Below are 60,948 nucleotides of genomic sequence, written 5' to 3'. Positions count from 1 at the left end.
AACCCACAGGTTAAACAAAGAGAATCTAAATCCTCAAACCCACTGATCAAATAAAGAAAAAATGGAAGAAGAACATCAAAAATCATTGCCGTAATCACCGTGGTTGTGGTCGTTGGCTTCAGCTATCATTAAACTCGGTGCAAAGCAAATATAGGGAGCAATAATGAACGAAACTGGGTGAGATCGGAGAGGCTTTGCAGCGAGAATCTTAGATTTTCGTCTTCGTCTTCTTCGGCAAAGAGAGTGAGACCGAGAGGCTGAGAGCATGAGAAAGGGTCGGCTGACATTCGATGGCCGACGGCGTGAGATATGAGAGGAGAGTGAGTGAGAGTGGGAGTGGGAGAGGAGAGTGAGTAAGAGTGGGAGGAGCAGCTAGGGTAGGGTTGAGTGAAATGAGAGAATGAATAAGTTAGGGTTTATAAGTTTACATATATACTAGGGTTTTTTTGGTAATTTCATTTTTAACCGGGTCATATCCGGGCCGAGTTTCGGGTCGGGTTTCGGATTTTTTTGATAAAATCCGAACCCGACCCGGATCCACTTCGGGTTTTTTTTAAAAAAATCCATACCCCACCCTATTCTTTATCGAACCGGGTAAAATCCGGCCCATTAGGGTCGGGCCGAACCAGGTATCCACGGATCAGATTTAAATTGCCATCCCTAAACAATACTAAGGTTCTGTTTAACTCCTAAAGTGATACTGCGTAGTGTTAATTTACCTAAGGTATGTGGTCTGAGGAGCCAGGCATGATTGAGATTCTGTTTAATACTTAAACAAATAATGAAGAGTACTAATTTACCCAAGGTATATGGTTTGAGAAACCAAACATGACCAAGATTTTGTTTAATACTCAAACAAGTAATCAAGAATATTAATTTACCCAAGATATGTGGTCCGAGGAACCAGGCATGACCAAGGTTCTGTTTAATATTCAAACAAGTAATCAAGAGTATTAATTTAATTTAGCCAAGGTATATGGTCTGAAGAACCAGACATGACCAAGGTTCTGTTTAATATTCAAACAAGTAATCAAGAGTATTAATTTAATTTAGCCAAGGTATGTGGTCCGAAGAACCAGACATGACCAAGATTCTGTTTAATGTTCAAACAAGTAATCAAGAGTATTAATTTACCTAAGGTATGTGGTCCGAGGAAACAAACATAACCAAGGTTCTGTTTAATATTCAAACAAGTAATCAAGAGTATTAATTTACCCAAAGTATATGATCCGAGGAACTAGGCATGACCAATGTTTTGTTTAATATTCAAACAAGTAATCAAGAATATTAATTTACCCAAGGTATGTGATCCGAGGAACCAAGCATGGCCAAGGTTCTGTTTAATATTCAAACATGAAATAAACATAACACGTAATATCATAAATAAAAACATGGCAGAGCTGTCTTTCATTAATAATAGTATCTTTGTAGGTTATTTACATTCTAAGGGTGTGGAATAACGCTCTCATCTAAATCTTTTACGAAATAAGCACCTATACCAGCTACCGAGGTGATACGGTATGACCCTTCCCAATTAGGCCCTAATTTTCCCCATGATGGGTTTTTTGCAGTACCCACAACCTTTCTTAATACTAAGTCTCCTGGCGCTAGTGGTCTTAGCCTCACACTTAAGTCATACCCCTGTTTGAGCTTCTGTTGATCATATGCTAGCTGAACCATGGCATTTTCTCTTCTCTCTTTGATCAAATCCAGGCTCCTTTCAAATAGATTGTCATTGCTGTTTGGAGTGAACAAGCTCATCCTTAGCGTTGGGAATCCAGTCTCCAAAGAAATCATAGCCTCGAACCCATAAGGGTGTTTCCCCTGTTGATCGACGAGGGGTAGTCCAATATGTCCAGAGAACATGTGATAATTCTTCCATCCATTTACCCTTTGCACCATTCAACCTCTTTTTAAACCCATTCACTATGACCTTATTGACAGCCTCAGCTTATCTATTCCCCTATGGATAAGCTAGAATTGAATACCTATTCTTATTACCCAACTCACATCAATACCTTCTGAAAGCTTTGCTATCAAATTGAAGCCTATTGTTCGAGATGAGGGTATGAGGAATCCCAAATTGAGTGACAATATTTTTCCACACAAACCTCTTTGCATCCACATCCCTAATATTAGCTAGTGGCTCAGTTTCAACCCACTTGGTGAAGTAATTAGTGCCGACCAAAAGCCATCTCCTGTTTCCTGCTACCTTAGAGAATGGCCCCACAATATCCAAGCCTCATTGAGCAAAAGGCCAGGAACTAGACAGAGGATTAAGAACACCCCCTGGCTGATGAATGTTTGGAGCAAATTTTTGATATTGGTCACACTTCTTCACATATTCTTGTGCTTCCTTCTGCATACTTGGCTACCAATACCCTTGAGTGAGGGCCCTGTGAGATAGCGATCTGCCTTTTGTATGACTTCCATAAATCCCTTCATGTAACTCTTCCATAAGTGGCTCTACTGTTTTAGGATGGACACATAGCAAATATGGCCCAAAAAAAAAGCGTTTGTATAACTTTTGATCCTTGGACAACAAAAAACGAGAAGCTTTTCTTCGCACTTTATTAGCCTCCCCATTCTCTTCGGGCAAGATATCATTCTTAAGGAATAGAACTATGGAATCCATCAAACTAGGCCCTACCCTAATTTGATGAATTTGGGCCTTCTCTCTCTTTATCCCAATGGGCTTACATAAATCTTCAACAAGGATAACCCGCAATAAACTTTGCACCAAGGAGGTGGCTAGAGTGGCAAGAGAGTCAGCATGTGTATTTCTACTTCTCAGGATTTGTTGTAAGGTGAAATACTCAAAACTTGATTGCAAGTGCCTAACTTGGCTTAGATACTCTTGCATTCTCAAATCTCTAGCTTCCAACTCTCCCTTTACTTGGCCTACAACCAATCTTGAATCCGAAAATACCTTTATTGCTCTTCCTCCCATTTTTGAATCATAGCCATCCCTACCAACAAAGTTTCAGACTCAGCCTCGTTATTTGTGGTTGAGAAGCCCAACCTTAAGGATTTCTCAATAGTAATATTTTCAGGAGATACCACAATTAGCCCTACTCTAGATTCTCTTTAATTAGCTGCACCATATAATTTCCATGACAGAGGTCCTTGTAAGGAGATTGTCTCGACTGATTTTCCTTCCATGCTTTGCTTTTCGCCCTTCTCTTCTAGTGGAGACTCAGTAGACTCAACCACCAAATATGCAAGGACCCTGTCCTTTAATAGAGGTGCGAGGCATGTACTTGATATCAAAAGCCCTCAAGATTGTCCCCTACTTGGCAATTCTTCCTATGTAATCAGCTTTCTAGAGTAGCGATTGAAAAGGAAGTTGGGTTAAAACCGCAACTGTATGAGTTTGGAAGTAATGAGGGAGCTTCCGTGTAGCATGCACCACTGCTGAGATGGCCTTCTCTAATGGTAAATAACGAACTTCTGCTTCATGTAACTACTTGCTCACATAATAAACTGGCATCTGCACTTCATTGTCAACTCTTATTAGTACTAGGCTCACCGCATGAGAGGCTACAACAATGTAAGCAAACAAAATCTCCTCCTCTTTGGGCGTGGACATTATGGGTTGCCGAGAAAGATACTCTTTCAACTATTGGAAGGCTACGACACACTTTTCGGTCCACTCAAACCCCTTCCACTTATGTAACAACTAGAAGAAAGGCCTAAACTTGTCTGCTAACCGAGAGATGAATTGGTTCAGAGCAGCAGTCATTCCTGTTAATTTCTAGACTTCCTTAGGATTCCGAAGAAGCTACAAATTGTTAATTGCCTTGTTTTGATCAGGGTTGACTTCAATTCAGCAATGAGTGACCATATAACCAAGAAACTTGCCAAAACTAACACCAAAAGAGCACTTGGAAGCACTAAGGCGTAAATTATGCTTTCTTAGTATTTCAAAAATATTTTTGAGGTCGATAACCTGCTCGGACTCTACCTTGCTCTTCACCACCATATCATCTATGTAGACTTCAATGTTTTTGCCGAGTTGAGGCTTGAACATCCTAGTCGTCATCCTCTGATATGTAGATACTGCATTCTTTAATTCGAAAGTCATCACTTTGTAATGGTAATTCCCAGTGGGCGTAACAAAAGCAGTTTTCTTTTGATCATCCAAAGCTAATGGTATTTGATGATATCCTTGAAAGGCATCCAAAAAGCTCATTCGAGGATGACCCACAGTTGTATCCACCAATTGGTCTATCCAAGGCATTGGGAAGGGGTCTTTTGGGCAAGTTTTGTTTAAATCAGTGAAGTCTACACATACTCACCACTTCCCACTCTTCTTCTTTATCACCATTATATTAACCAACCATTCAGGGTAAAACACCTCTTTTGTTGTCCCTGCCCGCTTAAGCTTGATCATCTCCTCCTTGATAGTATGAGAGTGTTCTTTAGAAGAGCGTCGAGGTAGTTGCTTCTTAGGAGCAACAGATGGACTAACATTTAAGTGGTGGCAAATAAAATTTGGATCCACCCCGGGAGCCTCATAAGCATTCCACGCAAACACATCAACATTATTCATAAGGAAGACAATCAATTCTTCCTTCTCCCGAGGAGGTAATTGCACTCCTACTTGGAAAAACTTCTCCTCGTCATCATCAATAACGATTTTTTCCAATTCCTCACACTTTTCCCTTTCTACCACCATGTCCGTGGACAAGACTATTCCCCTTGATTGCTATAAATTCCTATTTGTAGAGGCTGAGGATTTACCTCAAGTTTGGTGCCTAATTGCAGCCACTAAACACTGTTTGACCATAGATTGACTTTCAATCAGCTCCTCGACTTGATCCCCTAATGGATACTTCACCTTCAAGTGCAGGGTGGAAGACACAGCCCCCATGGCATGAAGCCAAGGTCTTGCCACAATAGCAGTGTAGGGGGAGTAGACATCTACCACAATGAAGTTTACTTCCATGACTTCTGACCCTGCCTGAACAGGTAATCTGATTTGACCATTTGGAAAGAAAATCTTCTTATCAAACCCTATTAGAGGAGAGTCATAGCAGGCCAAGTCCTCGGGCTTCAACTTCAGCCCCTGAAATAGGTCAGGGTACATGATCTCTACACCGTTGCCTTGATCCACCAAAAACCTCTTCACATTATACCCTCAAATCTTGAGGGTAACCACCAGGGCATCATCTTGCGATTGCAGGGTTCCCACCTTATCCTCATCGGAAAAGCTCAAGGCTGGTCGGACTTCCACTCTACTCCTCTTAGGGTCAGGCTTCAAGATCTTTGCAAATGGCTGACCTATAGACATCACCCTAGATGGATGGGAACCAGTCCTACTTGGGGCAGCAAGAATAACACTGATTATCCCCAAAAGTGGTCTTGAAGAAGCGTCTTTCTGAGTTCCCGACCTTGTCTAACTGCCCTGTCCACTAGACTAATACAAGAATTGTTTTAACTTCCCAATCTTAACTAGCTGCTCGAGATGATTCCATAAAGTCCTACACTCCTTCGTAGTGTGTCCTCGATCTTGGTGATACTGATAATGAAAACTTTGATTACGTTTCGTGGGGTCTCCACCCATCTTATTAGGCCACCTGAAATATGGCTCATTCTTTATCTTATCCAATATTTGATGCACAATCTCTCAGACCACCATATTAAATAGTTGAGCAACAGTAGATCTAGGGTGCCCAGCAGAATCCCTCTTAGGTCGATTATTGTTGTATCTCTCTGACATGAAATCCCTTCGATCTTGGGGGACTACTCTAGCCTTTCCCTTTCCTTGTTGTTGGTCCTCCTTGACTTGTTTGTACTTATCAATGCGATCCATGAGCTGACATACACTCCTAGCAGGTTTCCTTGTCAACGAGCAAGCTATTCAACGGGCAAGCTGACCTTGAAAGTCCTTATAGCCACATCTTCAAAATTCCCATCTATCTCATTGAACATTTCCCAGTATCTTTCATAATACGTTTTTAGAGTTTCCCCTTCTCGCAGGGTCATAGACAACAGGGAGTCCAAAGGCCGAGGAACCCTACTACAAGTAACAAAGTGAACCCCAAACGCCCTAGTAAGCTCCTTAAAGGAGTTAATGGAACCTTCCTTCAAACCATCGAACCATCTCTTTGCCACAGGCCCCAAGCTGGATGGGAACACCTTGCACGTCAAGGTTTCATTCTTTGAGTGAATATTCTTTGGTTGAAGTGGCTAACATACTCCACAGGGTCTATTCTACCATTATACATGGTGAATGCTGGCTGAGTAAATCGCCGAGGAAGTTTTCCTCCTTCCATCCTATGTGTAAAAGGTTAGAAATCTAGTTCAAAGCCATGCTCATAACATCGTTACCCAGACCGTTGTGAGAAGGACTCTTACTTCTCTGCCTATAATGGTGATCCTTATTGCATGAAAAAGACTCATTGGGAGGAGTCCTTGACCTGGGCCTGTAGCAATCATCCCTATCATCATCAGAAGAAGGTTCTGAGCTTGAAGGAGTCCCTCTCTGTTGCTTATGGCATAACTTCCTCCGTAAGTGGTCTATCTCTAACTGCATATTCCTCGTATTCTCTCCATAAGATACGTGACTCTCACTTCAAGACTGACTCCTACTAGTATGAGTGGTATGTACACTAACTTCACGATCTCTCATTCACTCAAGATTGAGAAATTGATCTTGACATTGAGATCCCATAGATTCTTCACGATGTGGCCTAGAACCTATCATGGTTAGATGATGAACTCAAGAATCTTCAAGTTTCCCACAGACGGCGCCAATTTTAAGGGCACGTTTTGGTTCTTAGGCCCAAAAAGTAAAAGGACTAAAGCTCAAAGAGCCCAACATTATGAATTTGTAGATAGTGACGGCGCCAATTGTAAGGGCACGTTTTGGTTCCTAGGCCCAAAAAGTAAAAGGACTAAAGCCCAAAGAGCCCAACACTATGAATTTGTAGATAGTGGGCTAGAAACCAGACTTCAATGAGTTGAACAACAATTATAGTAGATTAAAGATGACAAGAAAACAAAGATAAACAAATTTTGTGCAAGGAAAATCTTCCTCGGCAAAGTTCGAGGATAGTAGTTCTTGTATAAAATTCTCTTGAACTTGATTATAGTTTTTATTGCTACAGTTTTTTTCTTTCTACAAATTCTCAGGTGCCCCCCTTGTAATGGGATCTTTCTTCATTTATATTACCATTTTTTTTTCTTCATCTCAGTCTTCCATGTGTAGATCAAGCTACTGGCTTTGATCCTTGTCCCATCAGCACCTTCTTGAAGTTTTTGGGGGTAGCTGTAAGGCTGAATACTACTATTCAGGTATCACCTCCACATAAATGCGGATAAGGAGTTAGCTACAGAGCATTTAATGCGGTGGTAGCAGCTTTCTCCTAGATATTTCTCAGCTTCCCTTTGTCCTATTCTCTCTTGATGCTTATCTTTACCAGTAAAATTGTCAGGTGTGTTGTTCTTGATGGCAGGTCGAGCCTTTGACCTCTACTCTGCTTAGCCGAGGGGGCGTTTCTCCTCAGACTACTTTCCCGAACCTTGATGACCAAAATCCTTCCATAACTTACTCATTTGTATGTCTTCGTTAAGGTCTAACCATCCTCGGATAACTAAATGTCCTTAGACAAAACCCACGGCCCAATATACATCCCTGGTCCCTTCATCCCTACAATAATCTTTTAATGTTTCCACTAATTATCTTTTAATGTGATGAGCACCTGATGTTGGCAAATGGACACTCCTTTGAAGGATTTAAATACCAAATTTCTTTCTATTGTTCATCTAAAGAAAAAAGAAAAAGAAAAAAGAAATCAAATATCTTTGAAGTAATTACTCCTTTAATTAATAATAAATCTACTTGGATTTATTTACTATTATTTCCTATGCTTTGTCTTTATATTATAAACTATAAACTTGATTAATTAAACCCCGTGTAGAATCCCAGTCTGTGGAAGAATGCAATTTGGACACGCTCATCTTCTTATATTTCCTTGCAAGCAATAAAAAGTTTTACAATGCAGAGACTAATTTCTGGAGTCAAACTTATAACCTCTCGCTTTTGGTTCACACCTTGAAGTTTTGTAAAATAACACTTATTCAAATGTTTCAAATGACACTCTCACCTTTAACATTTTATAAATACAACAAAAGAGGTTTATTTTCTCTCATATTGACAATTATTCAAATGTTTCAAATGACACTCCTCATCATGTTTTATAAATACATCAGATAAGTTTTTTATTTTGCTAAACATACATCAGATAAGTTAATTTCCTCACGTATCAACACTCCCATTTAATGAAATATTTTTGTTAGGAGAGTAATTATGTGACTTGTGAGAAGGGATGGACTTATTTGATACATTTGTAAAATCTCTACCAACAACAAACAATATATATATATATATATATATATATACATATAAAACTTAAGGCCAAAATTGGCTATTACCCATTTCTCATAAACTTTCCAGTAAAATGCCTCATGTCTGAAACTATTTAGGAAAATACTCCTATTTTGAAACTCAATTTTTAGAAAATCAAGTTTCAAAGGTAAAACTCGATTTTTTGAAAATCGAGTTATAGCGAATGTGGACTTAGAATTTATTTATTTATTTTTTCTCGAACTCGAGTTCTATGAACTCGAGTTCCATGCAAAGTACTCGAGTTCCACTTGAATTTTTTCAAGGAACTCGAGTTCTTTGCATGGAGCTTGAGTTCACGGAACTCGAGTTTCTTGCATGGCGTGAACTCGAGTTCTAGAATTTTTTTTTTAATTTTTAATTTTTTAGTTTGCTATAACTTGATTGTCCAAAAATCGAGTTTCAAAATAAAAACATTTCCCTAATTAGTTTGAGAAAGAGGGCATTTTGCTGGAAAGTTTGTGAGAAAGGGGCAAATGCCCATTTTGGCCTAAAACTTAAGTGTTATTTTGTGAAATCTCAAGAAAAATTGGTGTAATTTACTCTTTTAAAAAAATCTATAAAAATACACCAATTAACATGGTTGATTCTTTGTACAAATTTTTCGAAGTCACTCCTCTATGCGTGTGGTGTAGATTGTGGAAGTTTCATCAAACAGCTAATTATCTACCAATGCCGTTCAAATGCACACGTTATTATCACTAGCACTCATGCCTGTGTTGAGAGTTTGTGCAGGATTTATTAGAGTTTGTTTGGGAGTGGAGAAAGGAATGGATTGGGTTAAAACTTCAAACTTAAAAGAGTTTGTTTGTCATTAAGAAAGAAAAAATGGAATGGATGGGAGAGAATTTTCCCTCCATTTCTTTCTCATTTCTCCCCAAAAAAATTAAGAAGGATACTAAATAAAGGTAAAATACAATTTTATCTTTATTGCAGGACAAATAAAAGATGAATAATATAATACTAAAATTATATAATTCTTTGAATTCTATTCTTTATTTTACAAACTCTTTAACAATTAACAAATTATATATAGTAATACTATATATTTCATTTTTTTTTATATAATATATTTATTCCATTCCATTTCATTATTATTTTTTTTTAATAAACTTTCGGTCAAACCATGAAATTTAGTTGCTATTTGATAAGTTGGCAGCTATACCCCAATTTTTTGTGGGGTAGTCGAGTTCGGTCCTTAATTTACTGTTGGTTTTTTTTAGACAATAAATTGTGTAATGACCAAGAGAAGTAGAAAAAAAAAAAATGAGAAAAAGAATATTTCCCATATCTAAGTAACGTAGGTTATGTCGCATGTAAATTGAGTGAGTATTTACTTTTTCACTTTCTATATTAATTTAAGAATAATATAGACAAAAATTAAGTGTGCATTTGGTTCAACTTTGAGAGCCCAAAACACATGTTTTCAAGTCCAAAACCCAAATAAATAATAAGGGGAAAAATCGCTAAATAAGCTTTACACCACAAATGCATAAGACTTATATTTTTTTTTTTCCTGCTCTTTCCTTATTTCTTAGCACCCTAATGGATTTTTATTTTTTGAAAACTGTAGAGCCAGGTCATGGGAAAAAAAATTATAAGAGTGAGGAAGTATCTCCTGAGACTAACATATGGAACACCTCTCCCATATTTGGTGGGCCCTACACACATGTAGAACTCAGATGTCGTGAAATGATGACCACTCCATATTCTAAGCTCTGTTTGGTACGCAAGTTTAAACATATATTTTCAGTTTTTAAACAACAGTACACGTATTTTCATGCACTTTTTCACCACACGTATTTTCAAAAAAACTGAAAACTGTTGTTATACACACATACTAAACGGACTCATAAGATATATTCATTGGGAGTAGAGTGAATTATGGTGAAGTTTCCATTCCTAAATACAAGCATACAACAACATTCACATTGGTTTGCACAAATTTTCTTCTATATTTTACATGATTTTGAAATCTGGATCGGGCCGTATGGTCCAACCGGGTTAACCGTGAACCTCTCCTCGTTCCGGTTCTTTTAACCTTAAGAACCTCTTTATGAAGAAAAAGCATGAAACAATGTGAACCACGGTCAAACCGCACGGTTCTTAGAACCGTGAACGGTTCTCACAGTCTTTTTTTCAGCTAACACCACTTTGGACTTTTTTCAGATCTGGCACCAAAGGATTGGTAGGAAAAAAATAATCATAAATAGGGAAGAAGAAGAAGACTAAGCAGGGGCAGCACCAAGTACAAGTCGCCGGTCACGCCTTCATCTTCTGCTGTTGTTTCTGGTCACGCCAAATCTTCTGCTGCTGCCTGCTGTTTCTCCTTCTTCTTCTTCTTCTTTCTTCTTTTTCCCCTTTCTCTTTTCATTTGTCCGACTCCAGACTCTCCACTCTCTCTTTTATGGCCTATTTGGGAGTTTAAAAATGGAGGGGGAGTAGAGTAAAGGGAGGGAGAGTAATCCAATTACATTGTTTGGAAGGTTTTTTAAGGAAGGAGGGGGAGGGATTTGGAGGGGTTTGGAGGGTTTTCAACTACCTCTAACCCGTCATTTTTAATTCCCCCAAATTGGAGAGATTTGGAGGGAGAGTAGAGTAGATAAATTATTGATCAAACCAATTTCCTAATTTAACCTTTTTAAATTAACAAAATTACAAACAGATTATTCAAATAATTTTTGTTTGTTTCCCCATAAAATATGAGAAATTTTTTTTGAATCTGACTATTTACCTTTGTTACTGACTTTGCAAATAAGGCAACCCAACAAGAAAAATTCAAGCTCACGATGAAATACAAATTCCATTAGAAATTGAAACCCTAACAACAAAATCAAAACGAAAATTAAAAAAAAAAAAAAGCAAAACGATTCGGATTGAACCTGCAAAAAATTCAAAGCAAAACCAAAACCCACATCCAATCTGAGAGAGAGAATCGGAGTGAGAGAAAGAGAGGATCGGAATGAGAGAAAGAGAGAGAATCCACCATCGCCGTCGCTCCAAACCACCGTGCCATCGCCGCCGATCTCCAAACCACCACGCTGTCGCTGTCGATCTTCAGTCCCTGCTGCCGATTTTGATATCCAATCCACGTCGATCTGAGAGACCCACAACAATAATTCAAACAAACCAAAACCCACATATAATCTGAGAGAGAGAATCGGAGTGAGTGAAAGAGAGGATTGAAATAAGAGAAAGAGAGAGAATCCACCATCGCCGCCACTCCAAACCACCACGCCATCGTCGCCGCTCCAAACCACCACACCATCGCTGTCGATCTCCAATCGCCGTGCTTCGACACGACGGTGGCTCGCTCCGATGGGTTCTTCTTAGGGTTCACTGGGAAAACCTCTTTCTGCTTCTTTTTTTTTTTTGGTTAAACTCTTTCCTCTTCAACCCAACACAGGTATATCCAATAAAGAAAATTTAATTTAATTTTTATTATAATTTTTTTTTGAGGTGATAAAAATTATTTTATAATAGTTAATAGTAGTTTTATATGTATATATATATTTTTGATGGATATTAGTGGTATTTAATGGAATGAGAATGTTGATTAAATAATTATTTAATCTAACAAATTAATCATAGACTAATGTTGTAAGTCCATTTTCAAATAGGGGTAAATTTGTCCATTTAAATTATTTCCTCTCATCTCCATCCTAATTTTTAAAACATCCAAACAAGGAGAAGGGCTAATTACTCCCTTCCCCCTTACTAATTCTAAAAACATCCAAACAAGGTGGAGGAAAACCATTCCCCTCTACTCTCCTCCCCACTACTCTCCTCCCCTCTACTCCACTCTACTCTCCTCCCTCTCTAAACTTCCAAACAGGCCATTAGTTTTTGTATTCTTTTTTTATTTGTGTTTCCAAAGCCCCTCCACGTAATTACATTGGAAAGGTAGACAAGTTTCAACCATTCCTTTTTTTCACCTTGCCCAACGTGATGGGACAAATATCTTAAGTTTTAAATGGGGCTGTCCTCTTTTGGTCTTATATGGCTATCTGTGGTTTTTGCCTTTGGGGATAACATTGCATGTAGTGGATGTCTCCCCTACGCTAGTGTATGCACTAGCTTTACTTGCATGACTATATTTGGCATTTTAATAAAAGTTTTCTATCATAGAGCTCAAAAAAAAAAAAGAAAAAAAAGAAAGAAAGAAAGAAGGTACTTTCAAGTTTCAATTAATATTACCACCGCATATCCTTGGTGCGATGGTCACTCCACAAGTATAAGTGCTTGTGGGGTATGGAGGGCAAGTGTCGGGGTTCAAGTCTCCAAGAGGGAGTTTCACACACATATACACTTAAATTAGGCTAGAGTATAAATTCTATCTTGTATTAAAAAAAAAGTTTCAATTAGTATTTACAATTTTTTTTTAAAGAAAAAAAATATCTAATACCACAATTTATCTCATAACTTTTTTACTATAATTGTGATGCGATAGAGAAAATAATAATAATGAGTCTATATGTAAATGATAGGCATTCAAATTCACAATTGTGCCAAAAAAAATATAAAATTGTATGATTCTAAAATCACTTTCTTTTAAAAGTAATAGATATAATTGAGTATATAATTATTTTAATTTAAAACTATTAAATAATTTAAATTTTTTATTTTACTTAATATAATATAAGTGTCCTTATAATTTGTATATTATTATTGCTATCACAAGTTTAACTACTCAACATATAAATAAATACTATATCTACCTTTGCTTAGTATTTGATATTTCTTATTTGTCTTGTGAAAGTTATGATATAAAAAAAAAAAAATACATTTGAAAGATAGATTTTTATATTTAATTTAATTATTTTAGTTATTTCTTATATTTATATTAATTTAATATAATTTTTTATTTTATTTAATTATTAAATTAATTATGACGTCATCATAGTTCGACCTCGGTCCAACCTCAAAAACCTTGAACATTTCTCTTTTACGGTTCATTGAACGGTCCGGGTTTCAAAACCTTAATATTTTAGACACGATTTACTTCTTCTATTTTCACTAATCATTCTACAAAACACCCACGTTCTCTATTTTATTTAAATATATTTTCTCCAATAAATTGTTTTTAAAAAAAACTTTTGTCTTCTTTTCTTTTTAAAACACCAATCACATTTTTCAAAAAATGAATAAAATAAGTACTTGAAAAATGAGCAATGCGTTAACAAAATAGTATATTTAGGGAAGCTAATATGTCATATGTGGGTTGTTTTTGGTTTCCTAAAATTGGTCTCTTATTATGACTAGTATTTTCAAGGGGGAAAATGAAGGTTTAGCCTTAATTTTTGAACTATATAAGAAAATATCATTGTTTTGGAAGTTGATATTGCTGATATCATGTTTAGATTGGAATTCAAGTTCTTTGCATAAATTTAAAGTGAAACTTGACATTTCTAATATTGAGTTAATTTCGCAACAATAATTTTAGAGTTCTAATTTTGTTCAAAATTTTAAGGGAATGTTTGGTAGACTGTAATTATAATTACATAGGAATAGAGGTAGGTAGTACAAGGAATACATGTAATGTAATACTTATTACTATTCATTTGTTTAGTAACAATACAATGGAACCTCGAAGACAATGGAATGAAAACATTTTAAATTAAACTTAAAATATAGGGATAATTACACTTTACCCACCTGTGGTTTGCCTTTAATTTGATGTGCCTATCTGTGGTTTAAATTTTGACACTTTACCCTTTTGTGATTCCCACCGTTACTATGCCGTAACCCACCTCTCTCTCAGCCGTTACTCTAACACAGAATATGTAAAAAACAAAAACTCAAACAGATCAAAAAGTTAGGTTTTTGATTGCTTAAGAACTTCTATGAGAACATATGCCCAGAAAAATCAAACCTAAGTTAACTGCTATAAATATCATATTTTCCTTCTCTATGTGTCTCTTTCCTCTCACCTATTCTTCTACAACATTCTCTCTCTCATCTCTTTGCTCTCTCTCTCCGATGGTGGAGTTAAGAAGGACATCGGCCACCACAGCGATGGGTTTCATTTTCCTTCGTTCTTGCTTCATGGGTTTCATTTTTTTATGGTTTTGGTTGTGGGTTCATCTAATTTCCATCGATCTCACATCCGTCTCTGTCTCGGTGGTTTGGAACAGATCCAAGAAGAGGGCCGGTGGTGGTTTAGAGAGAATGGAGCTCGAACTCAGCCTTCGTCTTGGTCTCGGCCTTCGTTTCGGCCAAAATGGAGCTCAATCTCGGCCTCCGCCTGGTCTGTTGATGATTGTGAAATCCCTCTTCCTCTCTCTTTTTTGATCAACGATGGTGGTAGTGGGTTTGGTTACTTTGTTGGCATGGGTTTGTTGACTGATCGGTGGATTTGGTGACTGATCAGTGGGGTGGATCTTTGGTTTGGTCAACGAGGTGGTGGTGGTTTGATTGTGTTGGTCAGTGGTGGTGGGATCTGGGTTTGATTGTGTTTTTTTGGATTTGTTGTGATTGGTTTCTTAATCTAGGTTTGATTTGAGTTGGTTTGTTTACTAGGATTACGGGTTTGATTTGTTGAGAATTTGGTGTTGATTGTGTTAGAATTTGGAGCAGAACAAGAAGAATTCGAAGAACTAGTTGTAAAATGAGGAACAAGTTGAAGAACATTAAGAAATGTTTTTTAATTATAAAATTTTAATTAAATTAAAAGAGAGAAAAAATTTGACAGATACCCATTTGATTGATAAATTCAAAGGAAACAAGAAGATAGAAAAATACCCTCATCTTCATTTGTCCTCTAAGCTTTGATTGATAAATTCAAAGGAAACAAGAAGACAGATACCCATTTTATTTTTTTTAATGAAACAGCTGAAGACAGAAACCCTAACTTTTTGATTTGTTTGGGCTTTTGTTTTTGACATATTCTGTGTTAGAGTAACGGTTGAGGAAGAGGTGGGTTATGACATAGTAATGGTGGGAATCACAGGTGGGTAAAGTGTCAAAATTTAAACCACGGGTAGGCACATCAAATTAGAGACAAACCACAAGTGGGTAAAGTGTAATTATCCTTAAAATATATTTTAGGAAATATCTTACTCATATAATTATATTTCCTAAAAAATAATATTTTTTTTTTTTAAAGTTTGAAACTTGAAAGAGAGATTAATTATTTTTTATGAATTTTTATTTTCATAATTGTTATGTGTGTATGGAAAGTTTGTTTATTTGGTGTGTGTGTTAAAAATACTTAGTATTCTCAAAAAAAAAAAAAAGGAAATATATTAATTTTAGAAATTAATACACCTTCTAAAGAATATTTATTACAATAATTTTAGAGATGAATAATTATTCCTCATTTTAAAAAATAACTACTTATAAAGAATGACTATTTGCTTTAATAAAAAAAAAAAAAACCAAACTACTGAATTGTTAAACTATATGAATAACTATTATATTACATGGGTCTATTTCAATTGAGGGGGGAGGGAGGGGGAGCAAAGAAGAGGAAAGTAGATCAATTGACTAAAAATAAACTAATTCTAATCTATTCTCCTCTACTTCTCCCATTTCCTCTTTCATCCAAACGGAGCATATAGTGCCAATCAGCAAACGTACCTAGGTAAATTGTCATTTTTCCTATTTTATTATGCTGTGTGCTGCATAGTGCGTAATGCAGGCTATAAATGTACACACCACACACAAACTCGAATAATTTGGGTTTACTTTCTTTAGCGCCAAAAGTTTTCGTATTTTGAGCCCCCGCCCCTAAAAGAGCCTGCTATCATCCATTCACTAATTCTCAGTCCCCAAAGACCATTTGGGCACATCAGAAAATCTCTCTCTCGGTTTGTGTCCATTTCTCCCTCTCTCTCTCTCTATTATTCTTCAATTTTTTCCCCCCTATTGTGTTCTTGAATCAAAATTTTTTGTGGATTTATTGGATGGGTTTGGAGAGTGGTAAAAAGACCCATTTTGAAACGGAATTTGTTGTATTAGTAAAATATTTGATTTTTTATTTATTTATTTTTTATAGTATTGTAATTCTTTCCCAGTTTTCCATTTGATTGAATGCTCAAGGATTAGTTATCTTTTTTTTTTTGTTTTTGTTGTTGATAAATGGGTTAGTTGTCTTGTAGATATGCAATACTATAACATTTGGTGATGTTTTATTTTAACTTCTTAAAAAAAAAAAATAAAAGAAAGTTGGTGAAGTTTCTTGTGTGTTTCTGTTTGCTTTGTGTTTTTGTTTTTGTTCCTTTTGGTAATGCCTTCACTTTCGACATGTTACAATTGATTCCTTGATTTGAAGGCAAAGTGATGTCTGAGTTTTAACTTTTGTGTGGATTACACTAAACTCAGGACAAATATATTCTTCCATTGTTTCACATCATATTTTTTTTCAATGTTATAATGTTGATTCTAAATGGACACAGTCCATTGGTTTTGAAATGACTTACACTTTTTTTGTGTGGATTACACTTTTTTTTTTTTGTGTGGACACAGTCCATTTGTGTGGATTACACTTTTTTTTTTTTTTTGAATGGTGAGTAACACAAGCATATAGTGAGTTTTGAATTCATGACCTCACTCCCCATCCATTCCTGTGGGAGGAGGATCGGTCATTTGACTTGAGTTGGAGCCCATTGTCAAAGTTCTGATATGAGCTAGACCTATACTTGCAATTGCAAAGAAAGTGGTTGCAATGTTGTTTTGACTCTTTTGAGTTTTTGATTTGTTTTCAGAATGGATTGTGTATAACGTACAAGGGAATAGTCTACATTGGCATCTTTGGATTTATTTACCGAAGAAATTAATCATAGACAAGTGATGCTAAGGTTTGGAATTTACTGGAGATGTTTTATGATCTCTATGTGCTTTGTTCTTGCAGATGATTTCACAATCATTATGGCTGCTTCTGTTTTTGGAATGTTTTGTTCTTTTCTTTTTCCCAAATTAAAATGCTGACTTGAAGTTATAAGTCTTATGTGTTTGTAGTGTAAAGCTTCTTTAGTGGTTTTTCTCCCTATTATTTCCTTGATATTGAAAATTTTAAGATACACAATTTTGGTCTCTTTGCTTTTCCTAAAGTTTCTTACTAAATTCCTGATGTAAAATCAAGTATCTATTAGAGAAAAACTTTTTTTTTTTGGGTGTGTGTTGGATTGTGCTTTTTCTTAATCAATATTATAGTGTGTGAAAGTTAGGGTCTTATTAAGTTCCTACTTAATCAGTGTATTGTAATTGCTACTATCTCATTGAATTTGATTGTAATTGCCTCATGCCTTTTATTCTTTTTCCCCTTTTTTTCTAATTTACATTGCTGATTATATTTGCAGTGGTTTGAAAGTGTTTGGCAAACACAAGTTGATACTATCAATCCAATTCAAAGTCCGATGGCTGTTTCATCTTCTCTTTTTACAACTTCGTTGCAGGGGAGCATGGTTGCTCCCAAAACATTAAAATGTCACAGAGAGTATATGTGTAGTCCTTCAAATGTCTCCTGCAGACAATCTGGATACAGTAAGTCAATGTACCTAGCACATTCGAGGTTATTACCCAGCGGGAAATTATCGAAATGGGAACAAACTGATGGATTCTCTTCGAAGGACAGAATCCAGTGCTGTGCAGTACAAGTTGAAAATGCACCTTCATTTTCGGTAGGGAAGAAGTTTCAGCTTGATGATGTAATTGAAGCTCTACAATTTGATAGGGATATTCTTGGTGCTATATTTGAAGTTGCAAGTGAGATGGAGAAGATTGAAAAGAATTCTCCCGGAAGCCAAATTCTTAAGGGTTATCTTATGGCTACTCTCTTTTATGAGCCTTCCACTAGAACTAGGCTTTCCTTTGAGTCTGCCATGAAAAGGTTAGGTGGGGAAGTTTTGACAACAGAAAATGCACGGGAGTTTTCATCAGCAGCTAAAGGAGAAACACTTGAAGGTAAGTTTTCTCATCTGCTTAACCAGGTTCCTAGTGGTGGATTACTGAAATTTAGTTGTAATTTAATTTAGGAGCTTGATTTGTAGATACCATAAGAACCATTGAGGGTTACTCGGATATAATTGTGATGCGGCACTTTGAAAGTGGTGCTGCCAAAAGAGCAGCTGTTACAGCTGGCATTCCTATTATTAATGCCGGGGATGGTCCTGGGCAGCATCCTACACAGGTATGCAAGAACACTGTTCTTAATAACAATATTGAGCTTTTTGTTTGACAGCCTGTAAGTGATCATGTTTGGAGAAAAGAAATGCGTGTGTAAAAATAAACAAAACATTGAAGTGATTTTAAGAGAAATAAATAATTTAACGATAAATCAAGTGCACAAGAAGAAGTCCATATCACGTGTTCACCTAATTAATTAAATACTATCATTATTAACTTATTAATACTACCTTTATTAATTAATAGTAGTATTTAATTAATTAGGTGAACACGTGGCATGTTTTTATTGGTGGAGTATAGAATGGAGTAGGAAAAGTGGGACAGAAGATTTGGACTCCACAAGAAGGATGGAGCAAATTGTGGCCTTCACTGAGAGTTTCCATGTGTCCCATGATCATTGTCCAGTATGCTACTTAGTATCTTCTGTAATGGAGAGGAATCTTAATTTGTTTTGGTCTAGAAACTATTTATACAACACAGGATATTACTAATGAAGCTTTATCATAATTTAGAAAGGGATTAATTATAAAAAGTGTTTTTTTTTTTTTCTTTTTCCAATATTAATTAGTCATATATTAGAAGTCATTCCTGTGGCAGATACACATGAAAGAAACACAGAAATGGTTGACCTTTCAACCCAGTTGTTCGATAATCATACTACATGGACTAATGGACAGTTGAAAACTCTAATTCTTCGCTGTAGGATGAAAAGCTTGGTCTGAGATTTAAAAAAAAAAAAAAAAAAAAAAAAAAAAAAAAAACTCTAGCAGAACATATCTTGTGACACTTAGCAGTCTATTTCTTTATAGCTATTCACTTATTTATAATGTGAGTGTTAAGTGGCACCTTGATCACATCTTATATCCAAGGCTTGCTGCAAAAGATGGGGTGAGGTGTTCATCTACAAATATCTTCTTGGACAAGTAACAATGTTTTAAGACATCTTGGTGTGACATTAATTGTTTGTTCTCTCCTAAAGTGGAGGGGGAGAATAATGTTCTGTATTTTCATTTGATGATTTTTTTATTTATAATTTTGTCATATTTTAATTGCTGGTAGTAAGTTTCACACAGTTTAGTTCAAAGATCTATTCTTGCTTTTGTGTACAATTCAGGCTCTCTTGGATGTATATACCATTGAAAGAGAGTTAGGGAAACTAGATGGCATCAAGGTTGGGCTAGTGGGTGATCTTGCCAATGGAAGGACTGTCCGCTCACTTGCTTACTTGCTTGCCAAGTACCAAGATGTTAAGATCTACTTTGTCTCTCCTGATGTGGTAAAAATGAAGGTAAATGTTGATCCAATTGTCCTTGACTTGATATGAATTTAAATGAACATTAATTAGTGAAGAAAATCTCACTACAGTTTCAAGTTTTGTTGATTTAGGCAAATGAGAAGTGGAAAAATTATGGAAATTTTGGGGTTTTGGTCTCTCAATATTTTATATTTTCATATTTCAGGATGATATAAAAGACTATTTGACATCAAAGGGAGTGGAATGGGAAGAAAGTGCTGACTTAATGGAAGTGGCTTCTAAGTGTGATATAGTGTATCAAACTCGCATTCAGAAAGAAAGATTTGGAGAGAGAATTGACCAATATGTACAAGCTCGAGGCAAGTACATTGTAGATCAGAATGTCTTGAATGTTATGCAGAAGCATGCCGTGGTCATGCACCCTCTACCAAGGCTTGACGAGGTACCCATGTGATGTTTAAGCGATGTTGGTGTGTTCTTCTTTATGAGCGTGAACATTTTTAAGTACTTATGTATTTACTGGTTTATTTGTTTGTTCTCATGAATTTTTGCAGATTACTGTGGATGTTGATAGGGATCCAAGGGCTGCTTATTTTAGACAAGCAAAGAATGGACTTTATATACGGATGGCTCTTTTGAAGCTCTTACTTGTCGGGTGGTGAAAATGCCAGTTTCAAATTTTGACTCTTTTTTTTGAAAGGGCTTCAAATTTTGACTTAGTTTCCATGGTTTAGTCATGTTGATTGAGTTATGATAACTGAAACTACGGGAATTAATTGTTTTTTCTTTTTTGAGTTTGAACAATATGCGGGGATCTAAATGAATAAGATTATATTTAAGAGAAATGTTATATCTATAACACTTTTACAACAAATTCTAAGTGTGTCAAGTTGTTACTGGCTGTTACTAGTGGGTAAAAGAATAATTTTAGTGGTGGGTTCTAATTAGAACCATTAATAATTTACTACTTAGGATTTATTGTAAAAATGTTGTGGACTTAATACTTGTTTTATACTTAAATCAGTCTTTGAAAATGGTCCTTGAATTTCTTTTTTAGGCCTCTATAGATAATAAAGATAAAGATATAGATGATAAAGAAACTAAAATCGGGTGGTTCTAAATATGGACAAATTTTTCAATGGGCATCCTTTTAACACTTCCATCATATATGATTTGAAAGCCATAGCACACAAAACCTTTTTTTTTTTTTTCTCTGTGACCTCTGAATTGATTGCCTGCTGTTATGTTTTGAATTCATCCATGTTGTGCCATTTTACGTCTCTGTTGCATTTTTCAACTCATCAGTTTGGGCATGTGATCATGTAAGTTGCTGCTTGCTAGCTCTAGTTGGTGTTTCTTTTTACGATAAATCTAGAATACAATTTTTTACACGACTATTAATGTGACTTGTTATGATTCGTGTAATAATCAAAGTAATGTTAATAGTGATTTCTAAGTGAGTAATTTTATGCCCAACACACTTTGCTACTTTAATATGATGTGAAAATGGTTGGTTTCGTAGCCCCACAATAAAATGTTTCGTTTTCATTATATATATTCACTTATGTAAAATATTATTTAGCTAGCCAACTAAATAAATCAAATTAAGATGTGTTTATAACATATACATTCAAATTTGATTAAACTCAAAAATGATAATACATGACAAATGACCCAAAATAATAATTTATTTTCATCATATTCATCATCTTGCTTAATCAACTTTATCTAAGTCAATATCATTATTGTGGTCATCATTTTACAAATTTGTTTCTTCATTGAAATTTTCTCCATAATCATTAACATTTATTCTCTCTTATTGTTCTTTTGTTTTAATAATTTTTTTAAAATAAATTTTCTTGGCATTCTAGCTTCTAGACTTATAACAGTAATGAAAAATATATATATATATATATATTGTCAGTTGAAAAGAATTATTTTTTCTTCTTCTTGGCATTCTATTTTGATAGTAAAGAAAAGAAATTTGCAAATACGAAAGTGAAGTGTAAGTGTGTAGTTCAAATTTTGTAGGAGAAAGAAAGAAAAACTTATGGATATGTTATTTATTGGGCTAAATTAAGTAACCAAATAATTTTGTGTTGAAAACAAGTCTAACAACTTGTTGGATTCAAATAAAGCACAAATTTTAAGAAAAAAACTCATTTAAAAGCACATGTCTATGTATTGTAGATTTGACAGTACGCTATGATTTATATGATACATATCACTATATTGTACAATTTATGAACACTTATAAAATGAAACTTTTTTTTTCACAATATGATATGTATAACGTATTATATGATATTGACAACTATTACGACTTAAGTCCCAACCAATAATATAATGCCACATATTTAAAGCAATTCTGACTCCGATGAAAGATAATGAGCTACCTGTCTTTGATATCAAGGTTTCTGTTTTCCACTTCCACTATGATGGTTGATTTGAAATCTTATATAGATTCTATTTATAGTCATAGGGTCAACATAAATATATTTTAAAAAAACCTATTAATTATTTTTTTCCTGAGTTATTGAATTAAACATGCATCTAGATTCTGTTTTAAATAGAAATAACTTTCCCTTGTTTTTCATTAAAAAATGGGTCAAAACAAAATTCTATCTCATTTAAGCTAAATAAAGAAAGTTAAGAAATAATTTTTCAACTTATTATAAAGTTATTAATAAACATAGAAGAATGAAATTTTTTTTTAAAAAATGATAATGTCGAAACAAACCAATTTCTTTATTTAAACCACCAAAACTGTTTTTACATATGGCTACCAAAAACCATATAAAATCTTTATCCTATTTTCATACGCCATCTCTTTCAACGTTGGTGATGTTTTAACTTTGTGGATATACTTGAAACGGTCTGTTTGCAATATTTGTTTTTCCCAATGTGTCAGCACTCAACAAAGCTAGTCTGTAATTCTTTTTTAGGGTAACTTATTGCAGTCGACAGCTCTTAGAATTTCCGAAAGACACAAAAAAAAAAGTGTGCATTGGAGGGACCAATGGAAAAGCATCCTCGCATTTCTAACCATATAAAAAAGAAAAAGAAAAAATTTTTACGTCTATAATATTTTCACAATACTTTCACAATAAATTCTAAGTAGTAAGTTGTTAGTAGTTCTAATTTTAAATTCACAACTTAAATTACTTTTTTTCCTACCCGTAATAGCTAGTAACAACCTATCATTTATAATTTATTATAAAAATATTGGGAACTTAACCTTTCTAAAAAGATATTTATAGCAACATTTATTTATTTATTTATTTATTTTTTATTTTTTGTGGTAAAGAGGAGATAAATGGCAAATCTATGCCACATGCACCACGTTTCTAGTGATATCCTAGCTCATGAAAACACGTGTACTACATCATCTTTGCACTATATTCACTCTCTTGATCACTCTTCATCAATGTAATTGTAGAACCAACTTTGCTTTTCTCTGAGTCTGTAACACACCGCTTGGTATCCAACATGAGTGGCCATCTCTTTCCCCTCAACACTTCGTTACGGCCATTCCTGGTCAAGCCCTTGAGAGCATGTGTCTACCAGTCCATCAAGGTAAGTACTATTTTCACTTCCTTCTTGCTGATCTTTGGTCAATTTTTAATTTTTGAGAGGTTTTTTTTCACGCTTACTAGCCATTGATTTTCTATGTCTTCTGTGCTTGAGCAAAATGTAAGAAACAAGATGGGTAGAATTTGAATTCAAGATGAGGTAGTGTCTAGTATTTTTTATATGTTTGTTCTATATATGTGTCCACTACTTCCATGAATTGCCATTATTGATCACCCAAGTCTATTAGTCAAGATTGCCAGAATCTGATAGATCATCATCAAGTAGATAGATGACTTCAGTTGATCTCAATAAACAATCTTTGAATGGTGTTAACAACTAACAAGGCTTATATGGTTGTTAAATGTCTTCTAATTACCAGTATGTATAACTACTTGGGATATACATTAAATCATATATTGATTACTTTTGTGGATTTTAAAATACCTCTTAGACCTTGTATATGTTTGTTGATTTGTTTTACTTTGTCATCTTAGAGACAGTTTTTTAGTTCTTGCATTAGCTACTTCTTCCTTTGAAACCTACCAGCCAATGTAACATTTATATGAACTTCAGCTTGGCTGGCTCGGTCATGTGACTCATGTTCACTAATGGGAGATTGGCCAATTTATAACACTAATATCTATTGAGGCTAGTGTCATGATTCAATCCATTCTGGGTGGGATAGCGATTTGTCAAATAAGGTCCCCACTAAAAAGTAAAAGCAGAGGAAGAAAGGCATGCCAAAACAAAAAAGAGAGTTTTTGTTGGTGAAAATTTCAAGCTCTCATAATGCGATTTCTGAAAATCATTAATCAAACATAAAGGTGTTAGAAAGTGTTGTTGCTCTTATATTAATAATATTGAGTTATCATTCCTGGAAGCTCATTGTGTTTTGGTCTAATTAATGCTTTTTCAGTGTTATACCCAAGCAAGCAAGAACAACGATCCCCGTGATTTTATAAAAGAGAGGGCACCTTCAACTGCTGAAGAATTCAAAAAAATAGCAGAGGAGAAGCTGAGGGAGGCCCAGCAAGGTGTGGCTAGTCAAGTTGCTGAAAAAGTATATGATGGTACGGAAGAGGCTACTTTGGGTGACAAAAATCAAGAATCTGTCAAGAACAGGTACAAGGAACATGAACGTGGAGCTGATTACCGCAAGAGAGGGGATGGGCCTGATGGAGGAGTTAGAGCATTTTCCAGCAAGGCCTAGCTAATGGCTACATGTACACTGTGTTTGGTTGGATGGAATTTAGGAGGGATGGAAAATATAGGAGAGAAAATGTGGATTTTCTGCTGTTTGGGAAGGGAGGAAAATGAGAGGGAGTGGAAAACCAGGAGAAAACTTTCTCTCCGGGCCCACAAATTTGTGTCTCCCCAATTCGGGAGGAAAAGTTGGGAGAGAAAAGTTCTCTCCCAAAATTTTTACCATATTAGCCTCCCTACCTACCCTCATTACATTCACACCTACCCACCTGATTTTCATTCTCTATTTTGTTTTCATTTTTGGATTTTGTATTGACTTTATTAAAGTTTGCTAGCCTTCATCTTTGCTGACCATGTTTTTGTGGGTTGAATCTAGTGTAAATTTGCTAACCATCTTTTTGCTGGTTACAAAATTTTTTACCCAAATTAAATTTATATGTACACTATTGTAATTTTTACATTATAACAATAAAAATAATAATATAAATTTATATATATGATGTGATAAATTTTATATTATTTAATAAGTATAAATAAATCTATTTCTTATATATTATGTAACAAGGGCATAATAGTCAATTTATATAAATTATATTTTCCATCCTCCTCTTTTTCTCTCCAACCAAACAAAAAAGTTTTTCATCCTCTCAATTTCCACTCCTCCAACCAAACACACAAGAGGGAAAACTAAATATTTTCCATCCTCCCACAATTTTCCACCCTCCCATTTTTCCACTCCTCCAACCAAACAAAGCCGTAATCTGATCAGAAAATTATTAGATACTTGCGAAGTCATGTGGTATTTCGTCAACCTATCACATTTATGATGACATGAGATCCACCATGAATGTGAGAAGAGAGAGCATCGCGTCACTGTACTTGAAGAGTACTTAATAGATACTCGTCAATCAGTGTTGCTTGAAGTTATCTACATTATTTAGTTAATGACTAAATTTCCTGTATAAAAATGGAATGATGATGTAGAGTTTGGGAATAAGGCAATAAATGCTTGTTTGGTTAAGAAAAAAAAAAGTGGTGTTTTCAGTATTCATTTTCAGATTTTTGTGGGACTAACTACCAAAAAACTAGTTTGGCTGTGTTCTTGTAATCAATATTCATTTTTTAGATATAAAAAAAAGTGGATTTGAATACGGTAAATGAATACAACTTTTCAGTGTTTTTATTTTCTAGCATATAGTAGCATATTCGTAAATATTGTGAAAACAACAGGTTACTTTTTTATGAGTGATATGTTGTGTGTGAGTGAGAAAAGTTATTTAAAAAAAAAAAAAAAAATGATCAAACCTGAGTATGATATATTCTAAATTCAACTTATGTATTCAAAATAACTTACCAAACACTACTAATCGTGAAAATAAGTGTTTTTTTCTATTTTCAAGTTTAGGATTTGAATATGGAATAAAAGAAATGAAAAGTCATACACCACTTTTTGAAACCAAACAGGCCCTAACTGTATAAAGCCTTCAAAGGAGACAGTTTCCCTTAGGCAATTTACGTAATGTGGTTTGGTACAGGATGTTGTTTATGCAAAAGGGTAATGTGGTTTGGTACAAAATGTGGTTTGGTAACAACATCGTGTACCAAACAAATCCTGTACCAAAAATGTTGTTTGGTGATGAAACACGAGAAAAATGTGGTTAGGCATGGTCGATGATAAGGGGATTCTATTGATAGATTTCCACAAAATCTTTGGCTTATGGATTTCCACATTAATAGTGATAGATTTCCACATTATAGTGACATGGCTTATGGATTGAAGTAAGATTACTTTTACTCCACTATTATTATGCATTAATTATAGTATTGATCCATATACCAAATTGTTTGGAGTAATGCTAGAACGACATAAAATGACATAATTTGTGTCAAAATTAGTCCACATAACGAGTTGTGAGTGGTAGATGTGTGATGATAACTTAAGTTGTAATAGTTAAGGTTTTTTCCTCCCTATAAAAGGGAAAGTTTTTAAACAAAGAAAAACAAATTGATTAGGAAGAGTTACTATGAGTATTGTATCCGAGAAAAAGAGTATTAAACATAAAATTTGGGCATGGGCTTTCTTAAGAATACTAGTCATTGTCCAGTGCGTTGCACTAGATAGTTAAATAAAAATTATATATATATATATATATATATATATATTTGTGGGGCCAAAGAACTTAGTGATCCCGGCCCACTTTGTACTGGGCGCAAGGCCCGCGCCGAGGAGAGGAAAATGTCCGAGGACGTATAATGAAAGTCCAAATGGCCTAGAGATGTTGCCGAGGACGATTCTGTCCTCGGCATTCCAGAATCCAGAAGGAAAGAACGGCACGCCATCAAAGGCAGCTTCCCAGAGCGCTCCTCGAAGAAAGGACGAGTACAGTAGGATGCACACGGGGGTGTGGTGTAGGAGCAGTTCAAGGAAAAGCTGTCACCTCCACATTGAATGCGCCTAACTAACGTTCTGGCCGCATTAATGAGGAAAGGACTCCTGAACAGTGCGGCCTTAGTTGTCGCAACTCACAGAGGGCTTGGGAAAGTGGCTGATGGGACGAGCACTCGAGTAATGATCTGCACAATCAACAGGTGGAGGGTCAAGATCGACTGGAAAGAAGTATATAATGTGAGAGACCCTCCAAGAATGAGGGATTGCGAAAAAAGAGCAGGAAGAGAGAAAAAGGAGAAAACTGTAGTAGTCTGTATGGTCTTGAAAACCACTGTAACCTAGTACTGAAAGTAGAAGAAGAAGAATACTAAGTTCCTCGGACGAAATGCCCGGGGACAACATTCCATGCTTGAACCCATTTCCTTATTGGTCAATCCGCACCTAACCGTGTCTAGTGATTGTGGTTCAGACTAACACCTAGTTCTTAAGCCCATTCTCTAAAAATTCATTATATTGGACCAGTTGGGCTTGAGACCTTTCGTCCAATAGAAGGAGTGCTCAAATCCACTCCCTACAATTGGCGCCGTCTGTGGGAAGAACTTGTGTGTTAGTAAGGACAACGATTCGGCATGGTAGGATCGGGCCCTCATCAAGTAGGCTCCCATCAGCTCGAACTAGCCAAATCCCAACAACAGGGTAACTTCCCTAACCCCAAGCGCGATCGAAACGAAGAGAATGGAAGGTTTTGAGAGGGAAGCGTAAACACCACCCAAACTAGCAGGAGCCATTCTTGCACAGGCAGCCACGTGCTTCAGAGACGAAATAACAACCGGGCCCCACAACCAGAAGAAGTTAGGAGCCATATGTCTCAGAAACAGAACGATAAGCGGTCCATGCAGCAAGAAATAGACGATTTGAAAAGAAAGCTGCACCATGCATAACAAAGGCAATCTTGTTCCAGGCTTGATGCGCCCTCCGACGATGAAAGTGACGACGACTATAGACGAAGATCGAGGACTCCCCCAAGTGAGACCTTCTCCCACGAAGAAGAACACCATCGGAGCCGTAGGTGTAGAAGCCCATCTCCTAGGGGCTTGGGAAACGATGCCATGAGTAGGACACTGGATCAATTCTCCAAGTCACCTTTCACGCACCACATAGAAGGGGCCATACTTCCTCGACGGTTCCAGCAGCCAACCTTCGCCATTTACAACGGTAGAATAGACCCGGTGGAGCATGTGAGCCAGTTCAACCAAAGGATGGCTGTCCATTCTAGGAACGAGGCACTGATGTGCAAGGTTTTCTCGTCCAGCTTGGGACCAATGGCGATGAGGTGGTTTAATGGTCTAAAGACGAACTCCATAGACTCATATAGGCAGTTGACCCAAGCTTTTGGCTCTCGCTTCGTTACGAAACGCAGAGCCCTTTGGCCTTTGAGCGCTTTGTTGTCGTTATCCATGCATGATGGAGAAACCTTAAAGGCCTACTTGGACAGATATTGGGAGACGTACAATGAAATGGAAGACAACTTTGACGACGTCACCATTATCACTTTCAAAAATAGTCTCCTAGCCGATCACGGCCTGCGGAAGTCTTTGACTGGCAAACTCGCCACCAGTATGTGCCAACTGATGGATCGGATCGACAAGTACAAGCGAGTGGAGGAAGACCAGTTGCAGGGAAGAGGAAAAGAGAAGGTTATCCTTCAGGAGACTAGGGATTTCAGGTCGGATTGGTATAGCAGCAACCACCCAAGAAGGGACTTTGTAGGGCAACCCGGAACAACCAATGCACAGATTGTCAACGCCGTATTCCGAGAACCAGTACATCGGTTTTTGGAGAAAATCAAGAATGAGCCATACTTTAGGTGGCCGAATAAGATGGCGGGGGAACCCTCGAGGCGCGATCAGAACTTTTATTGCCAATACCACCAAGACCATGGCATACCACGGAGAACTGCAAGAACCTCTGGAACCACCTGGACCAGCTCGTTCGGGAAGGAAAGCTGAAGCACCTTCTGCATCATTTCAGTGGTCATCAAGGCCATCAAAAGGCCAGGAGGGATCCTGCCCTGAGGCCACCCGCTGGAACGATCAACGTAATCGTGGCCGTGCCAGGGAGAACAGGCACGCGCCTCGCACGAGTGTTAGCGGTGGCTCAACTGCCTCTCGAGGAATCCCAACCAGGGTCGAAAAGGGCCAGAATGAACTTTCGTCTCGTTTTGAGTTTTTTAGAGGAAGACAAGATCAGGACTATCCAGCATCATCGGGGACTACGATGTGAAAAGAGTGATGGTGGATGGCGGTAGCGCGGCCGAGGTTATGTACCCCGACCTCTACAAGGGGCTGGGGCTAAAACCAGAAGATTTGATACCCTACAACTCTCCTCTGATGAGTTTCGACGGGAAACTTGTCGTCCCAATGGGCATGATTAGGCTGCCCATTCAGACCGGCCCAGAGATAGTGGAGGTGAATTTCATCGTGGTGAACATCTACTCCCCCATATACGGCCATCGTTGGTAGGCCCTAGCTCCACACCTTAGGAGCTGTTGCTTCCTTGTTGCACCAGAAGGTGAAATTTCCGTTAGGGGACCAAGTTTTTGAGATCCGTGGTTGCCAACCCACGGCGAGGCAATGCGTAGTAGCGACCGTCTCACATCGGCTAGATGCGGAGTCCTTGGCCTCCCCTGAAAAGAATTTATAGCAATTAAAGGCCCCGGTTTCGCCCCCTGACACAACTGCCGAGAGGCGAAATGTGAAGATCTAGAAGAGGTGGTTGTTGGTGGCGACCTGGAGAAATTCTTGCCAGTAGGGGCTCAGCTACCTCTTCAGGAGAAGGAGGAGCTGATTGAGTTCCTTAAAAGAAATATTGATGTATTTCCATGGGATGCCTGCGATGCCCTCGGGATCGACCTATCCTTCATCTGCCATCACCTCAATGTCAACCTGACGATCACTCCCAAGAAGTAACCACCCCGTCGCCCGTCAAAGGAGCATGCCGATGCGATTAGGGACGAAGTGGCGAAACTTAAGCGCGTTGGGGCTATTAAAGAAGTCTTTTACCCCGAATGGCTGGCTAACACTGTGGTGGTCAAGAAGAAAAGTGGGAAATGGCGAGTTTGCGTGGACTTCACAGACTTGAATAAGGAGTGCCCTAAGGACCAGTTCCCAATGTCTCGGATAGACCAGCTAGTGGATGCGACAGTAGGCCATCCTTGGATGAGCTTCTTAGATGCCTTTCAAGACTATCATCAAATACCACTAGCGCTGGAGGATCAAGAGAAAACGGCCTTTGTGACACCAACTGGGAATTACCACTACAAGGTGATGCCATTTGGTCTGAAGAATGCGGGATCCACTTATCAAAGGATGATGACAAGAATGTTCGAACCACATTTGGGTAAGAGCATCGAAATCTATGTTGATGACATGGTGGTGAAGAGTAAAGTGGTGTCCGAGCATTTAGGGGACCTCGGCAGCACCTTTGGCGTCTTGAGGAAGCATAAGCTGCGCTTGAATGCTTCCAAGTGCTCATTTGGCATAGGGTCAGGTAAGTTTTTAGGCTACATAGTTACTTATAGGGGAATCGAGGTTAATTCCGACCAAATCAAGGCTATAAATGACCTGAAACCGCCACAAAATGCAAAAGAGGTCCAAAAGCTTACTGGGATGATTGCAGCCCTCAATCGATTCATTTCTAGGTCGGCAGATAGATGTAGACCGTTCTATCTCTTGATCAACAAATGGAAGGGGTTTAAATGGTCCGGGGATTCTGTTGTGGCCTACCAGCAACTCAAGGATTACCTATCCCGGCCACCTATCATGTCCAGTCCCGAGGCCGATGAAGTTTTGTACGCATACATTGTTGTAGCCCCCCATGCCGTGAACTTAGTGCTAATATGGGATGACAGTGGCATCCAAAAGCTGATCTATTACGTGAGTAAGTCACTGCATGAAGCTGAGGTTAGATACCTACCCCTGGAGAAAGCCATACTGGCTGTGGTCCACGCTACGCGAAAGCTTCCCCATTATTTCCAAGCCTACACAGTGGTTGTTCTAACCCAACTACCCTTGAAATTTGTACTGTGAATCGCTGATTACACTAGAAGGATTGCCACATGGAGCACAATTCTGGGAGCTTTTGACGTCAAATACATGCCACGAACCTTTATAAAGAGCCAGGTCCTAGCTGACTTAGTAGACGAATTTGCTGAACCCTCGGTAGAAATAGTGGCAAAGGAGCAGAACATGGATGGAAAATCGGTTGGAGTGATCTCTACACCATGACCCCCATGTTGGAAGGTGTACGTTGATGGCGCAGCAAATCAAAGGGGATTTGGAGTGGGGTTAGTCCTAATATCTCCCGAGGAAGCCATCATAGAGAAGTCCCTGAGACTTGAGTTCTCAGCCACGAACAACGAAGCCGAGTATGAGGCCCTACTACAAGGAATTGCCATGGTATAGAAAATGGGAGGGAAAGAAGTGGAGATGTTCTCAGACTCAAGACTGGTAGTGGGCCAGGTAAGAGGAGAATTAGAGGCCAGAGACGCAAGGATGCAAGAGTACTTAAGTCGGGTCAAACGCCTACAGCCGGGTTTCAACTTTTTCAGCTTGTCGCACATCCCCAGGAGCGGAAACACTCATGCGGATTCATTAGCCATGCTTGTCACCTCCTCGGCAGGGGATCTACCTCGAATTATTCTCGTCGAGCATTTGGACAAAGCGAACGAAGTAGTCAATGGCATGGTCCATATTCATGAGGTTAGGGTGGGCCCTAGCTGGATGGACCCTATGGTAAGGTTCCTCAAAGATGACGTCTTGCTTGAGGAAAATTTGGAGGCAGAGAGAATACGAAGAAAAGCTCCTCAGTTCTAGTTGTCCGAGGACCACAAATTGTATAAACGCTTATATTCTAGGCCACATTTACTGGTGTCCACCCTGAGGCATTAGAACTACTGCTTGAAGAGCTGCATGAAGGGATCTGCGGGAGTCACACAGGAGGAAGATCTCTGTCGCACCGAGCCATTACCCAGGGATAATGGTGGCCGGGGATGTAGAAGGTAGCCATGGAATACGTTAAAAAGTGTGACCAGTGCCAAAGGTTCGCCCCGAATATTCATCAGCCAGGCGGGACCCTTAACCCTTTGTCCAGTCCATGGCCGTTCGCCCAGTGGGGCCTGGATATTGTGGGACATTTCCCAAAGGCAGCAGGAAATAAGAGATATCTATTGGTCGACACAGATTACTTCACCAAGTGGGTCGAGGCTGAACCCCTAGCCAACATTAGGGATGTGGACGCTAAGAAATTCATCTGGAGAAACATTATTACACGATTCGGAGTCCCTCGCACACTCATTTAGGACAACGGACTCCAGTTCGACAGCAAGGATTTCAGAAGATACTGCTACGAGCTAGGGATCACTAACAGGTACTCAACTCCAACCTATCCTTAGGGAAACGGGCAACCTGAGGCTGTTAACAAGGTCATAGTTAATGGGCTTAAGAAGAGGTTGGATAACGCCAAGGGAAGATGGGTGGAAGAGCTACCGCAAGTCTAATGGACTTATCGGACTACACTACGACGGTCAACAGGGGAGATACCTTTTGTTATGACCTATGGGGCCAAGGCTGTTATCCCTCTAAAGGCAAACTTCCCAACACTGAGGACGAGCTCATTCACCTCGGATAGTAACGATGAACTACTGGGGAAGAACCTAGATCTGATCGACGAACGAAGAGAAAAGGTGATGGTCTAGTTGGCCTATTACCACCAGAAGCTCGAACAGGGATATGATGCCAACGTGAAGCTTAGACCACTAGCACCAGGGGACTTAGTGTTGAGGAAAGTCGTGGGTGCTGCCAAGAACCCATCATGGGGAAAGCTTGGACCCAACTGGGAAGGGCCATACCGGATTACTTCAGTTGCGGGGATAGGAGCATACTACCTAGAAGACTTAGATGAAAAAGCTGTACCTCGTCCATGGAATCTAAATAACCTGAGAAGGTATTATTATTAATAAAAGCATTTATCTAGTTCAAATTTTAAGTCCATCTTGATTACACGCCTCCGCCTAAGTGCTAGACAAAACCAATGTCTTGCATGGTCCTCGGACTCAAACCTATGGAGAAACTAGTCACTCCAAGACAATCTAAGTGCTAGTCAGAACCAATGTCTTGCATGGTCCTCGGACTCAAACATATGGGGAAACTAGTCACTCCAAGACAATCTAAGTGCTAGACAGAACTAAGGTGGTCTTGCATGGTCCTTGGACTCAAGCCTATGGGGAAACTAGTCACTCCAAGAAAATCTAAGTACTAGATAGAATCAAGATCTTGCATGGTCCTCGGACTCAAGCCTATGGGGAAACTAGCTACTCCAAGAAAATCTAAGTACTAGACAGAACCAAGGTCTTGCATGGTCCTCGGACTCAAACCTATGGGGAAACTAGCTACTTCAAGATTTGTAAAAGCTGTGGATATGACCTAAGTGCACACTCGGCATCTCGAGTTGTACACTTAGCCCCCTAAAGATATGGGTAGACGCAAACTAAGCGTCCCCGTGACGCCGGTAAGTTAGAATTTAGGGATTTAATTTCAAGTATAATATGTGCACAACCATTCGTGCCCGTTAAGATAACTAATTCACAAGCCACAAGATTCACAGTAATAGTAATATCGGTGATGGCAATAAACGCATAATTCAAAAGAAAAAGGGAAAAAGGAATTTTATACATATAGTCGAAAAATTTAGTTACAAACAAATTCCAAGGTTCTTAAAACAGAAGTAAACTAACTAAAAACTAAACTAAAAAAAAACCAATACAAAAGTTGACCGGGACCCCTACTTCTTCAACTTTATTTTGGTCCCTTCCTTGGGAAGCTGAGCAGGGTTGGCCTTAGGACCCTGGGAGACATCTCCGTCCTTGGGAAGCTGAGTAGGATTGGCCTCGGGACCCTGAGTGACATCAGCCGGGGAAATGGACTGAAGGGGCTGAACCAAGAGAGGTGGCTCCTCGGTGTGAGAGTTCTGAACGTTGACTATAGATCCGACAGCCTCCTGGGGCGCTTCAGGGTTAGAACTCCCACTTGTTTCCGTCACCCTAAGAAGCTCTCCCCTCTCGGCTGGCTCGTTAGTGGTAGACACGGCTAGGGCAGCCTTAGGCCGGGCAACCTCAACCTCCTCTGGAGCAGTCACGGTCTCGGAGTTGACAGGGGCAGTTTCACGGATGGCCGGAGGATAGTATACCTCCTCTGCCTTCCACAGATCGGATGAAGCCTCCACCCCAGCTTGTTTGAGGGCTTCATTCCAGACCTGGGAGCAGTAGAGCCAACATACCCCAGGGATTTGAGCCTTGAGAATTGCTTGGGTATCAGCCACCCCCGTGTTATAGGCCTCCTCCTCGGCCTTGTCCTTGGAGCTCTCGGCCTCTATCTTAGCAAATTCTGCCTCCGTCTTGGCCCTCAAGGCTTCATCCCTGGTCCATTTCGCAATGCCCCTAGCCTTCTCTGCCTCGAACGACTTCTTCTTTAAATCATCGATCTACTCCTTGGCAATCTTCAGTTGTCCCTCGGCTTCGAGCAAGTGCCTTGTCTGGTCCTCGACCTGTTTTTGGGCACTAGCCAGGCCTGCTTCAGCGTTGTCCCTGGCCCTGGTCATTTCCTTTAGATCCTCCCTGGCCTTAGAGAGGTCAACCTCAGAGTTCTTGAGGGTCCGCACAGCGTCCAAGCGCTTGTTACGTTCAAGCTCCAAGGACTTGCTCTGCTCCTTAGCCTCATCCTCTAGCTTGTAAGTGGTCTGGATGGCCTGCCAATTGGAACAAACACACTATGAATGGAAAACTAAGGAGCAATAGTCAACGGAGTCACAAGTACTAAAAGCCTTACCATGCCTAAGTACCTCTTCATACTGAGGAAGACCTTCTGTCTCCTCATATTCTTCAACTCTTCCATATCAGTAGGAAGCAGCAGAGTCCTCTCCAACGCGTTGGCCACATAAGCGCCTTCGCCGCTTTGGAACTCCCTCAGGGAGGCATTTTCCATTAGGGGCTCCCTATAGAGCATTGGGGCAGGAAGCCAAGCCTCGGGCGCAGTTTGAGCATTGACCTCCTTGCCCTGGCCTTGATGCCAAATCTTTAGCTGCTTTTGAGCTCGTGTGGCTTCGCCCTCTTCTTGAGACGTGCGAGACTTCCCCCCATCCATTGGCTTTTTGTCCTTAGAACTCCTCTTTCTCTTTGAGTTGGTGGGCTCAGGCCGAGGAGGTAGAGTCGATTGGGGAGGAGCAGGAAGTTTGGACCGGGGAGATGGTGTCCACGATCGGGCGGAGGAAGACCTGGTTTGAACAGGTTGAGGCTGTGGCGGAGGAAGGGGAGGTTTGGATTGCGACTTTCCTGATGCCTCCTTCCCCGGCTGGCTCTCAATTAGGTCGAACAGGCTTGTCTTGGGCTTCCTCTTAAGACCTATCTCCGCCTGAGAAGATGTCCCCACTGACAAGAGATCCGCCTCGGAAAGGTTGGGGTCGCCCAAGTCACCAGCGGGATCTGCGGACGGACTAGCCTGGTCAAACACACCGAATCCTTCTTCGGACAAACCCGAATCACTCTCGGCTTTTGCTGTTTGGTGGGACGAAGAAGAACCAGCCAACAGAATGCCTTCCGGAACAAGAGACCCTTTGGGGATCAGAAACCCGTGCTCTACTACAGTGATTTTCTGAAGCCGAGGATTATTAACCCTTATCACGTGCTTCGGGGTGGCAAATGACCTCTGGATGGGATCGTACCCCAAGATCTTGTGAGCGGCTCTGACTTGGTTGTCCGCCTCGTTTACAAAAACTGCCGCCTTGAGAATAGTCTCTAAATCTTCCCTGTTGGTCGGATGGAAGTGCCGTTGAAAGGCGTGTGGATCTGGAAAAGGAAGACACGTTCATATTAGTAACCGAACCGTGCAAATCATGATGGCAAAAGATCATCCCTCTCCTACTCTCGATAACCTACTTGGCTCCCCGTCCACCGTCGGGCAAGGAAGGCCATCGTGCCACACCCTAGACACAATGAGAAAGTCCTTGTTTAGCCCTTTGCTGGAATCGGGGAGGCACTGAATAAGCTGAACCTTATCGTCCCTCGTCTTCATATAGTAGGATTTTCCCTTCAGGAGTTGGAGGTTGTAGCACCAATTTGCGTCGTGGTGGGTTAATCGTAGCCCCATTTTCTCTTTTAAGGCATCCACACAACCCAGGATCCTAAACACATTAATAGCGCATTGGGTGGGAGCTAATTGGAAGTGCCTAAGGTAATCCCTCATTACCGGCCCTATGGGGATTCTTACACCCCCTTCTATAAAGGTGAGAAGGAGAATCACCACTTCGCTCGCTTTTCTTCTAAAGTGCCATTCCCCTTCCTCACAGTACCTCAAACCTACATTGGGGGGTATCCTATAATCGGCGATAAATTTTTCCATCGTCTCTTCAGTCTCAACCAACTTTTTTAATTTACCCATCTCTAGAAACCGCCAAAGAGACTCAGGGGATGACGAAAGAAGGAGAGGAACAAGAGAAAGATAAACTTAGAAGAGAGAAAACGCAAGTTGGAGAGAGAAGAAAACTTACAGAAATAAGGAAAAGCCCCTCGGACAGACTTTTTATACTGGAAAGAGACTTGAGTTTGGCTGGAAGTTTGACTGAACTCAAGATATGTGCGCAAAAACTCTTAAGTGCAAAGGTAAAGAGACAAGTCAGTTCAAATTGGTATTTATACCTCCCATTAAAAATAACTGTACGGGTTTTCCCGTCCTTAAAGGTGAGGAAATCTCCACCGTTAGATCATCATCGCACCATTGAACGTGGGGAGCACAGAGCCGTCAGCATTTAATGAAGACACGCTTCACATACCAAGGTGCCAGGAACGTGTCTCGGGCAAACGAAGAGACTCTAGCAATAATGAAGGACAGGACTTGACAAGCCATGACAGAGGCCTGATGTCACCAAAACCCTCATCTCCGTCCGAAGAGTCGGACAGCAGGATTTTGAGGGGTTATTGTGGGACCAAAGAACTTAGCGACCCTGGCCCATTTTGTACTGGGCCCAAGGCCCGCACTGAGGAGAGGAAAATGTCTGAGGACGTTTAAAGAAAGTCCAAATAGCCTGGAGATGTTGCCGAGGACGATTCTGTCCTCGGCATTCCAGAATCCAGAAGGAAAGAACGGCACGCCATCAAAGGCAGCCTCCCAGAGCGCTCCCCGAAGAAAGGACGAGTACAGTAGGATGCACACGGGGGTATGGTGTAGGAGCAGTTCAAGGAAAAGCTGTCACCTCCATATTGAATGCACCCAACTAACGTTCTGGGTGCATTAATGAGGAAAGGACCCCTGAACAGTGCGGCCTTGGTTGCCGCAACTCACAGAGAGCTTGGGAAAGTGGCTGATGGGACGAGCACTCCAGTAATGACCTGCACAATCAATAGGTGGAGGGTTAAGATCGACTGGAAAGAAGTATATACTGTGAGAGATCTTCCAAGAATGAGGGATCACGAAAAAAGAGCAGAAAGAGAGAAAAAGGAGAAAACTGTAGCAGTCTGCATGGTCTTGAAAACCACTGTAACCTAGTACTGAAAGTAGAAGAAGAAGAATACTAAGTTCCTCGGATGAAATGCCTGGGGAAAACATTCCATGCTTGAACCCATTTCCTTATTGGTCAGTCCGCACCTAACCGTGTCTAGTGATTGTGGTTCAGACTAACACCTAGTTCTTAAGCCCATTCTCTAAAAATTCATTGTATTGGGCCAGTTGGGCTTCAGACCTTTCGTCCAATAGAAGGAGCGCTCAAACCCACTCCCTACAATATTTATATTGCTTGAAGGTATTATTAATCTCATGTAATTCATTTTAAAGTAATGATGTTAAAACAAATGAGTAATTGTCCTAAAAATTACATTTGTATATCCATAGTCTTCATATTTAGAAAGACTTTTACTTAAATTTAGTATAACCGAAATGATACGCTAACGTGGCTCAACAAGAGTGTAACAACAATAATGCTATGCTGAAAATTTTAGATATTACGAGTTTGAGATATATATATATATATATATTAATAAATTTGGATTTAGAATATATGCTCTCAACCCAGACATATCATTTCCCATTATGTAAGTGTACAAAAATGAACTGAAGTGGACCAAATTGGTCAAAGTGGGCCGAATAGAATCGAATGACCGAATAAGACCAAAGTGGACAGGATGACTGAATAGGACCGAATAACACTAAATGGACCAAATAGGACCGAAGTGGATTGAATATGACCGAATAAGACCAAAGTAGACATAATGGACCTAATATGACCGAAGTGGACTGAATAGAACATAATGGACCGAATAGGACCAAAGTGGAATGAATAGGACCGAATAAGGCCAAACCAGACCAAATAGGATCAAAGTGGACCAAATAAGACCAAAGTTACCAAATAGGACCGAATAAGACCAAAGTGGATAAAATGGACCGAATAAGACCAAAGTGGAATGAGTAGTACTAAATTGGACCAAGATAGACCAATGTGGACCAAATAAGACCGAATAGAACCAAAGTGAATTGAATGGACCGAGGTGGACCAAATAGACCTAAATGCTAGGTTGATGCGGCTCAATAAGAACTTAGTAACAATAAATGCTACACTTAAACTTTTAGATATACTAGTTATTGTCCCGTGCATAGCACACATTTTTTTTTTATATATAATTTATAAATATTAGTCTTTAGACAGCTAAAGTATCTTTTTATTTTATTTTTTATTTTATATGTATTTCCTAAGAAATATTAAAAGTATTATAAAAGGGTTTGAATTTTATTGCATTGTTTTTACCTATACTACTCTCTTTTTTTTTAAACATATATGATATGTGCATGACTCCAATGCAATATGTGAGATTTTTATTAATAAGTAAATTAGACCATAATATAAAATGTAAAAAGTTAATCTATAGTCTACTTATTCAATATTTTGAAACCAAATGGGTTGAAAAAGAACCACTCAACTTTGTCAATGCAAAATAATATTATTATTTATCATATGACAATATGTTTTTTTTAATATTTCATGAAATAATGAGTTAGATCCATTAAAATTTCCCCCCTCTTATGTAGATAGATTTTAAATCTTTCTTATCACGATAACAAACTTTATCACATGAATTTTCATAGCCAAGTTAGTCGAAACTCTCTTTTATCTTGTTACGATCATTGAAATTGAAACTACTCATTTTGAGGTGGATTGTATATGGTTGTCGTTTAGGAGTAACCATCAACTATTATTTTTTGGGATGCTTATGAATCATCCCTTTCCAAAGAGTTTTTTTTTTTTTTTGGTGTGGGTGTGTGTGTACAATTATGGATTTTTTTTGGTTTCCACCACTCAGATTCATGGTCCAGTTCTTAAGGTCTTGTATGAAGTCTTGATATCAAACCTTGGGGACCACCAATGTGATTCTAAAGGTTCTAACTCAAGACATGCACTATTGGCACTTTGAATAGGATTAAAGATTAGGTTATGGTTTAACTCACTTGAGGAAGCATTTGTAGGAGGTAGCTCCCTTCCTAACATATTAGTTGGGGTTGATACTAATGATCTGACCCCTCAACCTTTTTCATTCAGTAATGTTTATATATAATTTTTTTTACAACAAATTTTACTATTGTTGAAGTGGTTCATTGTAAAACTAGTGGAAAAAAAAAAAGGTGATAAGCCCTTAATTTTAAATGTCAGTTATGTCCAGTGAGGTTTGTCAGGGATGTTTTTGCGATAAGGGTCGAAAATGTGAAAAAGGCCCAAATCTCCCCTTGGGTTCTTTAGAAGTGTTTATTTATGGAGAATCAAGCCCAAAATCCACAATGTATAGAAAAAAAAGGCTAATGGTGCTTTGACAAGAAAGAATCAAAATGCTAATAACAAAAGTGCAGAAAAAGTATAAAAACATAACAGGTTTGAAATTTCGACCCACAGTCACCGAGAAGAGGAAATTGAGAGAGGTTGTGAGGAAGAGAAGGAATGTTCCCCTATACCTATATTTCCACCCCTAACGTTCAGAATTGTGAGAATGTTTCCTGGCTCAGTGGGTTTTGACTCTCAATTTTCAGCTCTATGGGGAAAACATGGTTCAACAAGTCTAAAACTTCAACTCACAGTCACCTAGAAGAGGAAATTGAGATAGGTTGTGAGGAATAGAAGGAAGGTTCCCTTGTACCCATATTTCCATCCTTAAGGTTCAGAATCGTGAGAATGTTGACTGATTGAATGGGCTTTTGCTTTGAAGTTTCAGGTATGTGGATAGAACGTGGTTGGCCCATTTTGAATCTAATTAGGGCCTTTTGTATTGAACTTGGGGTGCTCTAAGTGACTATTTTTGATCAATAGAAGAGGATTTGAACCTTGAGGTATGAATCAAAGAAGTTATGGTCAGATTTGATTTAATTGGGTAAGAGGAATGCCTTACTTTTTGCATAATTTGGGAAATAAAGTAGCCTAAATTCATGGGCTGATGTTTCCTAGACATGGCAGGTCCTTGGAGATTGCATTTGGTTGTTGTAGCAGATTAGGCTAGCCACTTAGGGTCAGCTATGTGTTTTAGGCAAAAAATGGTATAGCAGAAAAGTTGGACCAGAATCACCCAGAGCATAAAAGCTGTTTTGGGGTGGAAATTTCGGGTATAAGACCTCCTCCATGAGCCTAAGGTGCTATCAGTATCCCTTGCCCACTTAGTAGCACGTATGTGTTGGGTTTATGCAAAAGGTCCGAAAGGAACCAACCATACCCTCCAAACCACACTTCCTCAATTTCCTCCAATAAGTCGCATAGGCTTGGGCCATACTTAAAATAATAAAATATAATATAATACATGAATTGAGCCCACATGGAAGTTGTGCTTGGTTGAATCAGGCTTGTAGAAAATGTGTTGCGAAAATGGGTATCAACAAGGTTCACCACTCACATTTAAATTAAGACTTCAGCAACAATGAAATTTGTTAAGGAAAATGTTGTGTTAATTTATAGCATTATTGTTTTTGGTTCAAAGAAAAAAGAAGGGAACTTTTTGCTTTCACGTACTTTTGAGTTTTGACAACGAAATTGGGCTTTAAAACGAAACTCTTTGAGCCCACCTAGGCCCAGAATTTTGAACCTAAAAGCCTCCTGCCCATATTCGCTCTCCATATCAGCGTCACTCGGTTAGTTTTTCTTTCTTTTTTATTTATTAAAATGTTCACTTTTCATGTTTTTATTTATATAATGCAAAATAATTATAACAAAAATCCAATGCTAAATTTCTCCAATGCTAAATTTCTATGTGCCAATTCATTGAAGAATTTTCTTTTCTATGATTTAATTTTTCGTATATCATTTCCCCACTTCTGCAATGAAATTTCCAAATTACTAGTTTAGAGCTTAATTGATTGTAAATTGGTTTGCTTTACTTTAGAAGTATACTTAGCTGTATCATTTGATTTGGTTTCATTAATCCCTCAAGAATGTCTCATATTGTTTGATCAAATATTGGTAGCACTAGGTTTATGATCTTCTTGAAACAATAATTCCATTTGTATGCTTTCTTTTCTGTTAAGAAGAATTAAAAGTTAGTGAGTTAATGTGTTTGTTATTACTAGGCAGTGTTAGTGGATAGAAATGACTGCTTTCAAAATTCAAAGCCTGGTTCTAATAAATAACTCAGTTGCATCTTTGCACCTTTTAGTAAAACCTTTTTTTTTTTTTGAGCAGAACCTTTTAGTAAAACCTATAATATTGTTTTATCCTACTTTGGACTCATAAGCATGTGGTTTATGAATAACTAATATGCATACAAAAGGCCCACTATGGCATTTAATTCTAGTGCACTGTTGTATCTTCACTATGAAAAGTCATTTATAACAATGGGCATCATGATATGGAGTGCTTTTTTTTTTTTTTTTAAGAAGCAGCAAGTATGTGGATTGCGATTTTCAATTCCAAAAATTATACATCTCTTATATGTATTTGTTATTTACTTTGCCTATATGTTGATAGATTTGTTGAACTGTTCTTAAACTGTTAAGTGCTTGGCCAATTTATAACACTAATATCTATTGAGGCCAGTGTCATGATTCAATCCATTCTGGGTGGGATAGCGATTTGTCAAATAAGGTCCCTACTAAAAAGTAAAAGCAGAGGAAGAAAGGCATGCCAAAACAAAAAAAGAGAATTTTTGTTGGTGAAAATTTCAAGCTCTCATAATGTGATTTCTGAAAATCATTAATCAAACTTAAAGGTGTTAGAAAGTGTTGTTGCTCTTATATTAATAATATTGAGTTATCATTCCTGGAAGCTCATTGTGTTTTGGTTTAATTAATGCTTTTTCAGTGTTATACCCAAGCAAGCAAGAACAACGATCCCCGTGATTTTATAAAAGAGAGGGCACCTTCAACTGCTGAAGAATTCAAAAAAATAGCAGAGAAGCTGAGGGAGACTTAGCAAGGTGTGGCTAGTCAAGTTGCTGAAAAAGTATATGATGGTACGGAAGAGGCTACTTTGGGCGACAAAAATCAAGAATCTGTCAAGAACAGGTACAAGGAACATGAACGTGGAGCTGATTACCGCAAGAGAGGGGATGGGCCTGATGAAGGAGTTACAGCATTTTCCAGCAAGGCCTAGGTACTGGCTACATGTAATTTGATCGGAAAATTATTAGATACTTGCGAAGTGTGATGACATGGTATTCCGTCAACCTATCACATTTATGATAACGTGAGATCCACCGTGAATGTGAGAAGAGAGAGCATTGCATCACCGTATTTGAAGAGTACTTAATTGATACTCGTCAATTAGTGTTGCTTGAAGTTATCTACATTATTTCAGTTAATGACTAAATTTCCTGTATAAAAATGGAATGATGATGTAGAGTTTGGGAATAAGGCAGTAAAGGCTTGTTTGGTTAAGAAAAAAAAAGTGGTGTTTTCAGTATTTATTTTCAGATTTTTGTGGGACTCACCACCAAAAAACTAGTTTGGTTGTGTTTTTGTAACCAATATTCATTTTTCAGATTTTTTTTTTTAAAAAGTGGATTTGAATACAGTAAATGAATACAATTTTTTGGTGTTTTTATTTTCTAGCATATAGTGGCATATTCGTAAATACTATGAAAACAAAAGGTTACATTTTTTTTTTTAGCGATGTGATGTGTGTGAGTGAGAAAAGTTATTTAAAAAAAAAAAAAAAAAGACCAAGTATGATGTATTTTAAATTCAAATTATGTATTCAAAACAACTTACCAAACATTACCATATATATATATATATATATATATATATTTTTTTTTTTTAAAGTTTAGGGTTTGAATATAGAATAAAAGAAATGAAAAGTGATACATCACTTTTTGAAACCAAACATGCCCTTAACTGTTTAAAGCCTTCAAAGGAGACAGTTTCCCTTATGCAATTTACGTAATGTGGTTTGGTACAGGATGTTGTGTAATGTGGTTTGGTAACAACATCGTGTACCAAAACTTATCCTGTACCAAAAATGTTGTTTGGTGATGAAACACAAGAAAAATGTGATTAGGCATGGTCGATGATAGGGGATTTTATTGATAGATTTCCACAAAATCTCTGGTTTATGGATTTTCACATTAATAGTGATAGATTTCCACATTATAGTGACATGTCTTATGGATTGAAGTAAGATTACTTTTACTCCACTATTATTATGCATTAATTATAGTACTTATCCCCATACCAAATTGTTTGGAGTAATGCTAGGACGACATAAAATGACATAATTTGTGTCAAAATTAGTCCACATGATGAGTTGTAAGTAGTAGATGTGTGATGATAACTTAAGTTGTAATAGCTAAGGTTTTTTCCTCCCTATAAGAGGGAAAGTTTTTTATACAAAGAAAAATGGTATTCGAGAAAATGAGTATTAAACATAAAATTTGGGCATGGGCTTTCCTAAGATACTAGTCACTGTCCTATGAGTTGCACTAGATAGTCAAATAAAAATTATATATATATATATATATATATTGCTTGAAGGTATTATTAATCTTATGTAATTCATTTTAAAGTAATGATGTTAAAACAAATGAGTAATTGCCCTAAAGATTACATTTGTTTATCCAGTCTTCATATTTAGAAAGACTTTATTTAAATTTAGTATAACCGAAATGCTATGCTAATATGGCTCAACAAGAGTATAACAATAATAATGTTATGCTGAAAATTTTAGATATTACAAGTTTGAGATCTATATATATATTTTAATAAATTTGAATTTAGAATATGCACTCTCAACTGAGACATATCATTTCCCATTATGTAAGTGCACAAAAATGGACTGAAGTGGACCAAGTAGCTCAAAGTGGGCTGAATAGAATCGAATGACCGAATAAGACCAAAGAGGATAGGATGACCAAAGAGGACCGATGTGGACCAAATAACACTAATGGACCAAATAGGACCGAGAATGACCAAATTGGACGGAATTGGATGGAAGTGGATTGAATACGACAAATAAGACCAAATTAGACAGAATGGACCCAATACGACCGAAGTGGACCGAATAAAACACAATGGACAGAATAGGACCAAAGTGGAATGAATAGGACCGAATAAGACTAAAGCAGACCAAATAGGATCAAAGTGGACTAAATAAGACCAAAGTCACCAAATAGGACCGAATAAGACCAAAGTGGAATGAGTAGTACCAAATTGGACCAAGTAAGACCAATGTGGACTGAATAGGACCAAAGTGGGCTGAATAGGACTAGAGTGGATAGAATGGACTGAATAGGACCAAGTGGACCGAATATGATCAAAGTGGACCGAATAGAACCAAAGTGAATTGAATGGACTGAGGTGGACCAAATAGACCTAAATGCTAGGTTGATGCGGCTCAATAAGAACTTAGTAACAATAAATGCTACATTTAAACTTTTAGATATATTAGTTATTGTTTTGTGCGTAGCACAAATTTTGTTTATTTATTTTTAAATTTATAAATATTAGTCTTTAGACAGCTAAAGTATTTTTTTTTAAATATTTATTTCCTAAGAAATATTAAAAGTATTATAAAAGGGTTTGAATTTTATTGCATTTTTTTTTACCTATACTACTCCTTTTTTAAAAAAAAAACATATATGTTATGTGCATGACTCCAATGCAATATGTGAGATTTTTATTAATAAGTAAATTAGACCATATTATATAAAATGTAAAAAGTTAATCTATAGTCTACTTATTCAATATTTTGAAATCAAATGGGTTCAAAAAGAACCACTCAACTTTGTCAATGCAAAATAATATTATTATTTATCATATGACAATATGTTGTTTTTAATATTTCATGAAATAATGAGTTATATCCATTAAATTTCCCCCCCCCCTCTTATGTAGATAGATTTTAAATCTTTCTTATCACGATAACAAACTTTATCACATGAATTTTCATAGCCGAGTTAGTCAAAACTCACTTCTATCTTGTTACGATCATTGAAATTGAAAATGCTCATTTTGAGGTGGATTGTATATGGTTGTCATTTAGGAGTAACCATCAACTATTATTTTTTGGGATGCTTATGAATCATCCCTTTCCAAAGAGAATTTTTTTTTTCCACCGCTCAAATTCACGGTCCAGTGCTTAAGGTCTTGTATGAAGTCTTGATATCAAACCTTGGGGACCACCAATGTGATTCTAAAGGTTCGAACTCAAGACATGCACTATTGGCACTTTGAATAGGATTAAAGATTAGGTTATGGTTTAACTCAATTGAGGAAGCATTTGTAGGAGGTAGCTCCCTTCCTAACATATTAGTTGGGGTTGATACTAATGATCTGACCCCTCAACCTTTTTCATTCAGTAATGTTTATATATAATTTTTTTTACAACAAATTTTACCTTTGTTGAAGTGGTTCATTGTAAAATTAGTGGAAAAAAAAAGGTGGTAAGCCCTTAATTTTAAATGTCAATTATGTCTAGTGAGGTTCACCACTCACATTTAAATTAAGACTTCAGCAACAATGAAATTTGTTAAGGAAAATGTTGTGTTAATTTATAGCATTATTGTTTTTGGTTCAAAGAAAAAAGAAGGAACTTTTTGCTTTCACCAACTTTTGAGTTTTGAGTCTTTTGACAACGAAATTGGGCTTTAAAACGAAACTCTTTGAGCCCACCTAGGCCCAGAATTTTGAACCTAAAAGCCTCCTGCCCATATTCGCTCTCTATATCAGCATCACTCGGTTAGTTTTTCTTTCTTTTTTATTTATTAAAATGTTCACTTTTCATGTTTTTATTTATATAATGCAAAATAATTATAACAAAAATCCAATGCTAAATTTCTATGTGCCAATTCATTGAAGAATTTTCTTTTCTATGATTTAATTTTTCGTTTATCATTTCCCCACTTCTGCAATGAAATTTCCAAATTACTAGTTTATAGCTTAATTGATTGTTAATTGGTTTGCTTTACTTTAGAAGTATACTTAGCTGTATCATTTGTTTTGGTTTCATTAATCCCTCAAGAATGTCTCATATTGTTTGATCAAATATTGGTAGCATTGGGTTTATGCTCTTCTTGAAACAATAATTCTATTTGTATGCTTTCTTTTCTGTTAAGAAGAATTAAAGGTTAGTGAGTTAATGTGTTTGTTATTACTAGGCAGTGTTAGTGGATAGAAATGACTGCTTTCAAAATTCAAAGCCTGGTTCTAATAAATAACTCAGTTGCATCATTTGCACCTTTTAGTAAAACCTATAATATTGTTTTATCCTGCTTTGGAGTCATAAGCATGTGGTTTATGAATAGCTAATATGCATACAAAAGGCCCAATATGGCATTTAATTCTAGCGCACTGTTGTATCTTCACTATGAAAAGTCATTTATAACAATGGGCATCATGATATGGAGTGCTTTTTTTTTTTTTTTTTAAGAAGCAGCAAGTATGTGGATTGCGATTTTCAATTCCTAAAATTATACATCTCTTATATATATTTGTTATTTACTTTGCCTATATGTTGATATATTAGTTGAACTGTTCTTAAACTGTTAGGTGCTTCTTAAACTGTTCATTATGGCTGGAAGGCAGACTGAACCTTGTTTGTACATAATGATTTGAAGCTTTCATATTCCACCTAATTTAGTTAGATTGTACTTTTTTTTGGCCATCATTTCAATCTGTCCCTTTGACCTTTGTGTTGTATTTATACTAACTGTATGCATGTCTTGATGAATTGACAACTGATCAAAGTCAACGCAGCTTGACTTTCTTCCTAACAACAACACACTTTTTTTCTTTAAAGAGTGACATTCTAAAAGTGGCAAACTCTTAGCTATTTTGTTATTTCCAACAATAAATGCAAAAATTATGTTGGTGTGGTTGGTAAACATGAAAAGTGGTATAAGCGTATCTCCAGCAAATTCATCAAATTTTTGTACTATTTGAAGAATGAACAGTAATTTTTACCTTTTATCTACCAACTTTTTCAAATACACTTTCCAACAGATTCTCTATCCCATTTTCTATCTCATTTAAATATTATTTTTTTTTCATTTATTATTTATTCATTTTTTAACAACTACACATTTTCCAACATTTTTTTATTCAACACCTGATTATTATAATAGAAAAAAAAATTTGAAGAATGAACAATAACCCATCAGACTTGATGAGCTACTGTTCATGAGCCAAAAAAAATTTTGGGTATAAAGAATCCATTGGAGTGACTTTTTTTGGTCTCATTCTCTATTATAGAGAATATTTTGTTTTTGCATAGACCATTGGAAATACTCTAAGAAGGTTGTAAGGACATGATTTTCACGACCCAAGGATGGCGTTGGGCTCGCGTGTAAAGGGCCCAAACAATATGATTATAGAGAGTGGGTTTGGAAAGGCATGACATTGGGCGCTGGGCGATGGTTTGATCCAGGTTTTCATGGAGACCCATGCGTAGATGAATTTGGCCTGAAGGATCCTATCTTACACGGATGGGGTTTGAAAGGTCCGTCTTCTCGGACTTAGTCCGAGTAGCGTCTCATCCTTCCCCATTGGTAGCAGTGTCTGCCACCACCCCCTTCCTTTTGGGCATCCCCCCTCCTTTTATATTGGTATTTTCTCCCGTTCCTCAGATACGTATCAGTTTCTGCTTACTTGGGGTGGTTACTCGTCTTATCAACCCTCACGTCGGAGTGGTTGGGAAAGAGCTGGATAGCAGGATGTGAGTATGGGTTTGTCAGGCGATGGGCTCCACATTAAGGTGTTGGCAGCCTTTTCCCCTGTGCTGCTCCTGTGCTGAATCTGTCCTTTCCTTCGGGCGCTTTGTGAGATGTCGGGCATAGAGTCGTCCTCGGCCACATCCTTGGGCCTTTCAAGGAGCTTTTATTGTGTCTCCCTGAAGATAGGGCTCCTCGGCCTGGGCTTTGGGCCCTTAATGTGAAGTGGGCCAGGATTCCAATTTTCAGGCCCCACAATAGCCCCTCAAAATCTTGCTTCCCGACTTTGAGTTGGGAATGAGGGTTTTGGTGATGCTGAGCCCACCTCGTGACTTGCTCACATCCTATACTCTATTACTTTTTACGTTTTTCCATTTACATAGGAATCGTGTCAAAGCAGGGGACGCTCCTTTATTTTTCATTCCCGTAGAGTCCTCTAATATTTCGGTACTCGAGGCGTGCCTTCATGAGGATCTTCAGATCCTACGGCTGAGGATGAGGTTGGAAATTGAGCCGAGTTGGCTTTGTCCGTAGCATTCCTTGGAAACTTGCATGAATTAAATGCCACCGGAAATTGAGCTGAGTTGGCTTTGTCCGTAGCATTCCTTGGAAACTTGCATGAATTAAATGCCACCGGTTCGCTTCTGTGTATAAATAGGGTAGGGGTCACTCCCCTTACACATGAACTCTCCTGTTCCCTTCAGAATCATACTTCTTCCATATCCGCGATCTCCATTTCTGGTGCCCTTTTTGCCTCAAAATAAGGTGTTTGAAGCATGGATGGGGATGAAAGGCCTTCGCGCGCTTCAGAGGCACCGAATTCTCAAGGTGATATGGTACGGGCAAGGATGGCACAGATTCAAGCCAGTCCCCCATTTTGACAGGAGGAAGATGGTATTCCTCCCTCTTTTAGTCAAAATCCGAAGCAGGTTCTGGTCATGCCAGATTTTTGGTATGTCAGAAGAAGGAATTTCCGCCATCAGCGCCGTCTGCCTTGTAGCAGGCAAATTTTTGCGGGGGCTCCTCAACTTCCAGCTCCCTACACCTTTTCTTCAATGGTGTAGGCCTCAAGTTGGGTTCCCTGCACCTTTTCTTCAGCGGCGCCAGCCCGAAGCCAGGTGCTCTCTGCACCTTTTCTTCAACACTGCAGGCCCCACGTGGGGTTCTTTGGCTGCCTGAGTTATGGGCATGTAAAAGTATTGCGGAATGGTTCCCTTACTCAACATCTTGGCACGACAGCCAACCTCTCCTCTGTGCTTCTCCTTCGGCGTTATCTTTACTCCCTTGTATTTTTTCTTTTTACTTACGTAGTTAGTTGTAGTGTAAGCTTGTTTCAGCTTTTCATTGTATATTGTACTATTCCTTTGTCTTAATAAAAAATGAGTTTATTTCTTTCTAAATACTTTTCTTTCCTGCAACATCTACTTTGTGCTTGAATGTTAAATATAAGCTTGCCTTTAATGATACTCAGAGCAGAAAAATGCCTTAATACAGATTCCTACTAGTTTAAACCTACAGACACTATTAAGTATAACAATGGCAATCCTCAATAAATTAAACTCTTGGAACTAACCGGGATAATGGCCGAGCCCTGTGCGATGCATGCTAGACAAATGTCCGAGAACGATAAACTTCTAAATAATTCATCCGAGAGGGTAGCCGAGCAGTGAGAGACTTCAATCGTGTTTTTGGTAACATATTGCTCTACGTTGCATTAATCCCTTTGGTACTGAGGATCCGAGGGTAGACTGGGGAATCCGTTTAGTATAGGGATTAACCCAACTGTTAACGGGGAGTTCTTCTTGGATGGGTTTCAAGATTCGTGTAACATAGTTTTTCTTTCAAGTACTTGGTTTCCCCATAGGCTTGAGTCCGACGACCATGCAAGGCCTTGGTTCTGTCTAAAACTTGTAGGATTTCTCTTTTGTACTTGGTTTCCCCATAGGCTTGAGTCCGAGGACCATGCAAGGCCTTGGTTCTGTTCAAAACTTGTAGGATTTCTCTTTTGTACTTGGTTTCCCCATAGGCTTGAGTCCGAGGACCATGCAAGGCCTTGGTTCTGTCCAAAACTTGTAAGATTTCTCTTTTGTACTTGGTTTCCCCATAGGCTTGAGTTCGAGGACCATGCAAGGCCTTGGTTCTGTCCAAAACTTGTAGGATTTCTCTTTTGTACTTGGTTTCCCCATAGGCTTGAGTCCGAGGACCATGCAAGGCCTTGGTTCTGTTTGTTTCTCTTTTGTACTTGGTTTTAGGCTTGAGTATCTTGTTCTGAACTCTTTTGTACTTGGTTTCCCCATAGGCTTGAGTCCGAGGACCATGCAAGGCCTTGGTTCTGTCAAAACTTGTAGGATTTCTCTTTTGTACTTGGTTTCCCCATAGGCTTGAGTCCGAGGACCATGTAAGGCCTTGGTTCTGTCCAGAACTTGTAGATTTCTCTTTTGTACTTGGTTTCCCCATAGGCTTGAGTCCGAGGACCATACAAGGCCTTGGTTCTGTCCAAAACTTGTAAGATTTCTCTTTTGTACTTGGTTTCCCCATAGGCTTGAGTCCGAGGACCATGCAAGGCCTTGGTTCTGTCCAAAACTTGTAAGATTTCTCTTTTGTACTTGGTTTCCCCATAGGCTTGAGTCTGAGGACCATGCAAGGCCTTGGTTCTGTCCAAAACTTGGTTTATTTTTCGACCCTAAGCCCCTATACCAGGGCGGGGAGAGTTGGCTTGAGGCCGGAAGCCCCTAGAGATGCCCACGCCCTTGGCACTGCAAGGCGTAGCCCCTAGTAGAAGTTTATGTCGGAGCAACAGCTGTATGTCGTCGGAGACGTAGGAAACCTCACGAACCTCTGCTTGCTAGAGAGTTGACTCCACCGCCACCCGCGCCAACGCGCAAGCCTTCCCACAGACGGCGCCAATTGTAAGGACACGATTTTCACGACCCAAGGATGGCGTTGGGCTCGCGTGTAAAGGGCCCAAACAATATGATTATAGAGAGTGGGTTTGGAAAGGCATGACATTGGGCGCTGGGCGATGGTTTGATCCAGGTTTTCATGGAGACTCATGCGTAGATGAATTTGGCCTGAAGGATCCTATCTTACACGGATAGGGTTTGAAAGGTCCGTCTCCTGGGACTTAGTCCGAGTAGCGTCTCATCCTTCCCCATTGGTAGCAGTGTCTGCCACCACCCCCTTCTTTTTGGGCATCCCCCCTCCTTTTATATTGGTATTTTCTCCCGTTCCTCAGATACGTGTCAGTTTCTGCTTACTTGGGGTGGTTACTCGTCTTATCAACCCTCACGTCGGAGTGGTTGGGAAAGAGCTGGATAGCAGAGTGTGAGTATGGGTTTGTCAGGCGATGGGCTCCACATTAAGGTGTTGGCAGCCTTTTCCCCTGTGCTGCTCCTGTGCTGAATCTGTCCTTTCCTTCGGGCGCTTTGTGAGATGTCGGGCATAGAGTCGTCCTCGGCCACATCCTTGGGCCTTTCAAGGAGTTTTTATTGTGTCTCCCTGAAGATAGGGCTCCTCGGCCTGGGCTTTGGGCCCTTAATGTGAAGTGGGCCGGGATTCCAATTTTCAGGCCCCACAAATGTGTTTTTTCGTAATTGTAAAGAGTTTGTAAAATAAAGAATAGAAGTTAAATAATTATATAATTTAGTATTATATTATTCATCTTTTATTTGTATTTTTCTTGTAATATAATATAAAATAAAATTATATTTTACCTTTATTTAGTATTCTTCTTATTTTTGGGAGAAATGCTCAGAAAGAAATAAAGGAAACATTCTCTCCCAGCCAATGCCATAGTGCCATTCCATTTTTTTTTTTTCTTACTAAGTTTCAAAATAACAAAAATCTCTTTTAAGTTCCAAGCAAACTCTAAAAATCCTCCACAAGCCCACAACACAAGTCCGTAGATAATTCTGTTTGATGAAACTTCCAAAGTCCACACGCATAGATTGCGACTTCAAAAAATTTGTACAAAGAAAACATCAACCTTGTTAATTGGTGTATTTTTTTTAAGTTAAAATAAATAAATAAAGTAATTTACACTAACCTTCTTCCTTGAAATTTCACAAAATAACACTTTCCCTAAACAATTCAAAATGGCACTCCCACCTTGGAGGTTTATATTTAGTTGTTGTTGGATGAGGTTTTATAAATGTACTAAATAAGTCTGATTTTTCTCTTGCATCATTACTCTCCTAATAGAACAATTAATTAAATGGGAGCACTTGTTGTGAGAGAAGCTGAACTTATCTGATGTATTTCCTATAAAAACTTTCTTTAATTGGATTTTTAATCAGTGTTCTAAGGGCACTTATTAGTATTTTCTTTCTAAAATTTCAAGGTGAAAGTGTCATTTGAAACATTTGGATAAGCTCAAGGTGTAAACAAAAAAAAGCAGATTGCAAGTTCAAGAATCAAGTCCGTAAATCAATCTTTACGCGGTACCACCCTTTTTAGGGAAATTCGAAGCTTCTTAATGTACTGCTGCTTGTAAGGAAATACAAAGAAGATGGGCATGCGTGTCCAAATTGCATTCTTCCACATATTGGGATTCTACGCGGGATTTAATTAATCAACCTTATATTATATAAAGATATATAGTAGAGAAAAATAATAGTAAATGAATCCAAGTGGGATTATTATACTGTATTAATTAAACGAGTAATTATTTTGAAGAAATTTTTTTAATTCAATCCTTCAAAGGAGCGTCCATTTGCCAACATCAGGTGCTCATTAGATTAAAGTGGAAACATTAAAAGATTATTAATGGACACAATATATTGAATGGGTCAAAAGTAGCCGGGACTGAGGTGTGGTGTCTCCTTCATGCCAATTAAAAACAAAACAAAAGTCTCCTTTATGCCTTTTACTTTCCAATTTTCTTTTTCTTTTTTCTTTTTCTTTTTTTTCTTTTTTTTTTTTTTGAGCAAAATTTTCTATTCTGTTTAGTAATATTAAAGGATTTTTATTTTTATTTATTTTGGTGACTAACGAAGAACACATCACGTATTTGAATTTTTTAGAGTTTTTAGGATTACTTAATACATTTCAAAATGTCTAGATGAGATTTTGTCTTAACATCATCATTTAACCAAATATTGACTAACATAATTTTATTTTATTTAAATTATTAATTACATGACAAAATTTAACTTACTTATTTCAAACAAAATTTTTTTTTTAAAAAAAATTTGGGAACTTGCCTAAAAAATTTAAAGAAACATACCAATTTTGTATTTCTTTTTCTTTTAAGAAAACACACTTCCAAGGAGTCAAAAGCCTTATAGCTAAATTGATACTTCTTTATGCACAAAGTACTTGGGATTTAAAGGAAAAAGAGTTTGACCTGCGAAATTAGCAACATAATAATGGTACATAGGTATATATGTGGCAATAATTTATCCATCTAACACAAAAATAAATAAATAAATACATAATTCATGTGGTTGTTGTGATCAAATTTTGATTATAGTAGTAGTAGGTTAATGGACATAATAGTAACCCATTCTTTAAAGTCCTGAACTAAAGCTCAAGAGATGAAACATTAAACTAATTAGATGGTCGATTTTGAGGTTCCCCTCCATTTTTTAAGTAATTAATTTGAATAGATCTAAAAGTCAATGATGCAGATTAGAGTTAGCACCAAATCAATCCCCAAAATAGCATTGTCACTATCTAGAACCTTTTTTTTTTTTTTTTTTTTTTTAGAGAAACGAAAATGGGGGCCTTTATGGCTATATTACACTCCTAGGCAGGGCGCCAGATGGCCTCGGACGGGGTAGCCCAATCTCGGGGGCCTGCCTGTACCACTGTGTGGAGAGTTACCCCACTAAGGATGCCCACCAACGGACTCCTACGGGCAGCGGGATTCGAACCTAGGTGTGGTGCACGAAGTGAATGAACCTTACCCACTCAACCAAGCCCTCGTTGGCTGTCACTATCTAGAACCTGTTAACAACACATTCCACCCCTTTATAGGCGAGCTCTAATTTGAAGTCCACGATAGTCAAAATCCCTTATTTCAAAAGGGTAACAAACTTCTAATTTTTGTTGTGTATGAGATGTGTGATTAATAGATAGCCTTAACCACAAAGTGATTGTAATACTCCCTTAAAAGTTAAAACCTTTAAATTATTAAAATAACCCCTACAATATTAGAACTATTTGAAATACTCCTAAATATGCTATAGACCAAATTGCCATTAAATCCTCCAAAATGCCCATTAAAACCTCCGCTATAACTAAAAATCCCTTAAAATCTCTAAAATAATAAAAATAAAAGTTTCTTTTTTTTATTTTTTATAAACAATAAAAATAAAAGTTACCTCAAGAAACCTGTAAAAATGCCTAATATTCATAATAACCTTTGTGGGGCCTGAAAATTGGAATCTCGGTCCACTTCACATTAAGGGCCCAAAGCCCAGGCCGAGGAGCCCTATCTTCAGGGAGACACAATAAAAACTCCTTGAAAGGCCCAAGGATGTGGTCGAGGACGACTTTATGCCCGACATCTCACAAAGCGCTCGAAGGAAAGGACAGATTCAGCACAGGAGCAGCACAGGGGAAAAGGCTGCCAACACCTTAATGTGGAGCCCATCGCCTGACAAACCCATACTCACACCCTGCTATCCAGCTCTTTCCCAACCACTCCGACGTGAGGGTTGATAAGACGAGTAACCACCCCAAGTAAGCAGAAACTGACACGTATCTGAGGAACGAGAGAAAATACCAATATAAAAGGAGGGGGGATGCCCAAAAAGAAGGGGGTGGTGGCAGACACTGCTACCAATGGGGAAGGATGAGACGCTACTCGGACTAAGTCCGAGGAGACGGACCTTTCAAACCCCATCCGTGTAAGATAGGATCCTTCAGGCCAAATTCATCTACGCATGGGTCTCCATGAAAACCTGGATCAAACTATCGCCCAGCGCCCAATGTCATGCCTTTCCAAACCCACTCTCTATAATCATATTGTTTGGGCCCTTTACACGCGAGCCCAACGCCATCCTTGGGTTGTGAAAATCGTGTCCTTACAACATTCTTTATTTAGCATTAACAATTAACTTCTATTCTTTATATTCAGCAACAAAAATCCAAGCCAATAAATGTATTTAGCATTATCATTTAAAGATATTAATTTAACAACAAAGAGGAGAGTAAAATAGAAAGGGAGAGAAACTCATCATAGTTGCATGCATTCATGAAAAAAGGAACAATCCATTAGTCCCTCTTTGTTGAAATAAATGCACAGTGCTTATTAGCAACAACTACATGCAGGCCTTTGTCATCAATCATAATGGTGATGTACAATAGAAAGAAAATACAGGAAACATAATATATACCAAATTACTTGTAGTGAAAAACTATAAGAAGTTTCAAAAAAAAAAAAAAAACTATAAGAGAAATGAGGAAGATGGAAGATGTGAAGAGATTGATAAGAGAGAGAAAATTGGCACTTGGAGAGTATTGCAAAGTGAATAAAAATCACTTTGGGGCTTGCTAAATTAGGGAGAAAGTGCATTGGCCTCTTTTTTGTTGATGAACATTGAAATTTTTTGGAATTTGAACACTGAAGTTTTGCTATGTGGTATTATAGAGTTTTTTTCTCCCTGGCCAAGCTTTGCATTTTCATTTTATGTCCAATTATATGTACATTATTTTATACCCAAAATAATAGATCTAGTAACAAATGAGGCTATTTGCAGTTGTATATAAAGTCCAGATATATCTAGTATATGCTCGATATAGAACTTAGCAAGTAGTATTAAGCACACACCCCACAACCCTCAAACCCTAATTTATTTATTTATACTTTCCCGTTGCTCTCTTATACTTCCTCCTCTTTCTCTAGAGCACCGCAAACTATATTAGTCCAGTCCCTTCACCCTAATTACTTAATTTCCTTTCTTATTTATCCTTAATCACGGTGAGAATGTTGCATGACCATTTAGTTTTGAAAATTTTATCATTTAGATTTTCACTTGTTTTCCTTTAAAAAAAAAAAAAAAAAAATTAAAGGCCAGTCACTTGATAAATATTATGTTTTATTTTTATTTTTTTCGTGTATTACATGTACTCTTATGGACTTGCAAGCATTTCAAACATATTTATAGGGCTACTCATGGAACCCCAATAATCTTTTGCCGAAATGCCCTTTTAAGTACTCCAAAGTCCAAACCACAATTTCCTATCTTTCCCAATAAAATGTGCATATCCATTTGGATTCAATTGATTTTTGGAATTTCTTTTTCTCATAGATTAAAAAAAAATAAAAGTTCTCAACAAGAGTTATAAATTATAATTAAGTTTTATTGATTAACCAATATGTATTGGGTAGGTTGTCTACTCCTACTTATAAATGTATATACTTTGTGAAACACGTACGTCAGTACACCTAAGTTTGTTAGGACCTCAATCTTGTTTCATCTATACACTCAACACAACAGAACAATATACATATAACTTTCACTCAACACTTCATATAATTTTCATTTCTATCAATTATAATTTCCTTTTTTTAGGTAATGTTGGAAGTCTTCAAAATATATTACAATCAATCATTTGTTTTTGGAAAATATAACAATTCTGAAAAGGTATGTGATTTTTTTTTTTTTTTTTTTAACAAATGTTGTGACAAACAAACAACTAAGCACAAAGACATAATCGTATAATATTTAATAGACTTGGCATTTCACACAATTTTTAAAATTTAATTGTTCACATATGCATATATTTTTTCCCCAATTTCCCTGCTTGTGGAGCTCAAAGGATACATGAAATTTAATATATATATTGTGGGAGGACTTTTGTCTCGACCCCCAATCAAGTATTGTTCGCTTTGGGATAGGCAAGGATCGACTTACGTCCCACTCGCACGAATTTGCTCAATCCCACATCGGAGAGAGACGCCTCCACTCATGCCTTATAAGCCTTTGGCCTAAGGATGAGTATACCACTACTACACATGCCTAAAGACGAGTGTACCACTACTACACAGTGGGAGGTGTCTCTCCCCAATGTAGGGTTGAGCAAATTCGTGTGGGTGGGACATAGGTTGATCCATGCCCATCTCAAAGCAAACAATACTTGATTGGGGGTCGAGACGAAAGTCCTCCCACACACACACACACACACACACACACACACACACACACACACATATATATATATATCAAACGGATAATTAGATAACAGATCGTTTTCGGATTTGTTAGGTTTATAATTAAAATAATTGTATTGAAAGTTGTTCTTATAATTAAGAATGTATTTAGATTAATTTATTTTTAGTATTTTATTTTATTTAAAAAATCAGTTATGCAAAAGTTTAGTTGTATCCCAAAAAAATTGTTTAAAAATAATATATATATATATATATATATATATAACCTAAGTGCCATAGGAATTGTTATTTGATGATGATTATTATTATTTTTATTATAATACATGATACAAGTAGCAATGGAACGATTCAAATTTAAATTCTCCTTATGAGAAAGATTGGAAAACAACATTGACTTACAAGGTTTTTGACAAAAAATATATGAAATTTGCGTCTTTGTGAAGTTAAAAAATAATAATAATTATGTGTTAAACTCTATAATTTATGAGGACAAAGTTTGGCTCCAAACATGTTAAGAGTTTTAGACTTCAGCCCCCAATAAGAAAATGACATGTATCACTGTCATGTGCAGTACACTTGATGTTTGGAAAAAATTTTGATTTACTGAATAGTTTAAAATTAAGAGTTTGATTAATGGGTGCCCTTAGGGCATTTGTTAATTAACCATTTTAAGAAAGTTTTGATATCACTTTTATGAGAAATATAAAAAATATTCAAAAAATCAGTTACTTTTTTCTTTTTTCACAAAAAATTCTAAAATTATTTTCTAAATGAATGCCCTTAGGGCATCCATTAGCAAAATCTAAAGATAAAATCCAATATCAAAAGTTTCAAATTTAACCTTATTACAAGCGAACCTTATAGTTTTTTCAGTGTTAATCAAACTTCAAACTTTTAACATTGTATTAATATACAATATGAGTATTTAAGGCTTGATTTTTCAAATTTGATTGAGGTTTAAATTGATATGATTTGAACCTAATGTAATTATAGGATTTTATTTGTAATAGTAGTCCTAAATTTAAGGGTTTAATTAAAAACTTTTGAATTATACATTTTATTTTAAAACAATCATTAAAAAATGATAGACTTTTACCTCCAAATTAGTTTGGGGAAAATTCCTCCAATTTATTATGTGCCAATTCATTAAATTATTCGCATGTATTTTTAGAATTTAGTTACATAACTAACCTATTTAATGAGTTATGTGACTTATTTCAATAATTTAATAAGTTGGAAGATCTAATTTAATAAACTTGAATGACTTAAATAATAAGTTACAGAAAATTCCTCAAAACCTGTTTAAACCCTTTCCTTAAAAGGGAGGGAAAAAAAAAAAAAAAAACTATGATTCCCTAGTTGGCTGGTTTTTATAAAAAAATATTTTGTTAATTTTTTTTTTTATATGAATGATTCCCTAATTGATTTCTAGAACATAGGATTAGTATTTTTTTTGTTTTCATAAATAGTATTTTTTAAGACATGGTCACAAATGGACAATCCCGTTGAATAATCTTTACCTTGTAAAGAAAAGGTCCTAAATCGGCTAATCCTATAGTAATAAGTATTAATTTATTATTATAAATCCCAAGTCTAAGCCAATTATATTTCTTCGCAACAAAGAAACAGACCAATATTTATCATCCTACAAGCTACAACTACAAATTCCTATTGCTCCTAACGTACAAACCAGAACAAGTTTAGTTCTCTCCACCAACCGTCTCTGTACCTCAATCGCCCTTGTCCTGAGCTGACTCAGTGCCAGACACACGCAATGAGTCAGGAATCGTTCATATACAGTTTCGTTTCCCGAGGCACTGTGATCCTTGCCGAGTACACCGAGTTCACTGGTAACTTCCCAGCCATTGCAGCTCAGTGCCTTCAAAAAGTCCTTGCCTCAAACAGCAAGTTCATCTATAACTGTGACGGCCACACTTTTAACTTTCTCGTCGAGGATGGCTATGGTAAATTAATCATTCTTCCATTTTCCCAGTATTTCTCTCTGTTTTGTACTGGTTTTTGTTTGAGCTGGAAGTTGAATTATGAGAGAAAGGGGTTGGATCTGGTCTGAAATGGCTGATTTGGTGTGGGGTTTTACTTTAATTTGAAGCTAAAACGCTCACACATGGAGTTTTGCTTTCTGGGTTTTGTTTATTTTCTTGTTTTCTTTGAGTTCTTTTTGTTAAAGTTTAATTTTTTGCATATCACACATGGAGTTTTGTTTTCTGGGTTTTGGTTATTTTCTTGATTTCTTTGAATTTATTTTTTTTGCATATGATATTCTGTGTGCAACAGCTAAAAGTAAGCTAATTTGTTGTGTTCTTTAGAATTGAATGGGTTCAAGTACTTTCTTTTTGCACCTGAGTTTAAAAATGCTATTTTTAGAGTTATAGACTTGTAATTTAGTACATGCTTTATGGGAATTTAGCTTTCAGGTGCTCGTGATCATGAACATGAATTCAAAATTTCCATGAGAATTGTGCTACTTAAAACTGCCAATGAACATTTTTAGAAGGTTTTGAGGTTTAATGGGGTTGATCTCTAGGTATGACCTTGGTTTGTTTGGTTAATTGATGGATGCTTGCTGCTGGGCATGGAGGTGTCTATATGATGAAAGCAATCAAAAGAAAATAGTTAAAGTTTGCAGGAGAATAATCATGATGTGGGGGTAAATCCAGACAAATGACATAACAAATAATTCTACCTTTACTTTTAGACCTTAGTTGAGCTTCTAATTTTTGACTTCTTGACCAAAAAATTACAGCTTAAGCTTTGCTTGGCTGGCGGGAAATTCCTTGTACAATGGGTTTTTTTATATTTATGTTTAGAGGAGATATACCATGGAGAACGCCTGTGGCATGAGGGCATTCAGTTCCTTTGGCACTTGTGAATGGATCCTTTCACTAGTTATAACTAGGGCTTCTTATAATTGTTTATATAGCCTACATTGACCTGGTCAGACCAGATACTAGTCAGAATTGAGGCTTTCTCGTAATTGTTTCAAAGTTGAAATGACACTAATGGCCTTAGAGAAAGAGAGATACAATGATCTTTGTTTCCTTTTTTCTTCTATGAACCACTGTATGTATGTATGTATGTATGTATGTATGTGCTTTAAGTCTTTTTTTCCTAACTATAAAAAAGAAGTCTGTTTTGACCAGTGCATCAAACTATCAATATCATAATTTGGCCTCCAAACAAAAACTTCTTGTTTTTCGCATAGGGGGGCGTTTGGTTCGCTGTGATGTGTGCATGATGTGTCATTAATGTGGTGCACATTACCATATTGTCACATTAAGGTGTTTACCATAAGTAATGTAAGATCACCTCCATTAGAAGGTGATGTGATATATTTTGTAATCTTAGATTATGGTAATGTTAGAAAAAATTAAATGAACCAAACACCTCAATGTGACATTAAGGTAATGTGCATCACATCAAAGGCACATCATGGTGAAATGCCCCCTTAATTTTGGATGTCACTCCGATTGATAACCCTTTTTTCATGGTATATATTCTTGGCCATGTGTCGCAGATAATTCTACATCAAAGCAGTTTCTGTTTTGGACACCAGATACATATTATACTATATAGCACTTGTTTGTATCCAGTGCTGGATGGGCCATTACCAGACCTATATGCCTATTCTGTGTTGTGCTTTATG

At 37.5% G+C, this 60,948-nt stretch overlaps 4 protein-coding genes across 6 annotated transcripts in view; all 4 read left to right on the top strand.

Annotated features, from left to right (window-relative positions):
* Window positions 1-15,899: 15,899 nt before the first annotated feature.
* On the top strand, window positions 15,900-20,664 carry LOC115993846 (aspartate carbamoyltransferase 2, chloroplastic-like). Of its 3 annotated transcripts, XM_031117820.1 has the most exons (7): window positions 16,039-16,218; window positions 17,116-17,208; window positions 17,710-18,313; window positions 18,400-18,539; window positions 19,650-19,823; window positions 19,996-20,232; window positions 20,345-20,664. In XM_031117820.1, the coding sequence occupies exons 3-7, from the start codon at window positions 17,767-17,769 to the stop codon at window positions 20,450-20,452; spliced, it is 1,206 nt and encodes a 401-aa protein (XP_030973680.1). In that variant the 5' UTR covers window positions 16,039-16,218; window positions 17,116-17,208; window positions 17,710-17,766; the 3' UTR covers window positions 20,453-20,664. The 3 variants fall into 3 exon arrangements, with proteins under 3 accessions (XP_030973681.1, XP_030973680.1, XP_030973679.1); XM_031117821.1 differs by lacking the exons at window positions 16,039-16,218; window positions 17,116-17,208 and adding an exon at window positions 15,900-15,992; XM_031117819.1 differs by lacking the exon at window positions 17,116-17,208 and having other exon boundaries at window positions 16,040-16,218.
* A 2,516-nt stretch (window positions 20,665-23,180) lies between these two features.
* Window positions 23,181-25,621, top strand: LOC115994104. The gene is made up of 3 exons (XM_031118133.1): window positions 23,181-23,366; window positions 24,280-24,586; window positions 25,323-25,621. The coding sequence occupies exons 1-2, from the start codon at window positions 23,280-23,282 to the stop codon at window positions 24,571-24,573; spliced, it is 381 nt and encodes a 126-aa protein (XP_030973993.1). The 5' UTR covers window positions 23,181-23,279; the 3' UTR covers window positions 24,574-24,586; window positions 25,323-25,621.
* A 2,656-nt stretch (window positions 25,622-28,277) lies between these two features.
* On the top strand, window positions 28,278-28,964 carry LOC115949774. The gene has a single exon (XM_031067053.1). It carries the CDS (start codon window positions 28,278-28,280, stop codon window positions 28,962-28,964), a length of 687 nt encoding a protein of 228 aa, XP_030922913.1.
* A 29,928-nt stretch (window positions 28,965-58,892) lies between these two features.
* The window catches only part of LOC115993662 (vesicle-associated membrane protein 724), a 4,292-nt gene continuing 2,236 nt past the window's right edge, over window positions 58,893-60,948 (top strand). Inside the window, exon 1 of the mRNA XM_031117607.1 lies at window positions 58,893-59,248. Within this exon, the coding sequence (XP_030973467.1) occupies window positions 59,059-59,248 (190 nt within the window). The 5' untranslated portion in view covers window positions 58,893-59,058. The remainder of the gene's footprint in view (window positions 59,249-60,948) is intronic.

The sequence above is a fragment of the Quercus lobata genome, chromosome 6, assembly GCF_001633185.2.
Source record: "Quercus lobata isolate SW786 chromosome 6, ValleyOak3.0 Primary Assembly, whole genome shotgun sequence".
In the NCBI taxonomy this organism is placed as follows: Eukaryota; Viridiplantae; Streptophyta; class Magnoliopsida; order Fagales; family Fagaceae; genus Quercus; species Quercus lobata.
Note: the sequence above shows the minus strand (reverse complement) of the source record. Positions and strands in the feature narration are given on the sequence as shown.

Bases quoted from the DNA above. Each gene is read 5' to 3' on its own strand.
- LOC115993846 (XM_031117821.1), top strand. From the start codon at position 17,767: ATGGCTGTTTCATCTTCTCTTTTTACAACTTCGTTGCAGGGGAGCATG. The intron at 19,824-19,995 runs GTAAATGTTGAT...TTCATATTTCAG, and splicing joins CTGATGTGGTAAAAATGAAG to GATGATATAAAAGACTATTT. The intron at 20,233-20,344 runs GTACCCATGTGA...GAATTTTTGCAG, and splicing joins CTCTACCAAGGCTTGACGAG to ATTACTGTGGATGTTGATAG.
- LOC115994104 (XM_031118133.1), top strand. From the start codon at position 23,280: ATGAGTGGCCATCTCTTTCCCCTCAACACTTCGTTACGGCCATTCCTG. The intron at 23,367-24,279 runs GTAAGTACTATT...ATGCTTTTTCAG, and splicing joins GTGTCTACCAGTCCATCAAG to TGTTATACCCAAGCAAGCAA.
- LOC115949774 (XM_031067053.1), top strand. From the start codon at position 28,278: ATGGCGATGAGGTGGTTTAATGGTCTAAAGACGAACTCCATAGACTCA.